This window comes from Schistocerca americana, chromosome 10, assembly GCF_021461395.2.
Source record: "Schistocerca americana isolate TAMUIC-IGC-003095 chromosome 10, iqSchAmer2.1, whole genome shotgun sequence".
Taxonomy (NCBI): Eukaryota; Metazoa; Arthropoda; class Insecta; order Orthoptera; family Acrididae; genus Schistocerca; species Schistocerca americana.
The window spans coordinates 155,038,302-155,099,249 of NC_060128.1; the positions used below are offsets into that span (position 1 = coordinate 155,038,302).

General features: G+C 40.2%; 1 protein-coding gene across 3 annotated transcripts; it reads left to right on the forward strand.

The window, feature by feature from the left end:
- Nucleotides 1-7,183: 7,183 nt before the first annotated feature.
- On the forward strand, nucleotides 7,184-60,694 carry LOC124552633 (protein CREG1). 3 transcript variants are annotated; one of them, XM_047126959.1, is made up of 6 exons: nucleotides 7,184-7,339; nucleotides 21,132-21,357; nucleotides 44,776-44,930; nucleotides 46,079-46,198; nucleotides 56,104-56,182; nucleotides 60,087-60,694. In XM_047126959.1, the coding sequence occupies exons 2-6, from the start codon at nucleotides 21,135-21,137 to the stop codon at nucleotides 60,218-60,220; spliced, it is 711 nt and encodes a 236-aa protein (XP_046982915.1). In that variant the 5' UTR covers nucleotides 7,184-7,339; nucleotides 21,132-21,134; the 3' UTR covers nucleotides 60,221-60,694. The 3 variants fall into 3 exon arrangements, with proteins under 3 accessions (XP_046982915.1, XP_046982914.1, XP_046982916.1); XM_047126958.1 differs by lacking the exon at nucleotides 7,184-7,339 and adding an exon at nucleotides 7,491-7,532; XM_047126960.1 differs by lacking the exon at nucleotides 7,184-7,339 and adding an exon at nucleotides 8,226-8,366.
- The last annotated feature ends 254 nt before the right edge of the window (nucleotides 60,695-60,948 follow it).

Here is a 60,948-nt window from a genome sequence, read left to right on the forward strand (position 1 = left end):
TTGTAACTTTGTTCGTTGCGGAGATATGAACGGCAATAATTTTTTTATTTATCTACTTCCTCTTCACAAGAACTCTTCAATAATGCTCCATGTTGTGATGTTGTTGTGATCTTCAGTCTGAAAACTGGTGTGATGCACCTCTCCACGATGCTCTATTCTGTGCAAGTGTCTCATCTACATACATCTAAATGCTGACAACCAGCGTGAAGTGCATGGCAGAGGGTACGTCTTATTGTACTAATTGTTATGGTTTTTCCCCGTTCCATTCACGTTTCGAACGCTGGAAGAGTGGTTGTTTAAATACCCCCGTGCTTGCTGTAAGGAATCTGATCTTGTCGTCAGAGGGAACGATATGTAGGAGGTTGCAGAATATTCCTAAAATCATCATTTACAGCCGATTTTTGAAATTTTGTAAGTAAGCTTTCTTGGTATAGTTTACATCTATCTTCAAGAACCTGGCAGTTCGTATTCTTCAGCATCTCTGTAACACTGTCGCATGGAGCAAACAAATATGTGTCCATTCGTGTTGCCCTTCTCTGTATACGTTCAATATCTCCTGTCTGGTTCAGGTCCAACACACTTAAGCAATATTCTACAATATGACGCTTGAGTGATTTGTACGCAATCTCCTTTGTAGACTGATAGCACTTCCTCAGTATTCTACCAGTAAACCGAAGCCTACCACGTGCTTTGTCCACGACTGACGCTATGTGATCATTCCATTTCATATCTCTTCAAAAATGGTTCTAATGGCTCTAAGCACTATAGGATTTAACATATGAGGTCGTCAGTCCCCTAGACTTAGAACTGCTTAAACCTAACTATGGACATCACACACATCCATGTCTGAGGCAGGATTCGAACCTGCGACCGTAGCAGCACCGCGGTGCCGAACCGAAGCGTCTAGAACCGCTCGGCCACTGCGGCCGGCTATTTCATATCTCTACAGTGTTACACCCAGATATTTATATGAGTTGGCCGATTCCAACAGTGACACACTGATATTGTAGGCATAGGGTACTACGTTTTTTCTTTTTCAACTGAATGCGGTTTACTCAGTGAAAAGTGTGGCATTTTTCTTGTATGTCCATTTGTTTACTTTCAACTCCAGCAAGTGGGCGATCTACGTTCCCCCGGGTACCTCTACTGTGTGCTGTTACAGGAGAGTCGAAGTCAGTTTTGTGTTTCCTTTTCAGTAGTGTTATATTTACACGAATGGCTCACTGTGATAAACTTCTGAGCAGATCTTGAGAAGAATAAGTGGATTACTGAATTAAAAATGTTGGGTGCTATTTAAAAAATTCGTAGCGCTGTTCGAATGCGTTAGCCGAGCGGTTTAAGGCGCTGCAGTCATGGACTGTGCGGCTGGTCCCGGCGGAGGTTCGAGTCCTCCCTCGGGCAGGGCGTGTGTGTTTGTCCCTAGGATAATTTAGATTAAGTAGTGTGCAAGCTTAGGGACTGATGACCTTAGCAGTTAAGTCCAATAAAATTTCACACACATCTGAACCTTTTTCTTCGAATGCGTTGTTTGGTGGAGACGCCAGGTAGATTATGCTCTCGACGTACGACGATGTCAAACAGAGAAACTGGGATACACTGCCGCTGTACAAGATGCTCCCAAGCCCCATACGCGAGAATTTTTTATTATTTAAATTTTAGAAAGAGACCGCCGTTTTGTTAGTTGCCTTTCAGCTGATATGGCAACAATCGACAGTTTCACGCCAGAATTGTGCGAATCGTGGTCAGCAAAGCCGCCCACCAGTCAAATCACGCCCTGCCATCGCCTGACTTGTGAAACTGCTCACGTCTCTTTTTTTCCGTTCCGAATCGCCGCCTAGAGCTGACGCTAAGGCTTAGTTCAGAGGTAGTCAAAAAACGTTTTTGCTAAAGAGCCAATAAAGTTATTTACAGTTTCCAGTGTCATGTTTGCTGTACGCTGTGTTGTAGTGCAACAGTCTTAATATAATGTCATATTCCTTGCTACAAACAAATGTTACATATGAAAATAGCCGTCTCTGTAATGCGCATTCACGAATCCATGTTACTTCCGTGTCAAAATAAACCATAGCAACTAGAGTTGTAAAACTACTATAGGCTATCGTATACTACCACAAGTAAGACTTGACAGGGGTAGTTTTCCTAGTAGCGTTGGCCAAATATTGTCATACCTACGTTACCTGTACGTTAGGTGTGTTGCATACCGATCGTACAGGTAAAGTACGGAACATGTTTGTTTTATTCCAAAATTGTTAATTTGCGACGTAAAATAGACGGATGTTGCAGTAAAAACAAAGAAAACTAGACATATTTATCATACAGCGCTAGGTAACGCAATTTACAAAAAAAGGTAAAATAAAAAAAACCGAAAACAAAAACTTCGATTCTGTTATTCAAAAACAACGTCGCTGATAACCGCGCAGTTGAGCGCCCCACAAACCAAACATCATCAAAAACAACGTTCGCATTTGTCAGTAACAACGGGAAACTCTTGTCTTTAATCATCACGATGAACGTTCTACTGAATACGAAATAACAACAGTAGTCATATATATTTTTATGTTTGTGCATGAAAACTGTACTTGCACCAAAAGTAATTGCTTTGAACACAGAAATGCGCAGAAATTACGTCATCAACTAATTTTTATTATTTATAAAATGCAGTGTATGTTCTGTAAGGATATAATATACACAATCGATTAACACTGAATGATATGCTGTTCCAATTATGTGCGGAAGAAACAGCCAAAAGAAAGAAAAAAAGGTCGTCGGTCGTCTGCTCATATTTTCTCTCTTACATGATCATTCATGTTTATTTCCCTCTACCGGTAATATTGCCATTTACTAAGCCATTTATGTAGTGTACCAAAACTACCATTCAACTGCGCATTAGCTGCACTACTACCCCTTTGCCCGTGAGGTAATCGGCCAGCTTTACTTAGCTCACGGCCAAGTTCACCAACGTCAGTTAAAATTAAGTACATCTTAAAATATTACTGTCTAAGTATTTTTGTTTCTTACTGAGCAGAAAACTACACTCGTATGAAGTTCTCGCCGTTAACTGTCATTTTTGGATTCGGCTGTTAGTTGCTAAAAGCATACCATTATAAAATGTGACGTAGATTTTCAGAGCACACGATACTTGATTTCGCCCGTATGCGTCGACCACTGGCGTGGTATCTTTCCCTTTGCATTTCTCTTCTCCTTCGTAATGGGTCAGCGGATACTGGAGCTCCACTCTTCTTCCCCCCCCCCCCCCCCCCCCGCCCCTCCCATTTCGATTGGTCGCCTCACCTAAACCAACCAACCAAACCATGAGCAAACAAATCTATGTGCTTCCCCTTTTCTGAATCTGAGTACGGTATTTTAATTACAATCCCAAACCACTTTCCAATCTTGATTACTCCGCCAGGTGAGCGTATACTGCCCACCCAAGTGGCGTTATAGTAAATTCTCCTATAATCCCCCTTTCCTCACAAGTGTAAAAATCCATATCATGTCACGCCATAACAACAATCCAGGACATGCATGTAGATTCCTTAGCCTGTAAGCTGTGTGAAAACGTATTTGCCATAAACTGGATTATCAAAAGAATGCTTATCATTCACTATTCACATCAAATTTGAACTATGTGGTACAAGTACAGAGCGCAACAAAACAGACCAACTAATATAAGCACATTATTAACACCACAGAAAGAAGGTATAAGGACTATTTGTGGTGCTAAACCTAGAGAATCAAGTCAGAACTTGTTCTCAAAATTAGATGTATATGTATTAAAAGCAATGCCATATATATGGTGTCTGTTCTTTTGTACATGTGGGAAAGAACAGGCACCACATATAAAATTAAGACCGGGATAACCTATTGATCAGTTCGAATGCACACCATGGTTGAAGTGTTACAGGAATCTGTGAAATTCCATGAGTAATGAGGATAATGGACACGGGGCACTGCATTAGTAGTGTGTGGATAGGTTGAGAACTTGAGTATGATGGGAGGCATGCTAGGGGAGTCTGTTCAATTGCAATGACCACTATGTCTGGATGGCGCTGATGCAGTGGCCAAAGCAGGAGACATGGGTTCACTAATACTCAACTCCCCCCATTGATTTAAATCAGTGCCCACTGGCAGGTGATGTCATTAATTGGTTGGTGTCTTACAAGTAAAACTGCTTGTGTAAGCAATAAATCCAAACTTAAACTGTGTCCAACAACTGCCTACTACAAGACAAAAATTTAGACATCATGTACATAGACACAGAACAGCTTTACATGAAAAAAAAATGCACTTCATGCTGAGCATTGACCACTTACAGTGGAATAAGTTTGAACATTAAATATACACTTAAGAATAATTTTGACAGTGAAGTTTTTACAATTTATTTCCATATCTTTTAGAAATATCCTTAAGTACTAATGTCAATCATGTTTATTTCAAATATTTTGGCTATCTTGTAAAATGGATGTTTGAGTAACCAATCAAACACCCCAACTTTGAAAATACTGTAGGGCAATGTCTGAGCAGGTATTGGAAGTTTACTAAAAAGATTTAAGCATGTTGTTGTATGTGAGTTTGCAGTCTTTTTGAGTCTGTGTCCTAGTATAACAAGTGTGTGTGTGTGTGTGTGTGTGTGTGTCTGAAGTCTTTTTGAGTCTGTGTCATATATAAAGATTCAGTTTGCCTTTGGTATTGTGAGGGTGTATCATCTCTCTGATGGTGGATTCAAGTTTGTTGCTTTTGACATAGAGCATTGCTGTGTATATACATAGATTAACAATAGTTTATCTGGAGCTTGATAAAGATGGGATGGAAGTGTTCCTTACTTGTAACTTTGCTTATTATTATTCCTAGTACTTTTTTGAATTTTTAGAATTTTACTGACATGGCTGCAATGTACCCATAGCAGTATGCTGTAGGATATGTGCGATTGAAATAGGCCAAAATATGCAAGCTCCAGATACTCACCAATGACTACATCCGTCAATTTCCACATGAGATAGCCTACTCTTGCTATTCTGTTGCAGACATGGCTAATATGTTTCTCCCACTTCAATTTCGAGTCGATGAGAATGCCCAACAGCTTTACTGATTTACTTTCCCCAGCTGTAGCCAGACCCAGAAATAGTTATTGTGTTTTATCAGCATTGCATATGAGTTTACTGGGAAAAAAATTCGTTGCTAGTTCTAATTTTTCCTGTGTTGCCAGATGGAGCTCTTTCATGCCATGACGCACGCAGAGCAGTGTTGCGTCATCTGCGTAACACACCATGGAATTTACTCCTACATGGTTAGGCAAATCGTTAACTGCAGTGATGAACAGAAAGGGACCTAGAACAGAGTGCTGTGGCACTCCTGTCCAAACTTCCTTCAAAGAAGATCACCTGTTCTTCACTGATACGAACTGCTTTCTGTTGCTTAGATATGACTTGATTACATCTAAAGATGGTTGTGTATGCCATAATATGCCAGTTTTGTAATTAGGGTGTTAAACAGTATACAGTTGAAAGCTTTGCTGTGTTCACAAAGTACAACTGATACTAGATCCTTATGTTCAAATACAGTTAACACCTGGCTTACAACTACAGTGATAGCAGTAGTGGTATTTTTGCCTGTTGGAATCCAGATGGTCAGTTCCAAAATAGCTATTTAGCTGGTTGTACATTAGATTCTCAGCAACTTTGGAGAAAATTGAGCCAATAGAAATTAGTGGGTAGTTTTGGTGCAGATGCTTATCTCCGTTTTTTAAAGATTGGTATGGCTTTAGCAATTTTGAGTGCATCACAGACAACTACAGATTCTAAACAGATATTGAAGATGATAGAAAGAGGTGGAAAGATGAGATGTGGTATTTTTGTAATCACATAGTTGGAGACCCAATAACAGTCCATACTTCTGGAGTTTGAGAATCCTGACAAGCTTTTATAATATCTTTGGGTGTGACTGCATTCCAGTGGAAGGCATACCCCTTAGGTGGCTCAGCACCAAAAAGATCTAAAGCATAAGTGCCATTTTGTTTAATTTTGTCTTTCAGCTTGCTCACAGAAGTTATAAAGTACCATAATCATTTACTTCCTCATGGTCCAGTGCTGCATCTTGTGTGTGGTTTTGGGACTTTTCTTCTCTGATTATATCCCAAGCTCCTTTACATTTGTTGGGAGCACATTCATGTAATGTTCACATGCTAGTTTTTTTCCTGGGGTAATTTTGTCTTTGTAGTTCTTTTTACATTGTAAATAAGCTCTATATTAGGTGTCATCCAGGTCAGACTCTTGTTTACAAGAATTTTTATATGTTCTGTACAGTCTGAGCATATCTTTCCTAATATGAGCCAGCTCATCTGTATACTATTGAGCTGCTGCTTTTTCTGTTTATACTTAGGTCTAATTTTAATTAATGGTGAACAAGAGTACCATACTTCAGTGATCGTTCTCAACAAATGATCAAACACTGTATCCCCAGCAACCTTACCAGGTTGTTGTCCTGTACAAAGTCCTAGCTAACATCAGCTTTCTGGCCTCTTATCCATGTAGCATTAGGCTTGATTCTGGCTGATGCATCTGACTGCAGATCACAGCAGAATGTTAAAATTAAGGGTTCGTGGTCTACTAGTGCATCACTAACAAGTCTGACATCACACATATCTCTAGTAAAATTAGCTATGCTACTGTCCAAGCACGCATAAATCCATGTGGGAGGTTTGAAAGGGCTCATTAACCGATCGAGAATTTTGCTGTCTCATACAACCTTGGGATTCAGACTCACGGTTTACATTTGTTTCTGTCGAGTCACTCCGGTGCAGACCATTTGTCTCAAGATAACTCAGCAGTTTCTTAATTGTATGATTCTAAGTAATGTCGGTATATACAATGTGGGAGTGTATATACCAAATCTCGATTGATTCATCCGTCCTATCAAGTTATGAAGCAGCTTCTAAACCTATAGAATGTAAACCTTACACAAATGAATTATGTAGCTTAAGGAACAGAAAAAAAGTCTTTCATCAATGAAGAATAAGACACAAATGTTAAAAGAAAAGGAAACCTGGTGCAGTGGAACTACTTATGACAACCAACAATGGCGTTCTCCAAGTACTCGTGTAGGCTTTACAGCTTCTAATTCAGATCGAGCGCGCAAAAATACAGTAGCAATGGCTGCCAAGGCGAGCCTCCTGAATCAGCTGTTGAGTTTTTTTTATTTGCGCCGAGAATGCTGAGATCCCCCACTACTGACGCACTTGGCTAGTGAGCGTCTTTGTTCGAGCTGTTTACGCAGTGTGATAGCATTCCTAGCGCGAGTTTCGGAGAGGAAAGTTGACCGTACTGGAACAGCTCAGTAGAAAGTGAGTACATTTCCGAGGGTCAACGATTGTTGCATTGTTCAAGCAGTCAAATGAAAGCATGATTTGTTGACAAAACCGCGCAAGTGGACATAGCCGATGTCCAACGAATATGTGACTATACATAAATTACAGATTTTTCGCATTCGTCGTCTTTTAAAAAAATTCCATGTATTTGAGTCGAGTACCGAGAGAAGTAAGAAATCTGTCAGTTCAATATTACCTTTACGCAAAAAGTTAACAGAATGATGATCTTGCTGAAATATTTATATTTACGTTTACTTGTGGATAAGGCTCACATGGCATATCATGACAGGCTTGAGAAAAGATTTAACAGATAGGCTATTGAAAAGTTTTGATTATGATATAATGTTATTGCGCTTCTAAATACAATTTGGCCAATTTTTTCCCCTTTCGTTGTATCGCCACTCCGAAAATCTATTGCATCTCATCACGAATATCGAAAACTACCATTTTTTTGAGTAGCCCACGAACTTAAGAATCATTATAGGTATAACAGTTAAATATTTGGTAAGGGCTACTCTCGGGCTGATCCCATTCACAGAAAGTAGTTTCATCTCACGTCTTTACTTCAAATCTTTAATCGTTCTTTAATACTTTTGAACTGAGGTAAGCCAGTTAGCATGTGTGCAGGCTCCATCTCGCTGCAGTATGTAGCCTCATTAATTTCATCTTCCTATTACACTAAGCTAGTATCCCAAGTTATGTTTTATAGTCCTGTAAATAATCTGTTCTGCATCTTATCCTCAGTTTCTTAGCTTGACATGGGAATTGGGATCCGCTGCTGGATTTACCAGAAATCAAGCTTATACAGCCATATCACCTTGTAACTGTAAATTGGTGCTCTTCCAGATATCTGCAGTAGAATTCCTTCAGCAACTTGCTAATTGCGTCATCCAAGGCCACTGCATTTTTCTGTTCTGTTTGTACTGACATTCAGTTATCTAACAGTGGCATGATTATTGGTGCAGAAGCCTTAAACTAGATGGGAAGTTCTTGCAGCATCTGAGTGAGTAGAATGTTCAGTCAGCACCAGTGACATGCTGAGGTCTGTCTATTTTAAATCCTTAATGTCATATGGGATATCAATTTGGAGAAAACTAATTTAGGGAAAAGGAATATTTAGGGCTGCAAAAGTTGGTTGTCAGGTGATTAAATGGTGCTAATTCAAATGTATTATGGAAATCTGTACTTATCAACAGAAAAATGCAAAAAAAATATTTAAATATGTGTTTTGAAAAAGTAAGTTTAACAGGCTCCACTGGTTCTGTCAGTCCCATCTTCAAATTTCAGTTTCCCTCTTCTTGGTTTCATGCCAGGTATTTGTATTTGTTATTATTGTTATTAATTATTTTACTCTAAATTTACCAGTATTGTATGAGATTAATTCTTGTGTGAGGTATAGGCCTATACTTACCTCTTGAAGAATACCACAGTTGTCTATAAATCAGGTTCCTTGAACAAATTCTACTCCACTTCAGTAGTGAAACTAGCATTCGCATCTTGCCTGCTTATACCTCAGTTTGAACCATCAACTCATTCTCTGTGATTAAAACTTTCATACTGCAGAGCTAGTGAGTGACTGAGACAGTAAAACACTTTAGAACTTTTTTCCAAAGCTTATTCTAGTTTTTCTGTCAAAAAATGTTTCTCCTGTACTGTTACAGAATGTGTCTGTGATACTTGGGTAAACAGTTTTGAAGGTCAAAACTGTTTTATCACGTTGAGCTGTTTAAAATTTTTAGAATGGAGGTTTCATTTTATTTCAGTATTCACTTGCAGACTAATAGCTTATTTAAGCATTTTATCACATTGAGCTGTTTAATATTATTGAAATAAAGTGTCCCTTTTATTTCAACATGCACTTGTGGACTGATAGCTTGTTTCAGGCATGTGGTCATTACCAAATGCTTCAAAGATTAGAGCTCTATCTACACTTCAGTCATGAGACCAATGTAGGTATAAAGTATGCATCACATACACTGCATCACTCAAAATAAGTTAAACCAACAACGTAAAGATTCTAAGTGCATACTGTACTAATGGTGTAGAAAGTAACAAATATATCCCACTTAAAATACAATATTTGGGCAAAGACTCTCCACACTGGAAGCTGTAACGAACATCGAGTAAAGCAGCAAAGTCCTCATTTCATTCCTACGTGACTTATTTATTATCAAGAGGGATATATATTTGTTAATTGCTTCACCATTAACACTATATACTTGTAATAGTTACATAGAGAATGAGGCAGAGCATGTGTTAGTTTGTTTACACAACCGTGCTGTTGCAGTGGCTGTGAAATTAAGAGGAAGCTTTGAGCTTGGTGCACTTGTTAATCGTCACACGCCATAATTAGCTGATAGTACAGTTGAATGAAGAAATAAAGAAACATTGATTTTCAAATACTTTATAGGATCTTAGGTAAAAAATGATTTAAACATAAAGCACTTTGACTTCAAGGAATTAGGATATGGTACTTAAACGTTTTGTTGCTTTCATTTATATATCTTATGGCCTTTGTTTGGTACCAATGTTAGCATTATTCTTTTATGAATTCTCTCTGAATACTGTTTTTGCAAGTCACTCCTAATTTTGTGCTAGTCAAGTTTTAATGTTTGCTGCCTTATGTATTAGCTTTTTGTGGAACATTGCAAAGAAGAATTGGTTTTAAAATATCCAATCTATACAGCATGATATTCACAAGGTATAGTTAGTCCATTTGTGTGAAGTATCAGGGTAGTAATTCAAAAGTTTGATCTCAGATATCTAAGAAAGTGTTTTTTTTACATTCTAGAATTTTGACTCTCCCAACCCCTGAAGCTTATATTTCGCATACAAAAATAATAGCTTCTGAAATAAAACTCGTTTGGGTTTATACCTGTGTCAGTGGCATGCACAAAATGAAGAGCTGAGGTTATTGCCCCATCTCTGCTTTGAGCTAATCTTCATCTCTTTCTGCCTGCCACACCTGACATCATTCTGTTTTGCATATTTCAATCATTTTTTTGCACTACATATTCACTCCTTTTCTGCTGCTCTGTCCAGAGCTAGGTTAGCCATTGGTGGCTAGCAGATGGTCAGTTACCTGGATGCTCCCGTCTTCTGGTATGAGTGTTTTGTAGACTTGTTTCTCTACCCATTCTCTCTATGTCTTCATTTTGATTCTTATCTCTATACACAAGTTTTAACACCAATTATTCGATATTAATTTGACAACACCAGTCAATAGCACTCGTACCTTCATGATAACAGAGAGCTACTTGTGTTTCATAAGAACGGTTTTTCATGAATCTGTGCTATTAGTCAATAAATCGTTTTCTTCGAGATAATTCAGTATGTTTGAATACATAATATGTTTCAAAACCCTATTGCAAATCAGCATCAGTGATATGGGTCTGTAGTTCAGTGAATTACTCCTGTTTCCTTTCTTGGGTATTGGTGTGACTTTTCAACTTTCTAGTCTTTAGGTACAGATCTTTCCATGAGCAAGCAGTTGTATATCGTTACTGGATATGGAGCTATTGTGTTAGTGTATTCTGAAAGGGACCTGACTGGTATGCAATCTGTATCAGAAGTGTTTTAGGCTGCTTCACTGCACTAAGGATATCTATGTCCAAGATATTCATGTTGCCAGTTGTTCTAGATTCGAATTCTGGAATATTTACTTTGTCCTCTTTGGTGAACGAGTTTCGGAAAACCGTGCTTAGTAAATATGCTTTGGTGGCATGTCATAATCAATGTTATCGCACAGCAAAGATATTGGTTGCATCTTGCCACTGGTGTACTTTAAATATGACCAGAATCTCTTTGGGCTTTCTGCCAAATTTTGAGACAGAGATTTTTTCTGGAAACTATTAAAAGCATCTCGCATCAAAGTTTCTGCTCAACTTTGAGTTCCTGTAAAATTTCGCCAATCTTGTGGATTTTGGGTTCCTTTAAATTTGGCATTCTTTTTCGTTTCTTGTGCAAGAGTGTTCTGACCCATTTAGTGTATTCAGTCTTGCTACAACTGCCGTGTGTCACTAATCCCTGAATCTGTCATATTCCCTCTATTTGTTCAGGATTAGTTGTTGCTAATAGGTCAAGTATGTTTTTGAAATCAGTTACACTTTGAGTAGGCTTCGGAACTAATTGTTCGAAATAATTTTCTGTGAAAGCATTCAGTACAATATTGGATGACGTTTTGTACCTACCGCTAGATTTAACTTGGATTTTGAATAAAAATTGTTAGCAATGGTAGCCGAAGACTTCTAGCATACGAAGCCACACCTCATTCAGCCAGCAGCCTTGTCAAAGAGGACGGAGGAATCGGCAGAGGTTAAAGGCACTCTCTTACCCTTGGGGTGGGAAACTGCCCCTAAAGGCAAAAGAATCCGCAATGATCAATGGCATGAGGATGAAGAAAGCAATGAAGACCACTGCATTAAAGGCACATAATGTTCATCCACAGGACATGTGGTTCGTAATTGAAAAAGAGTCATGATGGTCTCTCCATTGCCAAAAGGTTCCAGATCTCCAGGAGGGGACTGACAAGGAAGAGGGGACCATGAGAAAAAGATTGAATAGCCAAAAAAAGGATAACATTCTATGCATTAGGGCTTGGAATGCCAGAAGTTTGAACATGGTATGGAAAAAGGAAATGCAAAGGCTCAATCTAGATTTAGTGGGGGCAGTGAGGTGTGCAAGGTAATATCAACAGTGACAGAAAATGATATGGGAGTAGGATTCATTATGAACAGGAAGATAGGTCAGAAAGTGTGTTACTGTGAACAGTTCAGTGATAGTTGTTCTCATCAGAGTCGATGGCAAACCAGCACCACCTATAGCTCAGGTATACATGCCGACGTCGCAAACTGAAGATGAAGATATAGAAAAGTATATGAGGATATTGAACAGGTAATTCAATATGTAAATGGAGATGAAAATCTAATAGTCATGGGGGATTGAAATGCGCTTGTAGGGGAAGTAGTAGAAGAAAGGTTTACTGGAGGAGATGGGCTTGGTACCAGGAATGAGAGAGGAGAAAGATTGAGTTCTGCAATAAATTTCACGAAGTAATACCAAATACTCTGTTCAAGAATCACAAGAGGAGGAGGTATACGTGGAAAAGACCAGGAGGTAAAGGAGGATTTAAGTTAGATTACATCATGGTGAGGCAGAGATTGCAAAATCAAGTATTGGATTATAAGGCGTACCCAGGAGCAGATATAGACTCGGATCACAATTTAGTCATAACGAAGAGTAGGTTGAAGATTCAGAGATTAGTCAGAACGAATTAGTGTGCAAGGAAGTTGGATATGTAATTACTAAGGAATGAAGAAGTATGCCTGAAGTTCTCTGAGGCTATAGATACTGTGATAAGGAATACATCTGTAGGCAGTTCAGTTAAAGAGGAATGGGCATCTCTAGAAAGGGCAGTCACAGAAGTTGGGAAGAAAACCGTAGGAACAAAGAAGGTAACGGTGAAGAAACCATGGGTAACAAAAGTACTTCAGTTGATCTATGAAGGAAAAGTACAAAAATATTTAGGGATGAAATAAATAAAATGTGCAGGGAAGCTAAGCTGAAACGGCTGCATGAAAAAGTGAAGAAATAGAAAACGAAATGATTGTTGGGAGGATTGACCCAGCATATAGGAAACTCAAAACAACCTTCCCTGAAACTAAAAGCAATGGTAATAACATTAAGAGTGCAATGGGAATACCGCTATTAAGTGCAGAGGAGCAAGCGGATAGGTGGAAAGAATACACTAAAGGCCTCTGTGAGGGGGAGGACTTATCTGAGGACATGAAAGAAGAGGAAACAGGAGTCGATTTAGAAGAGACAGGGGATCCAGAATTAGAATCAGAGTTTAAAAGAACTCTGGGAGACTTGAAATCAAACAAGGCAGAGGGGATAGATAACATTCCATTAGAATTTCTGAAAATATTTGGAGAAGTAGCAACAAAAAGACTGTTCACATTGGTGTGTAGGATGTAAGAGTGTCTGGCAATATACCATCCACACAATTCACAAGATTGCAGGAGCTGACAAATGCAATGAGTATCGCACTATCAGATTAACAGCTCATTCGTCCAAGTTGCTGACAAGACTAATATGCAGAAGAACGGAAAAGAGAGTTGAGGATGTGTTAGACGGTGATCAGTTTGGCTGAAGGAAAGTTAAAGGTACCAGTGAGGCAATTCTGATGTTGTGATTGATGATGGAAGCAAGATCAAAGAAAAATAAAGACATTGACATGGAAAAAATGTTTGAGAATGTCAAATGGAGCAAGATGTTAGAAATTCTGAGGAAAAAAAGAGGTAAACTATAGGGAAAGACGGTTGATATGCAATATGTACCAATAACCAAGGGGGAATAATAAGAGTGAAAGACCAAGTATTAAGTGCTTGGATTAAAAAGAGTGTAAGACAGGGATGTAGTCTTTTGCCCCTACTGTGCAGTCTATACATCAAAGGAGCAATGATGGAAATAAAATGTAGATTCAAGAGTGGAATTAAAATTCAATGTGAAAGGATAGAAATGATAAGGTTAGCTGATGACATTGTTATCCTCAGTGAAAATGAAGAAAAATTACATGATTTGCTGAATGGAATGAACAGTCTAATGAGTACAAAGTATGAATTGAGAGTAAATCTAAGAAAGATGAAAGTAATGAGAAGTAGCAGAAATGAGAACAGTGAGAAATTAAACATCGGGATTGGTGGTCATGAAGTAGACAAGTCAGCAAAATAACCCATGATGGACGGAGCAAGGAGGACATAAAAAAGAGACTAGCACTGGCATTGCTGCCCAAGAGAAGTCTACTAGTATCAAATGTAGGCCTTAATTTGAGCAAGAAATTTCTGAAAATGTACATTAGGAGCACTGTGTTGTGAGGCAGTGAAACATGGACTGTGGGAAAAATGGAACAATAGAGACTCGAAGTATTTGAGATATGGTGCTATAGAAGAATATTGAAGATTAGGTGCATTGATAAGTTAAGAAATGAAGATGTTCTGCACAGAATTGGTGAGGAAAGGAATATATGGAAAACACTGACAAGCAGAAGGGGCAGGATGGTAGAAAGTCTGTTAAGACATCAGAGAATAACTTCCATGGTGCTAGAGCAAGCTGTAGAGGGTAAAAACTGCAGAGGAAAACAGAGATTGGAATGCATCCAGAAAATAATGGAGGACATAGGTTGCAAGTGCTACTCTGAAATGAAGAGACTGGCGTAGGAGAGGTATTTGTGGCAGCCTGCATCAAATCTGTCAGAGGACTGATTACTCAAAATATCCTCTGTTAGTCTTATATGGTACGGGTACGACACACTTGAGCAGTATTCTAGAACTGGTCACACAAATGATTTGTAAGCAAGCTCCTTTGTAGCATGACTGCACTTCCACTGTGTTCTACTAAGAAACTGAAGTCTACCACCTGCTTTACTCACTACTGAGACTATGTGAAGCAGTGAAGCTCACATGGTACTAGGTACAGAACTCTCTCTGAAAGCAGTGAGATTTCTGGGGAAAATTTCTGTGCATATTGAAGGATAGGCAAATGGAAGATGATGGTGGAGTATTTTTTGCAGCAGACAAGAAACTCAAATCTATCGAGATAGAAATTGAAGCTGCATGTGAGATTGTTTCGGCAAGATTCAGTATCAGGGATGGATCCTCCTGTCAACCACCAGACTCATCTCCTAACGTAACCAAAAATTTTAGAGAGAACCTCAGTTTGATTGTACGCAAGTTCCCCAATCATAATGCAATCATCAGTGGAAACTTTAATCATCCAACAAGCAATTGGGAAAATTACAGTTTGTTTACTGGTGGGTGAAGAAGACAGCCTCTGAAACATTACTAAATACCTTCTTTGAAAAACACCTCAGACAGTTTGGAACCCCAATCATGATGGAAATATATTGGATCTAATTGCAACAAATAGACCTGATACCTCTGAAGAAGTCCATATCAAAACTGGTACCAGTGATCATGACACAGTCGTGGCAACAATGATTACCAAAGTATAAAGCACAACTAAAATAAGTAGAAAGCTGTATGAATTCAGTAAGCTAGATAAAAAATCAAAACTTTCAGCACAGTATAGGAGTTTGTAGAGGGGAAAAAAAAAAAAAAAAAAAAAAAGAAACGTGGTTGACCAAGCACTGAATAATGTGTACCCAGTAGAGCAGTTCGTAATGGGAGGGAACCCCCATGGTAAACAGTAACTGTGACGAAACTTCAACAAAAACCAAAACTTTTGCATAATAGGTGTAAAACAAAGTGTTGAGCTATAAATAGAGAGATATTGAATGAAATGCGCTTGGCTGTCAAGAGAGCAATGCATAATGCCTTCAACTACCGTAGCAGAATATTATTAAATGATACTTCACAAAACCCAAAGAAATTCTGGCTTTCTCTATAGTTTACCTCCTTTTTCCTCAGAATTTCTAACATCTTGCACCATTTGACACCGTCAAATGCTTTTTCCAGGTCGGAACATGTCTTGATTTTTCTTTAGTCTTGCTTCAATTATGAACCACAATGTTGCAATTGCCTGTCTGGTGCCTTTATGTTTCCTAAATCCAAACTGATCGTCATCTAACACATCCTCAATTCTGTTTTCCATTCTTCTGCATATTATTTTTGTCAGCAACTTCAATGCATGAGCTGTTAAGCTGGTTGTGCGATAACTCTTGCATTTGCGAGCTCTTCCAATCTTGTGAATTGTGTGGATGATGTTTTTCCGAAAGTCAGGTGGTATACTTCCAGACTCTTTTACATGTTACACACCACAATGAATAGCCTTTTTGTTTCGGCTTCATGGTAGAATGTTATCTATCCCTTCTATCTTATTTGATATTAAGTCTTCCAAAGCTCTTTTAAATTCTGATTCTAATGCTGGATCCCCTCTCTTATAAATTGATTCCTGTTTCTTCTTCTTTCACGTCATCAGACAAGTTCTCCCCCTCACAGAGGCTCTTTTCACTTATCTGCTACCTCCTCTGCATTTCACAGTTGGAATTCCTGTTGCACTTTTAATATTACCATCCTTGATTTTAATGTCACTGAAGATTGTTTTGACTTTCCTGTATGCTGAGTCAGTCCTTCCAACAACAATTTCTTTTTCGATTTCTTCACGTTTTTCATGCAGCTATTTTGCCTTAGCTTACCTGCACTTTCTATTTATTTCATTCCTCAGCGACTTGTGTTTCTGTATTCCTGAATTTCCTTGAACATTTTTGTTCCTCCTCCTTTCATCGATCGACTGAAGTATTTCTTCTGTTACCCGTGGTTCCTTTACAGTTACATTGCTTGTATCCATGTCTTTTGCCAATTTATGTGATTACCCATTTCAGAGATGTCCATTTCTCTTCAACTAAACTGCCCACTGAGATATTCCTTATTACAGTACGTATAGCCATAGAGAACTTAAAGCGTATCTCTTCATTCCTTAGTACTTCTTTGTATAGTGATTCTTCCTGAATAGTTTCTTAAACTTCAGCCTGCTCTTTATCACTATTAAATTGTGATCTGACTCTATATCTGCTCCTGGTATGCCTTACAATTCAATATCTGATTTCGGAATCCTTACCTGACTATGATGTAATCTGAAATCTTCCCGTATCACCCGGCCTTTTCCAATATAACTCCTCCTGTTGTGATTGTTGAACAGGTTTTTCGCTATTAATTGTTGGAACTTACTACAGAACTCAATTAGGCTAGTCTTTCTCCTCTCTCATTTCTAGTATCAAGCTCATATTCTCCTGTAATCCTTTCTTTTATTCCTTCACCTATACCACATTCCAGTCACCATGACTATTAGATTTTCATCTCACATTATGTAATGAGGTACCCGTTCAGTATCTTCACATACTGTCTCTGTCTCTTCATCTTTGGTTTGCAAAGTCAGCATGTATACCTGAACTATCGTTGTCGGTGTTGGTTTGCTGTCAATTCTGATGAGAACAACCATATCACTGAAATTTTCACAGTAACATAATCTCTGTTCTACCTCCCTATTCAGAACAAAGCTTTCTCCTGTTACACCATTTTCTGCTGCTGTTGATATTACCCAGTACCCATCTCTTCTTTCCATTTCACTTCACCGACCCCACTGTATTTAGATTAGCCTTTGCATTTCCCTCTTCAGATTTTTAAGCTTCCCTACCACATTCAAACTCCTGACATTCCCTGCCCCTACGTTCGGTATTCAGTCTTTTTCTCATGGTCACCTCCCCCTTGGCAATCCCCTCTTCGAGATCAGATTTGGGGGCTATTGCGGAATCTTTTGCAATGGAGAGAGCATCATGACACTTTTCCAATTACAGGCCAGATGTCCTGTGGATACACATTGTGTGTCTTTAATGCAGCGGTCTTCATTGCCTTCTGCATGCTCATGCCATTGACAATTGCTGATTCTCTTGTCTTTAGGGTCAGTTTCCCAACCCCAGGGCAAGAGAGTGCTTTGAATTTCTGTCCACTCCTCCACCCTTTTTGACAAGGCTGTTGGCAGAATATGGATGACCTTATGCTGGCAGTCTTTGGCCACCTATGCTGATCATTATCCAAAATTTAAGTGGTGGCAGCTTTGAACCCAGGACTGAAGACGTTTAGATTACTGATCAAAGATGTTACTCCTAGACTACAGGTGCATATAATTAATTGTTAATATTATGAGGATAACAAAAGAAGAAAAAATTGTGGTAGGAGTGGGAATTGACCCAGAGACAGCAAATTGCCAGTCAGTGCACTACATGTGACATACACTTTAAAAGAAAAGTAGTGACTTGGTGGTGCGTGAAACAAAACACTCATAATGCCAGAATGGATGAAGTTGCATCAGAGCATTCACAATAAAAAACAGACAGCTGCATCCCTTGTGTGAGTTGATAGTGGTGCGGCTGACCAGCATTTCAGCTGTCGACACTGGATTTTAGTTACCGCAACGAGAGCTCAACAAAACGTGGTCTTCATCTGTTTTATTTGCATACTAGCAAGCATTCAAAGAGAATGGCATAATATTAGTGTGATTTCTGGCTTGCATCAAAAGAGAAGTGGCACAAGTTTAGTGCAATGTTTACAGTGTGTTGTAGCACTTTATCTCAGGCTGCCATTATGTAAGCTGATGAGAGGTCAATAAATGTCACTCCAGTGATCTTTCTCCTTTCAGACCTTCCCTCTCCATGTTGCTTTAGATGAGTTATTTGTGCTATACAGTTTCTTTATAGCCAAGTAAATAATAAGCTACTAATAGCAGCTAAACAACAGCTGTGTAGTAAAATTGAGGAGCCAGCTCATTTTTGTCCAGAATAGCAGATTCTTACTAATTTATTTGATTAAATTTAGATGGCATTAGTATGAACAGCATTAAGCAGCGTAGTGATAGCTTATTGTTAATACAGTAGACATATTAAGTTTTTATGGTGTCTTTGTGATATTGTAATGTCCACCTTGATTCGTTAGACGCCCCTGAAGGTTTCCATTCTGATGGGATCTGTGAAACAGCAATGAACGAATGAGTGAACAAATGAACAAACAAAAGGGGAGAGGAGGCGGAACCACCTTAAAGTGTGTTGCTGCAGATAGCAATGAAGTGTGCTAACAAAGCTGTCTGCATAGAAAAGCAGTTGTTACTATCCAGCATTGCTCACATATCAAGGAGATTCTGAAGATGAATCAAATATAAATGTAATTTTATTAAAAAAAAATTAGTGAAAAGTAACAGGCAAATATAATTTATTTTTCTGCTACTTTACTCCTTTAGAAATATGTTTTTCATAACAAGAAGGAAGGTTCTTTATCCCAACATCATAGAATGGAGATGGTTGTGTCAGGAGCCAATTGTACATGAATCCCTCCTGCCCTATTCATCTTCAAATTGTTGGCATCCCAGAGCTTCTTTAAGTGGCCAAAAGAGACAAAAATTGCAGGGTGATAGGTCTGGGCTGCAGGAAGGTTGATTGAGTTGAGTCCAGTTAATTTCCTATAGTTTGGAGAGCGTTAGAGCTGCAGTATGGAGCTTGGCATTGTCATGGAGGATTGTGGCCTCTCAATTGGTTAGTTTTGTCTTTTTTGGCGAAATGCAGCCTTAACCAGGTTCAACAGCATTGATTGTGCATGTTGTTGTTGTTGTGGTCTTCAGTCCTGAGACTGGTTTGATACAGCTCTCCATGCTACTCTATCCCGTGCAAGCTTCTTCATCTCCCAGTACCTACCGCAACCTACATCCTTCTGAATCTGCTTAGTGTATTCATCTCTTGGTCTCCCTCTACGATTTTCACCCTCCACGGTGCCCTCCAATGCTAAATTTGTGATCCCTTGATGCCTCAAAACATGTCCTACCAACCGATCCCTTCTTCTAGTCAAGTTGTGCCACAAACTTCTCTTCTCCCCAATCCTATTCAATACCTCCTCATTAGTTACGTGATCTACCCACCGTATCTTCAGCATTCTCCTGTAGCACCACATTTCGAAAGCTTCTATTCTCTTCTTGTCAAAACTAGTTATCATCCATGTTTCACTTCCATACATGGCTACACTCCAAACAAACACTTTCAGAAACGACTTCCTGACACTTAAATCTATACTCGATGTTAACAAATTTCTCTTCTTCAGAAACGCTTTCCTTGCCATTGCCAGTCTACATTTTATATCCTCTCTACTTCGACCATCATCAGTTATTTTACCCCCTAAATAGCAAAACTCCTTTGCTACTTTAAGTGTCTCATTTCCTAATCTAATTCCCTCAGCATCACTCGACTTAATTTGACTACATTCCATTATCCTCGTTTTGCTTTTGTTGATGTTCATCTTATATCTTCCTTTCAAGACACTGTCCATTCCGTCCATAGCACATGCAAAAAATCAATGAGCAAAATACCTCGCCAATTGACAGCCGAGTCTTGGCTTTCACTCCGGCTGTCTGCCCTTTCCTCTTCCACTTCATACTGGCTTGTTTTGATTCAGGAGTGAAGTGGTCAAACAGCATTTATCCCAGATGATGACCCAACTCAAAAATGCATCACCTTCCTTCGCAGACTTGCTGTAAGCCTCTGACAGATCTCCAAATGTCTCAACTTCAGATCTCTGATTATAATGCAAGGGACACATCTGGCACAAACTTTACGGGACTTTGGCGTTTGTGATCATCACTCAATAGCTCCCGTAACTTTTTCGGGCCTGTTCTGCAGTTGCGGACACACTCGCCAATCAACCTTCTTCAAATATGTCTCAAATCGTGTAAACGTTCCGTCCATTATACTGGCCTGAGGATGGTAAAGGTGTTCCTGATTTTCTACTCATTTCATTCTTCATTGAATTCTTTATGCCAGGCAAACACATGAGTCCTTGACAATGTTTTGTCTCTGAACTGTGCAGTCAATCTCTGAAAGATTTCCATCACCTGAACACCTTCACGAGCAAGAAATTTCATAATTATGCATTGTGCAATAAAGGGGTGCATCATGAGCTCTATTGATGAACAGGTTGGAAGTGTGGAGGGGCTAGCTCTCCCCACTTCTAGTGCACCCCTACAAAGCATACCAGAAACATGGGCCCAGTCCTATCAACTTGTAGACAGTGAGAAAGAAAAATCTTGTTTATATTTGAGATACTGTCATACATTTCATTACCTGCAGATGGTTAGTGGAGTGGCATGCACAGAACAGTTCAAAGTTTGTCTGCCTTTTGAGATGATGCACGCTGTACTCTCCATTGTAGTATAGGAATCTAAATTTTTAGCTAAGATATCTGTGCCTCGTTTCATAAGGCGGTTGCTTTTCCAGACAATGGCAGCCCACACGGCATGCTGCCTGCTGATGGCCACCCTGGTGACGGTGGCTTCTGCTGACAAGTACTACGGCTACCCTGGCAAGCCGTGGGACGGGCATGCGTACGCTGCGGAGAAGTACCAGCAGTACGCTACGCTCTACCAGCAGCAGGTGATGGGCACTGGCCCGCCACCTCACACAGAGGTGGTGCGCATGGCGCGCTACATCGTCCACAATGTAGGTATGTCTGATTCTTACTATCTGCTGACTCCAGTCCATTCCCATTTGTACAGGGCACATTGCTATATGAAGATTCAAATTTTAATAGGGGCAATTGTTTACACACATCAAAAAAGTTTTGCATCACCTCAGTTCCCAGGACTGCTGAAGATGTTGGCTGTGGATATTTTATCACAGACACAGTCCCTTTGACTGTTCAGAGATGTCACTAAACTTGCCCAAAGATGTAAACAACCTTCCATGAGCAGTGCCTATTAGACGGAGGGGGTCCGACAGCCGATCAGTTCCAGTCATTCCACCGGGAAGGAGGTACACGGGTCCTGTTGTCTGTAGATCAACCATGCCTAGATGGTTAATACCACGGTTTGATTGTGTCCGCATTGTTACATTGTGCCAGGAAGGGCTCTCAGCAAGAGAAGTATCCAGGCATCTCAGAGTGAACCAAAGAGATGTTGTGCAGACATGGCGGAGAGACAGTGAGACAGGAACTATCGATGACATGCCTCACTCATGACGCCCAAGGGCTACTACTGCAGTGGATGATCGCTACATTTGGATTATTGTATTATGACTCAAACTGTGTGCAATAGGCTGCATGATGCGCAACTTCACTCCCAACGTCCATGGCGAGGTCCATCTTTGCGACCACGACACCATGCAGCGCGGTACAGATGGACCGAACAACATACCGAATGGACTGTTCAGGATTGGCGTCATGTTCTCTTCACGGATGAGTGTTGCATATGCTTTCAACCAGACAATTGTTGGAGATGTGTTTGGAGGCAACCCAGTTGGGCTGAATGCCTTAGACACACTGTCCAGTGAGTGCAGCAAGGTGGAGGTTCCCCGCTGTTTTTGGGTGGCATTATGTGGGGCCGACACGCCGCTGGTGGTCATGGAAGGCACTGTAATGGCTATCCGATACATGAATGCCTTCCTCCGACTGATAGTGCAACCATATCGGCAGCATATTGGTGAGGTATTAGTCTTCATGGACGACAACTCGCCCCCCTATCTTGCACATCTTGTGAATGACTTCCTTCAGGATAACAACATTGCTCGACTAGAGTGGCCAGCATGTTCTCCAGACATGAACCCTATCAAACATGCCTGGGATGGATTTGAAAGGGCTATTTATGGATGATGTGGCCCACGAACCTCTCTGAGGGATCTACCTTGAATCGCCGTTGAGGAGTGGGACAATCTGGACCACAGGCCTTGATGAACTAGTGAATAGTATGCCATGACGAATACAGGCATGCATCAATGCAAGAGGACGTGCTATTGGGTATTAGAGGTACCGTTGTGTACAGCAATCTGGACCACCATCTCTGAAGGTCGCACTGTATGGTAGTACAACATGCAATGTATGGTTTTCATGACCAGTGAAAAGGGCTGAAATGATATTTATGTTGATCTCTATTCCAATTTTCAGTACAGGTTCCGGAACATTTGGAATCAAGGTGATGCAAAACCTTTTTGATGTGTGTATTTTCAAATGATACAGAATAAAAACATGTTTCAATGTTTTACTGTCCTTCAGAGTAGTCACCAGATTTGGGTATAACACATCTGAAGCAATGCATATAACAATCTGAAGCAAATGGTACAAACTGCTTCCTTTCTTAATAGTAGTATCATGTCAGTCAACAAGGGCTTTAGTTTTGGGGGCTTGGTAGATGCAGCACTTCCTAGCCGCATCGACAGAAGAAATTGGTCACAATGTGTGCTGTATGCGCACAAGCATTGTCCTGCAAAATTATGGGTGGGTTCTGCAGAAAATATCACCACTATTTTCTCAAAGCTGGTCAGGGATTGTGTTCCAAAAATAAGCAGTAATACAGTGCATCAGTGACTGCTGATGACACTGTAACGTACAGAAAAGTATCATTGTTGAGTGGGTGTAGAAATATACAGGATGGCTTAGAATTTCTATTTGGTATGATGAGTGGCGGCTTGCTCTAAATGTAGAAAAATGTAAGCTAATACAGATGAGTAGGAAAAGTAATCCTGTAATGTTCTAATACAGTATTAGTGGTGTGCAGCTTGACAAGATCGTGTTGACTAAACGTATAGAGAGAACATTGAAGAGCAGTATGAAATGGAATGGGCACATAAGGATGATGGTAGAGAAGACTAATGTTTGACTTTGGTTTATTGGGAGAATTGTAGGAAGGTGTAGCTCATCTATAAAGGAGATGGCATACAGAACACTTGTGTGGCCCATTCCTGAGTTCTGCTCTAATGGTTTGGGTCCCCACCATGTCAGATTAGAGGATGATATGGATGTGGTTAAGAAGGGTGCTGCTAGAATTACCATATTACCTCTAGATTCGATCAACACATGAGTGGTATGGAGATGCTTCACAAACTCAAATAGGAATCCACAGAGGGAAGATGATGTTTTTGCGAAGCACTGTTGAAGAAATTTGGAGAACATGCATTTGCAGCTGACAGCAGAATGATGCTCCTGCCGCCAATGTACATTTTGCGTAAGGACTATGAAGATAAGGTAAGAGGAACTAGGGCCCCTACGGAGGCATAAAGACAGTTGTTTTGTTCTCGCTCCCTTTGTGAATGTAATAAGAAAGAAAATAACTTTTAGTGATACAGGGGTCCCCCCCCCCCTTCCATTAAACCATATAGTGGCTTGCAGAATATGGATGTAAATGTCGACTGACAGGGAATGGTACGTATTAGGATAACACCATCACAGCCACACATGAGAATCACTGTAACTTTCACATTGCTGCGGTTTTGATGATCTTTTACAAGGTGTACAACTTAGCTTTCGCCATTTTTTTCCCCAATATTTGAGGCTTTAATGAAACAAATTGGTTACACATGTATCATTCAAAGTATTTTCCATCACTGGCCACTACTTTCTCACATATTTTGGGCAGTGTACGAATCCCGCATCGAAAAAGTTGTTCATCTTTTGTAGCGACCCACAAATCGATCCACTTTGTGTCTTCTTCATGAGACCGGAAGTGTTGGTCAGCCAGGCCATGCGCCGTTGATCTAAACAGGTGATAGTCAGAGTGAGCAATGTCTGGAGAATATGGCGTGTGGGGTAGGACTTCCCATTTTAACGTTTCCAAGTACGATTGGACCTCTTTTGCAATGTGGGGTCGAGCATTGTCGTGCTGCAAAATCACTTTATCGTGCCTCTCGCTCTATTGCAGCCATTCGTCTTTTAATGCTCTGCTCAAACGCATTAATTGCGTTCAATAACAAGCACCTGTGATTGTTTCACTTGGTTTTAACATCTCATAGTACACAATGCCGAGCTGGTCTCACCAAATGCACAGCTGGAATATCCCCGTGATTTTTTGCATTTAGGGTTATCATAATGAAGCCATTTTTCATACCCGGTCACAATGCGATGCAGAAATCCCTTCCATTTTTTCTCTGAATCAACTGCTCACAAACACACAAATGCCGTTCAACATTTTCTGATTTCAGCTCACACGGGACCCAAGTTCCTTCTTTCTGAATCATGTTCACAGCCTTGAGACTTTTTGAAATGACTTGCTGTGTCACTCCCACTAATCGTGCCAATTCTTCTTGAGTTTGACATGAGTGTTCACTCAGCTATATTTCCAATTCTGCATCTTCGAAAACATTCTCTCTTCCACCACTATGCTGCTCTACGATATTAAAATCACCGTTCTTGAAGTGTTGAAACCACTCACGACATGTTCTTTCACTAATAATGTCGTTACCATACATACTTGAGAGCATTCGCTGAGACTCAGACACTGTTTTCTTCATATTGAAACAAAACAGTAACACCTCCCACAAATGACGAGAGTTAGGCTCGTAAACTGACATTTATGTTATGTTGACTGAGGTCCAATCTAACTGCCTAACGTCTGTGATCTGTTTCTTTCGACCACTACTGACCGTTGTCGCCACCCATCGGCAAACGGCGGAAGCAAAGTTGTACACTTTGTAGTTGTCATAGTGACCCGTAATGACATCATTCATTTGATTGCCATTTCAGATGTGTCTCACATCATTTGGCTGATGTCTGATTCAGCATAATGATACAGCATAAGAAAGCTTCTCCTTAGCATTCATAGTGTTGCAAATGGGTATGACCATCATCGTGTCATAGCTATTTCTGCATTTCCATCAAACTGAGCAGAACCCACAGTTTTTCTCCTGTCCTGGCATTCCTTCAGTATATGAAGCACAGTCATATCCACTAATCCTGTCACTCGGACCAGCTCACAAAACATTTGGTGTTGATCTCTGTCCAGTAACATGGTGAGAGCAGACACTCCTTTCTCACTGACACAGCGATGACCTGACTGACAAATGTGTCTCATATTTTGTTGTACCTCGTGCATACATACCTTGCCAACATTCTGCAAGGCAATGCAGATTGCATGCAAGCCTCTTCTTGATGTTACTGTTGTGCTACATGTCCTCTGGCAAATTCAACCTTTATCCAACTTCATTGTTCTTTTATTGTGAGAACATTGTGACAGCATTACATTAGATCGTCTGCTACATGAAGCTCAGTTCAACTCAGTTCCGCACTGTCGCTTGCTCCAAAAAGTGAGCACTTACGGTCTATCTGATGACATATGCAGTTGGATAGAAAGTTTTCTAACAGACAGAGAGCAGTATGTCGTCCTGAATAGGGTGACTTCAACAGAAACAAGCGTAACTTCAGATGTGCCCCAGGGCAGCATAATAGGTCCGCTGTTTTTTACATAAACGAACTGGTTGGTGGTATTGACAGTGGCATTAGACTGTTTACTGACGATGCTGTAGTCTACAGGAAAGTAGTATCACACGAAAGTTGTAAACAAATCAATGAGGATTTGCAGAAAATAAATGCATGGTGTAATGATGACTGGCAGTTATCTCTCAATATTAGTAAGTGTAACTTACTGCGTATAAAAAGGCAAAAATCCCCATTAATGTAAGAGTACAAAATAAATGCCCAGTCTTTGGAAGCGGTAACATCCGTCAAGTATCTGCATGTGACTATTGGGAATGATCTCAAATGGAATGATCATATTACGCAAGTAATAGACAAAGTGAAATCTAGATTGTGGTTTATTGGTAGAATCCTGAAGCAATGCAGTCCTTCAACAAAGGAAATTGCTTACATTATTTCGTCCAGTCTTAGAGTATTGCTCGTCTGTGTGGGACCCTTATCACTTGGGTCTCATTCAAGAGATTGAAAAGGTCCAAAGAAGATCGGTAAGATTCGTGACGTACATTTAGCCATCACGAGAGCGTTACAAATCTCTTAGAAAGTTTGAAGGGGGATACACATAGACGATGCGCTAAACGGAAGGGACTATTCACTAAATTCTGAAATCCGATCTTCGCCAAGGATGTAGAGCATATATTATTACCACCAACTTTCAAATCACGCAATGATCACCATTCAAAGATAAGGGAAATTAGAGCCCATACTGAAGCATTCAGACAGTCGTTTTTCCCTCATGCAATCCGCGAGTGGAATGGGGGGGGGGGGGGGGGGGGGAATATGACTTTGGCACGAATTGTGCCCTCTGCCACACACCCCTTGGTGGCTAGCGGAGTATATAAGTAGAGGTAGAAGCTCTGTAGTTCACTACTAAGGCTTCCTTGCACTGTTTTAATTAGTTTTTAAAGTTGTGCAAACACTGCTGTGTTTTATTTATAATATAAATATTTTTTTACCTAACCAGTTACCTCTAGGTAGAATAAGCCACTTAAAAGAAACATTCTTTAATTACAACTTAAGTTTCAAAAAACTTTATGATGTATTTGACAGACACTTGGGTTGCAACATACATCTGGCACTATTTGAAATTTACTTAAAAACAGAGCAAGAAAATGGTTCAAATTGCTCTGAGCACTATGGGACTTAACTTCTGAGGTCATCAGTCCCCTAGAACTTAGAACTACTTAAACCTAACTAACCTAAGGACATCACACACATCCATGCCTGAGGCAGGATTCGAACCTGCGACCTTAGCAGTCGCTCGGTTCCAGACTGTAGCGCCTAGAACCGCACGGCCACTCTGGCCGGCAAACAGAGCAAGAAAGAACACTGTAAGCCACTAACCAGATTTTCTGTAATCTCTGCCGCATCCTCGGTAGCACATCACTCTGTTGTCTTGAAGGTGAAAATCTTATTTCGTATTTGATGATTGCCAAAAAAATGTGCACACATCACAATTTTGGTTTAACTTTTTCAAACATTCCTCAAAGGATCTATTATTTAGACAATGACCAGTTCCTCAACTTCGTGAAATTATTAACACTTACGATCAGGTTGGTGCTGACAAACAACCAAGAGTCTGGTGGCAGAATTTCTCAGATAATTTGTAAAATTACTGAAGCCCAAATTAATGAAAATCAGTAGTACTCCTAACATGTTACTAACAAAATATTTAACTGTGGCACAGAACACAGTTCATTTTTATGCTAAACATCACAATTTACACACTGTCTTGTAGTAATCTACCGGATAAAAGCACACTGCAAGTAGTTCAGTTGTTAATAAAAGTCACAAAATTTAACAATAGCTCATTCAGTTGACAATGGCAGTCGAAGCCTCCTACCTACCACAACACATTTCAGCCAAATATTCCGTAACTTACTTACAGAAATCACTTTTAAGTTTTTAAACATTGACAGTACAAGTTTGGTATTTTTATGAACAACTAGCAAACAAGTATTGTGTGAGCAAATACCGAGAGTGTACTCGACGTAATTGTTAGACTCTTGTTAGCTTGTCCAGGTCTGTGCTCGGGTGATATCTGACTACATAAAGACGGGTGTATGAACAAATTGTTATTTCAGAAATTTCACAATCATTTGAAAAATTGCTAGGTTAAATTTTGCTACTCAGAATGGACTATAAGTATTGATTAAAATTTTGGTTTACAAAATGTGTGGTATTTAGAAAAGTCGTCCAATGACTTTGTGCATCTGCACTGAGAACAGCTTAATTGAGTATACAAGCCCGATATTGAAAATTATTCTAAATTATGCAAAATCTTAATTAATGGCTCAATCAGTTAATGAAGTATGTCATCTAGTGCATAAAAGTTAGGTTAACAGAAGCACGGTGGCAAATATGGGAATCTAACAAGCAAGAAGGTAAAATGTGCAATGTAAAATGTAGCTGCAGGGTGTCTACGACCCGGGACAACCGGGAGATCCGGGAAAAACCCGGGATTTTTTTCATTCGGGAGAAAACCGGGAAAAACCCGGGAATCTTTTTGTGTTACGGTAATTTTTCATTGTTTTAGTTCAAATGGTTCAAATGGCTCTGAGCACTAAGGGACTTAACATCTATGGTCATCAGTCCCCTAGAACTTAGAACTACTTAAACCTAACTAACCTAAGGACAGCACACAACACCCAGTCATCACGAGGCAGAGAAAATCCCTGACCCCGCCGGGAATCGAGCCCGGGAACCCGGGCGTGGGAAGCGAGAACGCTACCGCACGACCACGAGCTGCGGACCATTGTTTTAGTTTTCAGTTAAATTTTTGTGATTTTGACTGGTAAGAACCAATACTCTAACAAAAAAATTTACTGTATCCCGCTTCTGCAGAATAATACTGCAGCAACAAAACATGAACGAGAGAAAAAAACTAAAATAAAACTTAAGTCGCAAAGAAAATGCGACATATACAACAACAAAACACAGTGCTCATACAAGCGTCTGCCAGCAGCAAAGTGTGTCAAAGGCTTTAGGAAGACTGTGCAGTGCTTCTTAACAACAAATTGACTCCAATGAGCGTGACGTGACAGTTTTTTACATTAGATTCGTTTTAATGCAAGATCTTTTAATGTTTCAGATGTACGAACATGCGGGCTTCCTGCGTTATCGTAGCTGCGCAAGTGCAGTGACGCCTGTTATCTGGCGCTCTCTGGCAACTGCTGAAACGTACCTTTCTAATAGGTCACGGAAAAATATTGCAAATATTGCTTTGAAAAGTGTTACTTTCAAAGTAACTTTCCTTTTATGTAAGATAAACTATGTGAGAGAGTGTACGATGAATTTCTTAAATCACAGAGCGTTTGACTCTCATTTAAAAATCAACTCTTTGGGGACGACCATATGAAGAATTTCGAGCCCAGAAGATCAGACATTTACGTCGTTATTAAAAAATTTTACTGGCACGTTTACGTGATGTATGATGCGCAAAAAAGATCAACAATATATGTGGAAGCTTAGCTTCTCTTGCAGCTTATTAATCTTAGAGACCAATATTATATGTGATAGCTTTTCTTTTCTTGTAGCAACATTTGTACATTAATTTAAGCTACTAATTTTTCTTATCTGTGTGTTTGTGCTACTTAAGAGTGATCTTGCTACTGGCTGACTACTTCACGTGTCAAATGCTGTCATCAGCTGGCGAGATCAGGCAACATGAGCTGTGACTGGCTTACAAAGCGCGTCACAATGTCGATTTTAATGCTTCGGAAAGTAACATGCGGTGTTTGGTGGAATTCGAATCTATACCTTCGTAACACGGAAATATGCAGTGTATATGTTGCTGCACATCAAAGATCTTTCCAAAACGTGTTTTTTCCCCTGAGTTTCATCTTCTGAAGTGCCGGGAAATTCTACGCCGGTGTATAAAACCATAAACCATAGAAGGATTGATAAGTGCCGAGAAAAAGTATACTGTCACTTAACACGGAAAAAGTGTATTTTCACCCGGGAGAAAGTGTATTTTCAACCGGGAAATCCGGGAATTATTTTTCCTTGTCCATGTAGACACCCTGAACTACTTCAAAAACTGAATATTGTTATCATGTAAATTAATTAGTTTCACAGAGTTTGGAATATTTTATTTAAATGTTTAATAACCAGTCTTTATAACTAGTGCTGTCGCTATTCGCAGAAATACAAATTAGCTCACAGTGTTTTTCTTAGAATGTCATGTACTAGAACTTGACTTAAGCATAATTTCTAAATAGCTAGTTTCCCAGTTACTAAGTGTACCATTATAATCAGCACATCAGAGACGTTATCTTGCATAATGAATTTAAGTGGGAAACAGTTAGTTGACATTTTGAAATATTCCAGCACATACCACATGTATAATATTTGAGATGTAAAGCAAAGGTGAAAACATTAATTATTAATGGGAGTTGAATTCATAACAAATGGAATAGTTAAAACTTGCTGTGTCACAATACACAGATAAAATTCGTCATAAAAATGGCCTTGCCAGTCCTGCCATATTGTGGTGAAACTAGATTGCAAACTAAAAGAGACATATCTTAATTTTAAAGCAAGTGAAGATGAAGATAGCCCTACTGTTTTCTATTCATCTAGTCACATTATGCTGTGCTGCAATGTGAACATGTACAGGTAGCTATAAATGTGGGTGCCTGACATAAGGATCTCAGTTCCTGTTCAGTCTTGCAGTTCTCATAAAACATTTTAATTTTTTTCATTTTAGCTCATTACTTTAAGAATTGAACAACATGACAGCATCTGTCCCCATATTATTTGTCATAGTCCCAGGCAAAATTTGTAACAATATTAAATAGAAATCCAGAAGAGATTGTTTGCAGTTCGTGGTCTCGTAGTCGCATTCTCACTTCCTGAGCACAGGGTCACGGGTTCGATTCCCTGTGGAGTCAGGGATTTACACCTGCCTCGAGATGACTGGGTGTTTGTGTTGTCCTCCTCATTTCATCCCTGAAAGTGGCGAGATTGGACTGAGTAAAGGTTGGGAATTTGTACGGGCGCTGATATCCATACAGTTGAGCGCCCCACAGTCCAAACATCATCATCATCATCATCTGGAAGAGACTGAACAGAAGACATGTTTGCAGATGGCATGGTGATATGAGATGAGGATGAAACAGAAGTCCAAAGGCAGTAAGATGCATGGAACCAGGAGAGAGAAAATTTAGAATGAGAGTAAGCATAGTGATGACCAGGAAAAGGAAGGGAAAAGAGGAAAGATAAAACTCAATGAAAAAATTTGGAAGTGATCAGAAGTTCCAAGGGCGTAGAAGGTGTCACCATAAATGATGGCAAGATAGCTGAGGAATCTGGTAAAGAAAACAACTTCCACCAGAGTGTAAGGGGTATTCTGTGGAATAGAGACATTACAAAGAAGTATAAAAAATTCTATATTCAACTTATTGTGAAGCCATATATCAACAAAAGAAATCAATTTTTGAGAATATAATGTAACTGGACTGATAAAAAATCTAATCACCAAGTGACAGCAGGAGAAAATACGTATGAAAGTTCTGTAAATGTGCAAGCCTTAGGAGCCAGTGGCTCCTTCTTCTGGTGAAAGAGTCTAAGGGAAAGGAAGAGGGATGAAGGAAAAGATCTGGTGAGGTTTATGAAAGGGAGAGTTATGGAAAAGTCACCCAGAACCCTGGATCAAGAGAGATACACCAGACATGATGAGAAGGAAAGACTGATTGTTGGAGACGGCAGAGAACGAATTTGAAATTTTCAAATCTTGTCCAGTGCAATCTCCAACAATCAGGGCAACAAAGCTGTTTGGGATCCGCATGAAATGTGTGTTAAGAGTCCTTTGGCATGGGGTACATGTGAGCTCAAATCTGGTGTTTTAACTGACTGCCACCGTGGTTACTTAAGAGGCCCAGAGTAATTTTAGATTTAGTACAGTAGAGGAGAGATTGCACACCAGCTTCTGTTTTTAATACTCTTTTTTTCCAATATTTTGAATGAGCACTGTATGTAGCTATTTTCACAGCTGGCTCTAAACTGGGGGACTCTGTTCGTTGTTCTTTTGTTTTCCCGGACCATGTCCTCCAGATTTGGTTTCCTCCGGTGTTCACTATATTCGTTGCTAAACTATCTGCAATCTTGAAGGCACTGGAGCAGATGAGATGTGCCATGCCTGCTAGATTCTCTGCTGTTCTGACTCCCTGAGTGCCCTTCAGCCACTGCAATGCTTCTATCCAGCTGCTAAAGTAGTCCAGGATATTCAGGACACACTCCTCTGACTACAAAGGCTGGGGAAGGAGGTGTTATTTTGCTGGGTGCCAGGGCGTCGTGGGTATTGCAGGCTACAAAAGAGCAGATATGGCAGCAAAGGAAGTGTATTGTGTTCCTCAGTTGCTTCAGTGTGCTGTCCTCCTGCATGCTATCATCTCACTGTTGAGGCGCAGAGTCCTACATCGGTGGGAAGATGACTGGCTGGAAGTGACAGACAACAAACTCCATCCAGTGAAGCCCACGATGCGGGCATGGTGTACCTCCCAACCACGCAGATGGGTCGAGGTGTTCCTTACTCGTCTTCACATAAGCCACAGTCCCACGACCCATGGCTTCTTGCTCCGGTGAGAGGACCCTCCAGTGTTTGGTGCTTATGGTGTACAAATCACTGTGTGCCACATTTACTAGACTGTGTTTTATTTTCTGACCAGCAGGCAGCGACAGATTTGCCGACAGATGTGCCCCCTATTTTTAGTAACATTCAAACGAATATGATGAGAGTTTCAAGGTTTTGTGATCTGTCCAACTTGTTTCCAAAAATTTTGGGGAGGAAGTTTTCAACGTGTTAATAGTGTGACCGGCTAACACATGTTTGTAAGTGATCAGTCAGTCACATTTCTGTGTGCCTTTCTTTTAGCTCCTCTGTCTTTCTATCTTTTTACTTTTGTTTTAAGCCCACGTATAGCACCTTTCACCCTTTCTTCCTTGTCTTAAGGCATGTGTGATAGTGATTGCGCAGGTCAAAGTGAGTGATGTGAGAGTGCTTGAGTGTTATTTTATAGGTTTTTCTCCTCACTATGTGAAACTGTATGGGACTGAACTGCTAAGGTCATCGGTCCCTAAGCTTAACACTACTTAACCTAAATTATCCTAAGGACAAACACACACACACACACACACACACACACACACACACACACGTGCGCACGAGGGAGGATGCGAACCTCCGCCAGGACCAGCCGCACAGTCCATGACTGCAGCGCCTTAGACCGCCCTCGGCTAATCCCGCGCGGCTAACCATTTTTGTACTTTTACCCACAATTGTTTCTTTAATGTGTGTAAGGGTGCTGATAACCTTGCTGTTGAGCGCCTGTAAGCTCAAAAAAATAAAAATAAAAACTCCCATAGTATTAGTAATTTGTTTCCCCAAGAATCATTTTACAATGACACAGGATCTGTCAGCTTAAGAGATGGAAAATGTGAGTCATATATACTGTAGTGGGTTGGCTTTTCTACATATTTGAAGTCTTATCTGCTTGTCAGCTTCGAACGAGTTTTTTACCTATTCCTGACTAATGACAGTTTTGTGTGAAACTGATCTTTCCCTCTTGCTGGAGGGCTGGGAAACCATTGTTCTGTTGTGTTCTCAGTTACTTTTGTTTTACAGACATTAAACTGTGGTCCAAGGCATATTTCAGTGCCTAACATTTAATATCTTAATCTACGTCTACATCTATACTCTGCTTAAGAGTGCATGGCAGAGAGTACATCCCATTGTATCAGTTATTAGCATTTATTTCTGTTCCATTCATGTATGAAGTGTGGGAAGAATGATAGTTTGCCTGCCTCTGTGTATTCAGTAATTTATTCTAATCTTATCCTCAAGGACTCTATGAGAGTGATACATAGGGGTTTGCGGAGTGTCCATAGAGTAATCACTTAAAGCCGGTTTTTGAAACTCTCGTAATAGACTTTCTCAGGATAGTTTACATCTGTCTTCAAGAGTCTGCCAGTTCAGTTTCTTCAGTATCTCTATGACTCTCTCCCATGGATTAAACAAACCTGTGACCATTCATGCTGCCCTTCTTTGTATACATTCTATATTCCCTGTTAGTCCTATATGGTACATGCCCCACACGCTTGAGCAATATTCTAGAACTGGTTGCTTGAGTGATTTGTAAGCAATTGTAGACTGATTGCACTTCTCCATTTTTCTAACAATTAACCGAAGCCTATTACCTGCTTTGCCCATGATTGAACCTATGTGATCATTCCATTTCATATCCCTACAAAATGTTACACCCAGGTATCTGTATGAGTTGTCGATTCCAGCAGTGACTCATTGATATTGTAGTCGTAGGATACAATGTTTTCGTTTTGTGAAGTGCAAAATTTTACATTTCTGAACATTTATAGCAAGTTGCCAATCTCTGCACCATGTTGAAATCTTATCAAGATCTGACAGAATATTTATGCAGCTTCTCTCTGATAATAATTCATTATAGATATCTGCACCATCTGCAAAAAGCCTGATTTTATTATTAACATTGTCTTCAAGGTCATTAATATACAACATGAACAGCAATTGTTCCAACACACTTCCCTGGGCCATACCTGAAGTTACTTCTATCTTATCCTGACTTATGATGACTCTCCATCCAAGATAACGTGCTGTGTCCTCCCTACAAAAAAGTCCTCAATCCAGTCACAGATTTCACTTTTGACAATAAGCATAGGTGCAGTACTGAGTCAAATGCTTTTCAGAAATCAAGAAATGCTGCACCTTCCCAGTTGCCATGATACAAAGCTTTCAGTATGTCTTGTCAGAAAAGTGCAAGTTGGGTTTCACATGATCGATGTTTTCGAAATCCATGGTGGCTGGCACTGAGGAGGTCATTCTGATCAAGAAACATCATTTTGTTTGATCTCAAAATATCTTCTAAGGTTCTACAACAGTTCTATGTCAAGGATATTGGATGGCAGTTTTGTGGATCACTTCTACTACCCTTCTTGTAGATAGGTGTGACCTGTGCCTTTTTCCAAAACTGGGCTCGGCTTTTTGTTTGAGAAATATATGATAGATTATATTTAGAAGAGGGGCTAACTTAGCTCCGAATTCAGTATAGAATCTGACAGGAATTCCATTGGATCCTGAAGCTTTGTTCAGTTGTAACAGTTTCAGCTGTTTCTCAACATCACTGACATTCATACTTATTTCATTCATCTTTTCAGTGGTACGAGGCTTACATTGGGGCAAATTTCCTGTGTTTTCCTTTGCAAAGGAACATTTGAAAATGAAATTAAGCATTTTAGCTTTTGCTTTGGTACTCTCAATTTCAGTTCCTATCTCATTCGGTAGGGGCTGGACATTAGCTTTGGTGCCGCTAACGGGCTTTTCATACGACCAGAATTTCTTTGGGTTCTGCGAAAGATCACTTCACAGTATTCAGCTGCAGCTTTCTGTACCTAGTATTATGTGAGCTTCGCTGCTTTTCGTGAGTGCTTTAAACTCTGGCACTTATTTGTGAATGTTTTGGCAGTTTACCATTTGGATTTTAACACTCTTATCTGTGGGGGTCATTTATTTCGATCTTACACTAATACTTCAATGTTTCCTACAGCTATCATTATCTGGATTGCACAGAGAGTTGCCTAATTTAAATAAATAAATTTAAAAATACCATGTGTTCACTGCACACACCTGAGTAACAGCCTGTGATGTGTAGTCCAGTGGACACATCATCGGAGGCTAAAGGACTAAGATAGCAGTTCTGAATTGAAACAAGTTCAGCACACTGAAATGTTTGTACATATTAGTGCACGGGTTGGGTTCGGCTGGGTCAGCTCAGAATCACGCCAGTGTGTCTTTTAGAGCGTGTAGCGAGGAGGAGTTGATGCTGTTTACTTTATTTAGCATTAAGGCCGACAAATTGCGAGGATATGTGTAAACTGTTTGGCTCACTGAGCTTGTTTAAGTTTTAAATTGCTATCTGAGTCTTCCTAGACCATGATGATGTCTCCAGCATCAGCAGACAAAAAGTTAGGCACAGAAATGAGTTCTGCCACAGACTAATGTTCATAAAGCGAAATCCACCAAGAACGCCAATAGTGGCTGTGAAAGCTTGCATTGTATGATCAAACTTTCTTCATTTGGTTAGGATGGCAAAGCTGCTCTTCACACAGGTGTTTTGTATTTGAACGACTGTCATGGAGGCCAGGAACAAGTCAACAAGATGCTAACTGTGACCTAGAACTCTTTTTATTAACTACAGGTATGCCCGCACGTACTGCAAGCATGACCTAGTGTCCACATCTGGGTCAAGTGGAGTGAAATGGTAGTAGCATGTCAGTCATTGCAAGAAGTCCGAGGCCTTGACATGTGTGACAACAGGACTTGGCTAGTGGAATCTGATACATGATAAAACTCTGTTGGATGCAGCTGACACTGACTCAGCTTCAGAAACTATCACAACTTCACTGCTCGGCTCCTGTAGCGACTTGCAGAGTGTGTACTGGGGCAGCACAAGTGGCTCCGTACTCCAGACGTCAGCATACGAGCAGCAATTGACGAACGAGCAATAGCTGCTAAGCAGATAAATAGGTGGATGTTCCGGTTGCCAAATGGCTCAAGTGAATGATCCCTATGATGGACCCCTGGGCCACACGACTGTCCAGTGCTGGATACCCCCAGTGGTTGGATGAGCTCATATAAATAATGTCTCGTGGCCACTTATTTTGCTGCAGCTGGTGGTGGGATTATGAAGCGAGGTTGATACACTGCTGACTTGGCACCCTGTGTGTTAAAGAGTGCTGCGAGGCTGTTGTATTAGTCGACCACAATATTATTGCTCCTGGACTTAAGGCACTTCAGTCAGCTTGTGTGTTTATCTATGCACTTGAAGCTGATAAGAATGTGCTCTGCTATTTTAACAACCAGACAATTTGCTCATGAAGGTATTAGTAGTTCTATAGGGTATAAGATAGTTGAAAAAGTTGATGGAGTTTTTGTTTACTGTAATGTCATCAGGTGTTTCCTACAATGGCCATGGGAGGCCTAGTGCATATCATCGTAGTTGGGTAATAAAATGGACAACAGTTCATGCTTCAGTGTTGTTGTCATTGGTGAGGAAACTGCAGCAACAGGCACTGAAAGTATGTCATACCTCTCTGCTGCAACAATAAAAGTCGTGAATCTGCATGTGTGTTTAATAAGGAGAGGACAGGGACAGGGACAGGATTAACCAGTATTATTTTGAAGAGGAATGCCCAGTCTCAGCTTGGCAAATCAATCTTCTGTATGCAAGGCTGTGAGTTTGCCATGAAATTTCAAGATAAGCCAATGCCAGTTCTGTTAACTCCTCACAGACTCAAAGATGTCAGAGTCCTCTGGAGGTAAAAAGAAAAAGTACGTGGTCTCGCAAAAAAGCAATGAGTTAGGACTGCTGATTATTTACAGCTACCAGTGGTAATGAGCATTAGAAAGTGATGTAGAGATTGCAGCACATGAAAGTGAGAGATAAGATCTAATATCACATGGTCTCTGCAAAGTACTGGTATGTATCCATCCTTGCTTAGAAAAAATTCCTGGCTCTTATTTTATGAATAATTAAATTTGTTGGTACAGCAGTACTATTTATTTCTCTTTTTGTATAGATCCTATGCCCTTTACTCAAAAAATAGAACTCTGTATCTATTCCACCTCAAATTTAGGGACACACGTCATAACAAACTAAAGGCATTGATTTGTTGCTGTAGCTATGTATCTGTCTCTTGCTGTCCACAGCATTTGGTTGTAATTTTTGCAGTTCATTCAGTTGAATGCATTGAATTATTAGAAATGCAAATCACATGAAATTTCCAATAACTCCCCTACCCCACCCCTCCCCTTTTAAATTTCTTATATTGGCAAGTGCATGTATAGTTCATCTCCCATATTGAGTGATTTATGTTCATGTTTCCTTGGCAGAGCCTTGAGCATTATTATGTGGTGTTAAATGCAGTCGGTTGATGGAACAATGTGAGATAATGCCCTCTATGCCAAGTTAACGTCTTCCAAATGAACAGCTTTGTTTCTGTGCCAAAGCCATAAAATGAAATCTTGCACCTGAAAATAACCTTACATTTTGTTTAGCAGCCAAGTTAATTAAAGCTGTGAGCTTTGTGTGTTTCTAGCACAATGATTCCAAAAATTGCTGCCAACCAGATTCTTGGGCAATTGTATGACAGTATTGGCAAGTGCGCTCTCTCTCTCTCTCTCTCTCTCTCTCTCTCTCTCTCTCTCTCTCTCTCTCTCTCTCTCTTATTTTTCTCCCAAGAGAATTTATTAACAGCTTGTGAAACACTAAAGCAGTGCAGGCTATACATTTTCATTTTGTGTAGAGTATTTCCTCAGCATATAAGTTTTTTAACAGAGCTCTCGTATTTCTGTGGCTATGTATGTTTTCTGTCCCTGGCTTTTCACTTCACTCACAGAATATATTTATATAAAGCGTAAGGTAGGCCAGGCATGGCGAGTGTAATGTAATTTAATGAATTGGCCACTGTCAATAGTGACTATTATCCAGTAGCTGAAAGGTCTTGTGGAAAAGTTTTATTAAGTAGTTTATCTACAGATCTGCCATTTTGACTGAAAAAGGACACAATTAGCATACATTAATATTATCTTATTGAAAGACACACACACACACACACACACACACACACCTTATTTGGTAGCTTCAAGCACCTTGCAAATTTGAAGATACTTCCATCACAATTTGTTGAAATTTAGTGCAAAACTCATTAGGAACTCACTGCTATTATCTCAGTAACCATACACAATTCTTTTTGCATAAAACCAGAATTAATTGTGTAACCTTTGTACACATTATGTTATAGTTATTTAGCTGCCTTAGCCAGATATTTGGCTGTTTTTTCATTGAGTATTGGTTATGTGAAATTATCTTTTGAAAAAGGAAGTCATATAAGTTGCTATTCAAAGTGAAAAATATGAGACTAAAGTATTTATTTCACGAAAGTGAACAGTGAATACAGTATGTGGTGTCCTCCCCATCATTTTGTAGGAAGCTGTTCAGAGGCTCATGCATTTTAACCGTCTCCTCACAATATGTATATTAGTGAATATACGTATTGTGAGGAGAGGGTTCAGAAACTATCCTTCACAATCTTGAGCTACAGCACTATAAAGCAAAAAAAAACCTTTATTACTCATTACCAAATCTAGAGTGGCTCAGAAAGAGGTTCAATATGCAGCGTCAAAACTATTTGATCATTTGCCCACGAATCAAAATGCCTGACAGATACCAGGGCAATTTTTAAATCTGGCCTAAAATCATATCTTCAGGACAACTCCTTCTATTCCATAGATGAATTTTTAGTTAAAAATTGCTAGCATATGTAGTTAAAAAAACTAAATTTATCTCCAGTTACATGGCTAGTGTTATAGAATAATATTTTCATCATCGTTTTTTGTTTCCCTCTTACTCAGCACCAGTCTGGGTTGAGACATTGATGGTACCTCTGCACCATATTTTGTCCATAATTTTTTTGCTACAGCCCAGAATTCTTCTTAAACTGATCTTCATAGAGTCAGTCCATATTGATCTAGGTCTCCCTCTTGTCCTCAGAGTTGGCCTCCATCCTTCACTTTGGTATTCTTCCATTTTCTATTCTCTTCACATGTCCAAACCATTTTAACATTCTTCCCTCAATTCTGTCACTCAACTTTTCAAAGCCAGTTACCTTCCTAATGTTCTCTCTCTCTCTCTCTCTCTCTCTCTCTCTCTCTCTCTCTCTCTCTCTCTCTTTGTTTTCCATGATGTACTACTGAGGAATTTAATTTCACTGGTTTTGATTCTACTCATCTATCTTCTCGTCATTGTTCAGGTCTCTAATGTGTATGCCAACATGGTTGTAAAGTAAACCTTGTACAGGATCTCCCTTCCCTAGACGAAGCCCCTCACACACTAGTAAATTGAATTGCTTTGTTGTAACTTTTTGCTACCTTCTGCTTTCATTTTTACATTCTAATTAAGTTCAGGCCAGTGTACTACTTAGTTAGCTGTGGCATGTAGCTCATAGCCAGACTACAAACACATGTTAAGTGTACGTTCCCTTATATGGGGAGCATTCAATAAGTAAGTTCCCATTATTTTATAATTTAAAAAAATTATGCACAATTTATCATGTTGAAATAATTTTATTGTCATTGTACAATGCTTCTCTTACATTTCTTCATATTCACCATGTTTATCCAAGCATTTTTGATAATGTTGTGAGCATGTGGGTGCTATTCTGTTATTCTGCGCTACGGATTAATCTGAGATGTACCCTTTACCCTGTGGCTCCTGCAAGGTGCAATTTCCACCCCCACACTATTACAGATGTCAGACAGACGCTCCTAACGTTCTAAAGAGAAATATCTGAAAAACTTTCAGCAATAAAGATCTTCTAGAGTCATCCGCTGTAAGGAAATGACACAAAAATTCACAAAATTTCTTACGTAACTAGTGGGATACTTGAGTACTGGAGTAGTGCTAGTTAGTGTAAGAAAATCTGAGAATAGTTATGAACTTAACACGTTATTTCCGGGTTCTTTTCGGAATGTGAAGTTACCTCTTAAGGATAGGATTCGCTAATGAAATTTCTATACAAAGTTTGAGATTGTTATTTGCTGTCTGCGCCGCTCGCTGCTGACAAATAAGATAATTCTCGTTCTATCTGGATTGACCTTCACTAATCAAACTCTCCCTACGCCTTGATGAAGTCAAGGACTCCTATTCCCCCCTAGTCTAACTATTGGCATGGTACACCAGTCAGATAACCAGTCCACCGTGATGCCACTCAAAAATTCGCTCGCAGGCATTTAACTATAACTCTGTCCGTTCACACCGCACAATAAGTGTGGCGGCCAACACAGTGAACAATGCTTAATCGCAAGGACTCAGTATAGAGTCGCACTTTGATTCGCTCTCGACAGAGGTGCTCTCCCAGTGAAGTACTGAGGGGAGACTTGTTCCTCGCTCTTTGAGTACACGTACGAGCGCGCACGCTCTCGTTACGTGTTCTCGCTCCAAGAGCGACAACGGAACGGCCCCTCCCCATGCCAGACATGAAGGGGTATATCTTTCAGTCTCTTCCATTACTCCTTCAGCTCAAGGCGTCAGAAATATTGTCTGCCAAGCAGCATTGCTTTTCTAAAACGGGAGAATGACGTTTCATTTAAGGCGACCAATCCGGAAATCTGTAGTATGGGCGTTTGGCGTTTGCTGTCTCCCTGTGAAAATCTTCGAAACTGCATGCTATGTGTAAAGAATGCGTAGGCTGGCTACTCCCACAAAATGTAGCGGAATTTGCTTTTAAGCCGAACACGGGGTCGTTCCTCCTTTCACTCAGGCAACCGCTGTCTGCTCTACGGGCGGTCACCGGCCGACGTAGATGGGTCGGGACCGGCCTCCTGGCGTGCGGTTGCCTCTCTCGAACTAAAAGCTCCCGTGACTATCGTGTCTGGAATGTATGTGTGTACGCCAGCCTCGAGTATTTCAACCACAGTGCGCACTTGAAATTTATTAGTTATTTGCATATCGTTTACATGAATTCATACAACATTGACTTTATCTTATCGAGTTTGGGTTCGAATGAAGCGTCTTGATGTGCGGAAAATGATTGTGAGGGTGGAATATGTAAGCAATGAAGGTCAGGAGACCACGACGTCTTACAATGTGACACAAGTTTTTTCAGCCTATTGTTGTATCAGGTTGGGTCCTGTGCTCTTAACCAGCTGTTCACTGTTGGTGTGACTTCATCATCAGTGTTGAAGTGCTTACCTTCAAGATGACCTTGGAGTTCGCATCTGACATCTGTGAGTGTTTATTTTACCTTGACTTCACACGTAGGTGGTGGTCACGTTAACGGGACTATACTGTGAATAATAAACGTTACACACCATTTATCCAGTTGAAATAATTGACAATGTGCAGTGCTTCTGTCACTTTTCTATGTAGTCACCTTGTTTTCCCAATATTTTTGGTAATGTGACCAGTTTTTACAAAGCCACGTGGGGCAAGGTCTGGTAAATATGGAGGAGATTGGAAACACTTCCCAGTTGAATCTTGAGAGCTCCACCTGGGTCATTAGAGTTGTATAAGACCAAACATTATCATGAAGGAAGAGAAATTTGTGAAACAAAAGTTCAGGATGTTTTCTTTTGATAGGAGCTAGCAGTTTCCTCAGGATGTTACAGTACTTCTTTGCATTCACTTTGGTGCTGTGAGGCAGGTTGTGGCAGTCCCAAAAGGTGGCTGTCATAACTTTTGCTGTTGAATGAGTGACCTTTGCCTTTATTTGGTCACTTTTACTAGGTTTCTTCAACACAGTGCTCTTGGTGTTTTCTCTCAGGGATTGAATGATTGACCCAGGTTTCATTTCCAGTGACAAGACAGTTGAAGAGCAGATCTCCCTCTGTCTGATGCATTTCCAGAAACGATCTGGCCAAATTCATCCATTGCTGCTTGTGGACATCACTCAGCAAATGTGGCACCCACCTTGTACAAACACTGCAGTAGTGATAGTATTCTGTCAGGGTCTTTGTGATGGGGCTCAATTATGGCTCAAGGAGGTAGCTGCATTGGCTCAAGGAGGTAGCTGCATTAAGATATTGTCAGTCGTAACACTGTGATTGTCTCCAGAACACTGCAAACCACAAAAAGGGCATCACCACATGTCACTATAGTGGTTCCCTAGAGATAAAGGTTGACTCCCAACAGATATTGACAGCAGATAGTTGTTTTACACAAAACACAAATGAGAGTGCAGCTCACAAGCAGACACTGTAGTGGTAACTCCATGATAACTAGCAGAATACTGGCAAAGTACTGTGGAATGCTTTGTAAGACAGCATGAATGTTGTCAGTGCATACCATTCAGACTCCAGCCTTCAGAACATCAGTGTGTACCATCTCCAATAGTTCGTGCCTGGTAAAGCACTGCAGTGTTCAAACCAACCTTGGGAATGCACACACCTTTATTTTTTTTAGTATGTTTAAACAAGTAAATTGTGGAAGTAGTTATTCAAAATGAGAAATGTGAGTGGGATGACTTTGATGCACTGGTGCAGGAAACTGGTAGGCATTAGGCAGGGAGTTGAAAATGCCCAGATGTTAAAAAAAAAGTGAAAAAGTGCCTTATCAATTACTGCTTCTACAATTTATCAGAATATTTGGACTCTGATAAGTAAATTCTGATAGTGATGTCCGTAAAATTACATAAATGCTTAGCTCAAAGCAATAGATAGAAACAGCAGCTGAGTGGTTTAAGAGGGGGAACACTGGCCTTTTTACAAGTAGTTGTTTTTTCATGTAAATAAAAAAAAAAATTCCCTGAGGACAGAATTAAAATTTCTGGAAGCTAGGTTGGTTTTTGTACTTTTCCTGTTATGTGTCTGTTGGCACTGCTAAATATTTTGCCTCCTGAAGTGGTTAGTCCCGGCCAGAGATAGATAAAAGTGTGTAATATAAGTAACAACATCCATTTGATTATGTGAACTGTTCAAGGTATTGAGATGCGATTTTCAGCGAATGATAGCAAGCAGAGGGGTACATAATTTTGTTGAATGTTTAATCTTCCTAACTGCATACAGCTCGTGGTCTAGTAGCTAGTGCTGCTGCCTCTAGACCACAGGGACCAGTGTTTGCTTCCTGACTGGGTTGGGGATTTAATTGGCTTGGGATTGTGTGTGTGTGTGTGTGTGTGTGTGTGTGTGTGTGTGTGTGTGTGTGTGTGTGTGTTCATCACTCGTCTTATCTTCATCACGTGCACATGTCGCCAGAGTTTTGTCTAACAGAAAGACTTGTACCTCTCAGCCAAACCATTCTAGATGGCATCTCCTGGCTAATAAAGCCATACCGTCATGTCATTCTTGCTCTTGACTCTTCAGCTAAAATATTGAAACAAATAAAGTTTTTAAACTAGAACGATATACTTCATGGCATTCAAAAGCTCATGAAGAAAACAGGTATATGATGATTATTGATGTTTCCTAAGCCCCTTCTAATACGCTAGAAATTAATATAAAGGTCAATTTGCAGCAATTGTACCTGGGCCTCTGTCTGTGTCACATAAAGTAGGGCAAGGAAGAAACATGTTTTATTTTAGCAGTGTAACCTATCTTTTTGCTACATATAATACCTTTGCTACATGCAACAACAGCCAATTGTGGCCACCTTTTGGTCTTTCTGTTTTAGCGCATTTCTCAGATACTTTTGCAATAATGTTTCAGTGCCAAATTAACAAGTGTAATGTCGCTGTCCTCACCTTTCCAAGAGCTTTGGAATGAAGTTAACAAAAGTTCGTTGTGTCATCTGAAAAACTGTACTTACTTCAATGTACAGTTGATACAGGAGTTAAGAGAATTAAACATGTAACAGTATCATCTGCTGCTCTGGGTACCATCATTTTACAAAAACCTTATTTTGATACCTCAGACCATTCATGAAATAAAGTGTGTATTACTTCTTCCTTTACTCACCCTGTATACATAAAGTAATTTAGAAGTTGATTCCTGTACTTGTCAGCTTGAGTTGAGCAATACTAACCAGTGCTGTTCCTGGCTATTAACAGCTCTGCACCCATGAAGTCTCTCCTCCGTGATGGAATTTACAGAACATGATGTGCAAGTGACTGAGGGATCAGCTGACCACTAAGACCTTTGTTAACTTTTTTTCCCTTTTCTAGATTGGGCAGCCATGTCAACCATCTCCTCCATGCCCGGTTCGTGGAGCTACCCGTTCAACAACATCGTGTCTGTGAGCGATGGCCCAGTGGACAGCAGTTCGGGGATTCCTTACATGTACCTCACCCCACAGGACATGAGTGTCCAGGACCTGATGGTAAGTACATAGGTTGTCTAATCTCTTGTCCTGAAACAGTTCAGAAGGGAGCTGTTCAATTCATATTTGTGTGCAAGTCTAACACAGTAATTGTAGATGAGGATTTTGGTGAAAACAGTGCAGGTTTAGCATCCTTACTAAAATATTATAGGATTCATGAAGGTAAAAATTGTTAAGAACATACATTTAAAATGTAAAACTCTTATTAAACTCTGATTCACTCCCTCTTAGTCTTCTTCTTCTTCCTCCCCCCCCCCCCCCCCCTCCCGTCCCCTGGGCACACACAACCATAGCAAATGGAAAAACATATTACTAGCCTGGTTATTATTTTGCTAATTTTCTATTAGAATCAAAACCAAACAATGAACTGTGTTTGTAGTGTAATATCCTGGAAAATTTCTGTACACTGGTCACAGCTCGTTCACGAGTCTCTAACGTGATGTTGTAAACGTTTCTCCAATGAAGCATTTCGAGGGCTTACATATTGTTAATAGCTTCATTATTGTTTAAAATTAGCAGTCCTAATACATAATACATTATTAAGTGCTGATTATACCTTTTTGTATATGTAGATTTGTAGCAAATTGAAACTCAAATCTGACAGCTAACTACATCCAGCTAACAAAAAGTGGGGTAATCCTTTGATCCAGTTGAAAATAAGTGTGTAAGCCCTCAAAACGTGTCTTGGGAGAAAATAGAAAGTGCCTGGCACAGACAACTGTTTTAATTTATCTTGCACTTGTATACTCGTGTAACTACTGCAACTGACAGCCACTTGCACCTGATTACTTGTAGTGAAGCCTTAATCTCCCTCTCAACTTCTTACGGCTACACTTCCTTCAACAACCAAATCAACTGTTCCGTGCTGCTTCAGAATGAATAATTGCAACCCATGCCTCTTACTCAAATTGTACCATACATTTTTCTCCCTCATTCCATTTACTACCTTTTCATTTATTATCTGATCCGATAGTGAAGTATCTTTAGTTGATGTAGTATATTCAATGTGAGATGCCAATTTTAATAAATGAAAAATGTGGCTTTCTCAGTTGTTTCTTTCCGCACTTTATCAGTTTTGTACAAATAACATTACAGATTTTTCCAAATGCGTAGCACTTGTAAGTAACTTTCTGTTGTGTGTTATTTAGAGAGACTACCGAAGCAGTTTGGTGATGAGCTTGGCTCAGTCTGACTACTGCAAGAAGCAAAAGTATGATGCTGAGGATCCCAGATGTGCTAAAGTCATTCTCACTGGCAAGATTAAGAGGGTAAGTACGTATGGTTTTGAGCATAAACATGACGAAAGTAAGGCACAAGAAATAACAAGATACCAGGCAGAAACAGATGAATTTGCACATAGATAAGTTATTAAACACTGTACTGTAATACCCCTGGATGTACACGACAGGTGGGACCGAGTGATAGCTATGCAAGCCAAATTCGCAAAACTCAGGGTTAATTTTTCAAATAAACAAACAAATTACACTGAAGTGCCAAATAAACTGTTATAGGTATACATATTCAAATACAGAGATTTGTAAACAGGCAGAATACAGTGCAATGCCAATACAAGACAGCAAGCATCTGGAGCAGTTGTTGGATTGTTTACTGCTGCTACAATGGCAGGTCATCAAGATTTAAGTGAGTTTGAATGTTGTGTTATAGTCGGCTCATGAGTGATGTGACACAGCGTCTCCGAGGCAGTGATGAAGGGGGGATTTTCCCTTATGACCATTTTATGAGTGTACTGTGAATATCAGAAATCCGGTAAAACAACAAATCTCCAACATCACTGCGGCTGGAAAAAGATCCTGCAAGAACAGGACCAATGATGACTGAAGAGAATTGTTCAACGTGACAGAGAACCCTTCTGCAAATTGCTGCAGATTTCGGTACTGGGCTATCAACAAGCGGCAACATGTGAATCATTCAACAAAACATCATTAATATGGGCTCACAGAGCCGAAGGCCTACTCATGTACCCTTGATCATTGCACAACACTAAGCTTTACACTTTGCCTGGGCCCATCAACACCGACATTGGACTGTTGATGACTGGAAAATTGTTTCGTTTCAAATTGTATCAAGTGGATGAACATGTACAGTTACAGAGACAAGCTCATGAATCCATGGACGTTTCATGTCAGCAGTGGACTGTGTGGAGCGTGTGCAGTTGGAGTGATATGGGATCCCTGATATGTCTAGATACGACTTTGACAGGTGACACATATGTAAGCATCCTGTCTGGTCACCTGTATCCATTCATGTCCATTGTGCATTCTGACAGACTTGGGCAATTCCAGCAGGACAATGGGACATCCCACACGTCCAGAATTGCTACAAAGTGGCTCCAGGAACACTCTTCTTAGTTTAAACACTTCTGCTGGCCACCAAACTCTCCAGAAATGAACAATATATCTGGGATGCATTGTAATGTGCTGTTCAGAAGACATTTCCATCCTCTCATGCTATTATGGATTTATGGGCAGCCCTGCAGGATTCAAGGTGTCAGTTCCCTCCAGCACTGCTTCAGACATTAGTCAAGTCCATGCCACGTTGTGTTGCAGCACTTCTGCGTGCTGGCGGGGGCCCTACATGATATTAGGCAGGTGTACCAGTTTCTTTGGCACTTCAGTGTACGTTCAGTTAGGACCAGAGACTATAGAAAACAAAGTAATTTTGAATGAAAATGTTCAATAAAATGCCCAACAATACAACAAATTACACTATATGATCAAAAGTATCTGAGCACCTGCAAAAAACATACATTTTTCATATTAGGTGCATTGTGCAGCTACCTACCGTCAGGTACTCCATATCAGCGACCTCAGTAGTCATTAGAAATCGTTAGAGAGCAGAATGGGGCACTCCACGGATCTCACGGACTTCGAATGTGGTCACATGATTGGGTGTCACTTGTGTCATACTACGTCTGTATGCGAGATTTCCACACTCCTAAACATCCCTAGGTCCACTGTTTCCAATGTGATAGTGAAGTGGAAAACCTTTACGGCTGACCTTGTCTGTCGACTGACAGACTGTCAACAGTTGAAGAGGGTCGTAATGTGTAATAGGCAGACATCTATCCAGACCATCACACAGGAATTACAAACTGCGTCAGGATCCACTGCAAGTACTGTGACAGTTAAACGGGAGATGAGAAAACTTTGATTTCATGGTTGAGTGGCTGCTCATAAACCACACATCACACTGGTAAATGCCAAACGGTGGCTCACTCGGTGTAAGGAGCATAAACATTGGACGATTGAACAGTGGAAAAATGTTGTATGGAGTACCGAATCACAGTACACAATGTAGTGGTCTGTTGGCAGGGTGTGGGTATGGCAAATGCCTGGTGTACATCATCTGCCAGCATGTGTAGTGCCAACAGTAAAATTTGGAGGTGGTGGTGTTATGGTGTGGTCATGTTTTTCATGGAGAGGGCTTGTGCCGCTTGTTGTTTTGCATGGCATTATCACAGCACAGGCCGACTCTGATGTTTTAAGCACCTTCTTGCTTCCCACTGTTGAAGAGCAATTCTGGGATGGCTATTGCATCTTTCAACATGATGGAGCACCTGTTCATAATGCACGGCCTGTGGCGGGGTGGTTACATGACAATAACATCACTGTAATGGACTGGCCTGCACAGAGTCCTGACCTGAATCCTATAGAAAACCTTTGGGATGTTTTGGAACGCCGACTTCGTGCCAGGTCTCACCGACCAACATTGATACCTCTCCTCAGTGCAGCACTCAGTGATGTATAGGCTGCCATTCCCCAAGAAACCTTGCAGCACCTGATTGAACATATGCCTGCGAGAGTGGAAGCTGTCATAGAGGCTAAGGGTTGGCGAACACCATATTAAATTCCAGCATTACCGATGGAGGGCACCACGAACTTGTAAGTCATTTTCAGCCAGGTGTCCAGATACATTTGATCACACAGTGTACCTTTACAATACACTATTACACATTGCAACAATGTAAAGTGTAGTTATTGTGATGCAGAAGGCTTCAGAAAATGTTATAATGTCATCTGAAGAGTCAATTTCATTTCTTATAATGCAGAATCTCCTTGTAGCATGTTAATAAATTTTTTGTTCCCTGTTTTGTAGCAGAAATAAACATTTAGTTGGTGTTTGTTTTTCTCTAAAATTTATAACTCTCCTTAAATTGAACTGAGGCCTTATATCAAGTTTCCAACTGTCATTTGATCTCATTGAAGTGGGTATAAAGAATCAGGTTATTCAGTGTTTTGCTGGTGTCCATGCATTTGTGTAAGGTCATAAATTGTCAGCTTCTTATTGTGTCAACCCAGCAGTTCTTGAACATGATCAGAAACCACCTCAAAATCGACCAGTTATTCAGTTGCTTTATCAGTTTTATTGGGATCTGGGTGCTGATTCGTCTGGGTTTCAGTGGTGGGGAAGTGGGGGGGGGGGGGGGGGGGGGGGGGGTGGAGGGAATGGACATAGTTTTTTCTGGTGCTATTTAAAGCTTTTTGTGAAAGTTCATTCCAAGACTGTCCAATAATTCTCACAGCACATAAAACATTGAATTGCTTCAAAAAGCCTTTAACAAAGGGCTTATTGTTGCAGGAGGATGATGTGGTCCATTGTTGATTAATAGCATCACAGATTTTTAGTAAAGGGCAGTAACCTTCAACTTCATGTTCGAGGTGACGACTAAACCAATCCTCAAGAAGGGAAGCTGTCACCCAAGCTTTAGCATTTGACTTTCAAATCACAGACAACCCAGATTTAGATGTATTTTTTTGAAACTCGTGTATTTTCTGAGCCATAAACTTAGAAAGATTTTAATTTACAATCACCAGCTGTATTCCTGCCATCGCCACTGTTCTGCATTTGTGCCAGCCATCACTGTCAATCGATCTTCAGCAGCTTTGAAGTCTGAAAAGTTGTTCGCCTCATGCATGATAAAAATTCTTTTAGGAATCTTATTCCAGAACAGACCAGTTTCATCCACGTTGAATGTGGTTTGGCTGGGACAGTCATCGCCTATCATTCCCTCAAGTTTCTACGGATAGAGCAACACAGTCTTTATCATCGCTTGCCACCTTTCCACTTTGTGCGATGGCGTGTGCTAATTATAATGACTTTTGAATTGGTTAAACCAACTGTCACTAGCTTTAAACATTATGTCTTTGGCATCTCCTCAGGTTGTTCTTTCAATCTCTCAAATATCAGTTTAACTTGAGAGCACAATGAGCTCTGATCAACAGGACAATTTTTCACTCTTACTTGATTATCACACCATAATTTTAACATTGTTTCCATTTGTGTGGTAATATCATTATGTTTATGAATGATAATTGAATTCAAAGAATGAGCATTTTCACAGCTTTGAGGTTTTTTCTTTATCTTTTATAACTGTACTAATTTCTGATTCCAGTGGATCAAACTTCTTTGCCAATAAACACATTTTAATTTTTGCATTTAAAACTTTAAAATATCAAGTTTACATTCCAAAGATAATAATTTTCTTTTCTTGTTTGATGCAGATGAATCGGTTCTTCTTCTTCTGGGTGACATTGTTAGAAAGTATCAGTCTGGCCAGCAGTTTTTGTCAATTAAGCCAGCTCGTGGATAAATCGAGTCTGCACAAAGCACGTCCGAACCTGTCATGAGCCGAGCACAATGTGGACAGTGTGTGGGGAATAGAGTTGCACAGTGCTCAGACAGACAAATTGTGTAACCTTGGGTTTGCATAAAAGTAGCATACTCTAGTTGTTGTCATCATTTGCTAAAAAGAGAGCAGGCGGTCACATAAAACAGATTTTGGTTACATGGAGAAATCGTCCGGGACACATTCAGCAGGATATGACGTGTAGAAGTTAACAATGTGAAGCCAACAATGGACAATATTTGTAAACTGACAAATTAGCAATGGCACTGATTACAATCTACAAATCATAAATAAAGAAGGTAGTCTCCAAATTTCAATACAGTTGGCATAGATAGGCAGTAAAGAGAAGAATAAATAAATGAGTGGAATGGCAAGAAGAAGATAAACTAATGGATAGGGAAAGATGGTGGGGTAGATAAAGTATATCAACAGTGGAGCACAAGACAAAAACAAGAAGTTGAAGGGGGAAGGTGGTGGTGGGGGGGGGGGGGGGGGGGGCAGGAGTGGGGTGGAAGAGGGGGGGTGGGGGGATTGCAGAAGATAAGAAAGAGTGATGAGGGTGCATTAAACAGAAATGCTCACTGCTTTTAGGCCGCAATCACATTAGCACTGACATTAGTGGATTCCACTGATGAACAACATTGGCTGATCATTTCAGATCAGTAGGCCAGTATGTGAGCAGTCTTAGTGCAACCAACCTCTTTACCTGAACATATAACTTTGGTCAACAACAGGTGAAATTAAAATCAGTTTGTTTTCCTTGGTCGTATCATACAATGCTCCCACACACAAAACATGAATTGGGAGAAATTTTTTAGTTTAGTACAAGAAAGACCCAAATTTGTGGCATCCTGGGGATGATAAAAGTAATAACAGGGATATGGCTTGAATTCTATGGTGTGAAATTGTTACTTTATTGGAAATGACACATTTTGAACTACTTAAAAATTTAATATTAATTAACGGAACATTTGAAACTTCCTGGCAGATTAAAACTGTGTGCCCGACCGAGACTCGAACTCGGGACCTTTGCCTTTTGCAGGCAAGTGCTCTACCATCTGAGCTACCAAAGCACGACTCACGCCCGGTACTCACAGCTTTACTTCTGCCAGTATCTCGTCTCCTACCTTCCAAACTTTACAGAAGCTCTCCTGCAAACCTTGCAGAACTAGCACTCCTGAAAGAAAGGATATTGCGGAGACATGGCTTAGCCACAGCCTGGGGGATGTTTCCAGAATGAGATTTTCACTCTGCAGCAGAGTGTGCGCTGATATGAAACTTCCTGGCAGATTACAACTGTGTGCCCGACCGAGACTCGAACTCGGGACCTTTGCCTTTCGCGGGCAAGTGCTCTACCATGTGAGCTACCGAAGCATGACTCACGCCTGGTACTCACAGCTTTACTTCTGCCAGTATCTCGTCTCCTACCTTCCAAACTTTACAGAAGCTCTCCTGCGAACCATGCAGAACTAGCACTCCTGAAAGAAAAGATATTGCGGAGACGTGGCTTAGCCACAGCCTGGGGGATGTTTCCAGAATGAGATTTTCACTCTGCTCAGATGGTAGAGCACTTGCCCGTGAAAGGCAAAGGTCCCGAGTTCGAGTCTCGGTCGGGCACACAGTTTTAATCTGCCAGGAAGTTTCATATCAGCGCACACTCCGCTGCAGAGTGAAAATCTCATTCTGGGAACTGAACATTTCCTTACAGTACATCTTCTATGGCATTTCATTTCCATGTCTATTTTTAAAATGTAGCATGTCATGGAGAAAAAGTTTCTGTTGGAAAAATTAGCCCTAGATTATGACATCAAAATATCATATGTCAAACTGACAAAAGCTATGTATGTAAATTTTGAAGAATCATGTGACTGTGGTGGATCTTTTTTAGCTGTGGTAGGTTGATGTTAACTGTCTGAGAATTACCATTACTACTTACTGTTGTTTGTGTGCTAGTAGGATGGTGATTCTGTTGTATGCGGTTGTTTGTAAATGGGGTATATGTGTTTCCACTTTTCAGTGTGTTAGGTGTTTGGAATATCTTATTCTGAATTTGTGTTTGTCTTTCATACATGTGCTGTATGATGATAATTGAAGGTTAGTCAACATGTCTGTTTTGCTGAAGTTGTGCAGAGTGTTTGTAATCTTGCTTTTAAAGGCCACAACAAATCATCTTAAATATGTAATAGAAAATTTTGTCTTCATTTCATTTATTCTTAAAAATTGTCTTATTATTCCAGTAGCTAAGGAGAGAGTGTTCAGCACTCGCCACATTCTTTTTGAGATGGATTTGGATTAGAATAGATTCCTAACTGGTTCTGACCAGTACTAACAGAGGAGAGAGTAAACACTGTGACAGACCTGTCAGCCGATATTACCGGGCGACCTCTGGTGGCAGCATCTGACATCATACTTATTCTGTAGGGCCTAGCGGAAATAGTTTACCTATTCCTAGCACTGACCTGTTATTTGTCAGGTGCGCATCCAAGATGTAATCAAAAAGTATGGGGAATTTTTGTTTCTCTTAAAGAATCGTTATTTATTTGTCGACTTAACTTTGTGTCCTCAAACATTAATACACTTGTACCAGTGCTGTTTCCAATCTGGGGAGCACTTCTGGAGCACACTTCTCATTATGGTGTTCAGCTCCTTGAGCAGTTCTGTTCTTATATCATCAGTGGCAGCAAAGCAATGTCCTTTCATGGTTCTTTTCACCCTGGGGAGTGGAGAGAGGTGTCAAGAAGCTGTGTCCGGCAGATACTGTGTCTGAGGCAACTTAATGGTTTTGGTGGCTCCATAATGGTGTGGCATGTGTTTACATGAATGAGCACTGATGCACGAGCGGAAGCATTATTGTGATGCAATTTCCGTGAGTGGTTTTGCCACAATTCTGGTTGTTTCCTTCGGATTTCTTCATGCAAATGGCGCATAGCTTCCGAGTAGTACTTCTTATTGACTGTACAACCATAAGGCAGGAACTCATGATGCACTATCCCACTGTAATTGAAGAATACAGTGAGAAGAACCTTCCCATATGATTGATCTTGTTGAATTTTTTTCGGTCTTGGCTCTTCATGAAGTTTCCACTGCAAAGAGTGGGTGTCGGTTTTGATGTCATACACATACACTGATGTTTTGCCACCTGTTATAACCTTCTTCAGAAGTTCTGGATTGTTGTTGACTTATTGATTTAGCAACTTCAGAGCAATGTCTGCATTGCTACTTTGGAACAAATGATAATTAATTGAAACCCTCAGCTGCCGACAGGTGTTGTTGACATACCTCGATGGGGACAGCTGAAAATGTGTGCCCTGACCGGGACTCGAACCAGGGATCTCCTACTTACAAGGCAGACGCTCTATCCATCTGAGCCACCGAGGACACAGATGAATAGCATGACTGCAGGGACTTATCCCTTGCACGCCTCCCGTGAGACCCACATTCCCAACTGTTCACAATCTGCATATGTAATGTACCTAATAGATACTTGCCCATCTACTCATTACTCGCGCACACTAAGGTGACGATTTCCGTAAGAGTTCGGGCAACCTGTGCGCATTCGCACAGACGAAGGTCAATGGCTAGGTAGCCTTTAACTATATATGAAGATAGTAACTGTTCTTGAATGAGAATGGTATATGTTCTTTTGAGAACAGTTACTATCTTTATATATCGTTAAAGGCTACCTAGCCACTGACCTTCATCTGAGTGAATGTGCACAGGTTGCCCCAACTCTTATGGGAATCGTTACCTTAGTGTGCGCGAGTAATGAGTAGATGGGCAAATATCTATTAGGTACATTACATATGTAAATTGTGGACAGTTGGGAATATGGGTCTCATGGAAAGCGTGTAGGGGATAAGTTCCTGCAGTCACGCTATTCATCTGTGTCGTCGGTGGCTCAGATGGATAGAGCGTCTGCCGTGTAAGCAGGAGATCCCGGGTTCGAGTCCGTCTGGGCACACATTTTCAGCTGTCCCCATCGAGGTATATCAACAACACCTGTCGGCAGCTGAGGATTTCAATTAATTATCATTTATTCTAGATAAGCTGCAAGGTCATCAATGGTATCTGTTCTTTCGAGAACAGTTACTATCTTCATATATATTTTGGAACAAACTTTCCTGCTACACATTTCATGCGCAAAACATCTGAAAAAATGCTTGGCATGAGCCGAAGAATATGCCAACGCCATCAGCAACCCCTCTTAAGGTGATTTGGTGATCTTACAGAACTGTTTTCTTTATTTCCTCCACATTGTCGTGGATAATTTATATGCTAGGGCCTCAGGCGTGGTTATAATGTTCAGTGTCTTCTTGACCCTCTTTGAAACGTTTGTACCATTTGTAAACTCATGTCTTGGTCATAGTAGATTTACCAAAAGCAACAGTCAATATTTTGATTGGGGTGTTGCACTTAATTCCATTTTCAAGCAAAATTTAATGCAAATTCTTTGCTCCATCTTTTTTGAAAGTAAAATTTTGCCAAGCGCTTGAAGACACCTATAACCTTTTCACTTGTCAACAATAAAGTAAATATTTAAAACAGCAGAAAATGCCAACATACCTTAGAAACATGTGTACCAACAAGGTAAAGGAAATTTGAAAATCAGGTGTGTAAAGCATGTGAAATTAAAAATTCTCATTACTTTTTTATCACACCTTGTATCTGTGTAGTGTGGATGACTGAATTCTCTCTTCCTTTGGGAAGAGAAAAGTATAGATTGGACAAGGTTAAAAACAACGGGCAAGGTACTTGGATAAGAGTGTTCGTTGTCCTTCCAACATATAGCTTCCTCTAAGCCTGGGGTTTGAATGCCATGCTCTCCAATTTTAACCTCTCTCTCTCTCTCTCTCTCTCTCTCTCTCTCCCTCCCCCCCTCTCCCCCCCCCCCCCAAATCCCACCCCCTCTGCCCCTCCCTAACCCTCTCCTCAAGGAAAGAACTATCAGTTCGGAAAGTCAGTCAGTATAGGTTATTTGCTTTTATTTGTGTCTATCAGCAGTACCGTCATTCCTTTTCAAGTATTGGCCTGCAATTCTGTCTCACAATTTCATAGTTTTCTCAGGAGAATTTTCATTTTTCGATTCAACTGGCTGTTGTTCCTGGTGTGTTATGGGATGAAAGGAAGGGACAAGGTGAAACTCAGTTCTGACACTTGGCCTTATTAAAGAAAGAACCTAAATGTTCTGCCTTCTCAAAGGACTTCTGTAGATTTCAGAACGAATCTGTCACTGTACAGTGAAGTGTTTGAAACCTCTCAGCAGATTAAAACTATGTAATGTACTGGAGCCTTGCCTTCCACACGCAATAACTTTTGAATGCAAGATTGGGATTTGAGCTCCAGTCTGGCACACAATTTTAATCTGTGTGCTGTAGATTTACTTATAGCCATTTAATCGGTAGATTAGTTTGTCTTCATCTTATTTTAGTGTTGTTTGTCTTCATTTGATTTTAGTGTCATCCCTAACCTATCTTTATACATGTTGACATACAAAGCAGCTTATTAAAAAATATGCTTCTTCCACAGGTGAAGGACCCAGTTGAGTTGGCCTTTGCTCAGAATGCTCTTTTCAGCAGACACCCTGTAATGAAGACTTGGCCTCCAGGTAACACTCAAACTGATATCTATGTAAATAAAAATATAAATCTATATTTGTTCAAAACCGGTATCACCAAAAGTTCTTGACCAATTGCTGTGATATTTGACAGAATGTTGCATTCAAATACAGGCGTGTTTTTCCATTTTTTACATGTTAACATGTTACAGTAATAAACATTTAGACACATATAGACTATATACACTGAGCAGCCAGAACATTATGACCACCGACCTACTGTCGATATAAACCTGTCTGGGCAGTAGCAGTGTCACATGGCGTGGAATGACTGCTAGTCAGACACATGCATAGTGTATGTAGTACCTGTGAGTGTGTTGTTTGTGTGTAGAGGGCAGATTGTGATGGCCCAGAGGCTCGGCATGAGCATTTCAGAAACTGTATGACTTGTCGAGTATTTGAGAAGTCCTGTGGGTAAGTGTCTTCAACACATGGTTAAACCACATCCAGACGTCATGGGGCTGGGCAGACTCGCCTTCATTACAGGTGTTGACTGCCGTAGGGTGGGCAGACTGGTAAAAAAGGACCTGTGGTGAACTTCGGCAGAACTAATATCAGGCTTTAATGCTGGGCAGAGTACAAGTGTGTCTGAACACCCAGTTTGCCGAACACTCCTACCAGTGGGCCTCCACAGCGGATGATACATGCGCGTTCCAATGTTAAGACTACGACATTGTTAACCACAACTGAAATGGGCAAGTGACCATCAGCACAGGACGTAGGCACGGTGGCAGAGTGTTGGATGGTCTGATGAATCCTGATACCTTCACCATCATCCTGATGGGAGGGCGCGAATCTGTCATCTTCCAGGGGAACAGCTCCTCGACACTTCTACTGCAGGGCAGAGACAAGTTGGCAGTGCTCCAACTATGCTCTGGGTAACATTCTCACGGGCATCTGTGGGTCCAGTGGATCTGGTGCAAGGCACCATGACGGCCAAGGAGTATCGTGCACTGGTTGCACACCCCTTCATGACGATGATGTTTCCTGATGGCAGAGGGATTTTTCAACAGGATAATGCACCTTATCACAAGATCAGGAGTGTGATAGAGTGGTTTGAGGAACACAGTGGCGAGTTCCAGTAGATGTGTTGGCCCCCCAGGTCGCCTGATCTGAACCCCGTTCAAACACATCTGGGACATTACTGAACATGGCATCAGCACTCATCAACCAAACAGGAATGTTGGATTTATGCCTTACTGGTTTATGATTAGAATACTACTATGGAATCTGTATTGGCAATAGTGGTAAACAAGGCTCAAGGCCGGAGAGAGGGGGAAGAAGAGATGGAGAGAAGGGTAGGAAGAAATGGACATAGAAAATGAAGGAGGAGATGGACAGAGGGGGGAGGCATCAGAAGGAGATGGAGAGAGAGAGAGTGAGGGAGGAAGGAGGAGATGGACAGAGGAGGAACAAGGAGTAGATGGACAGAAAGATGGGAGAGAAGTAGATTAGGACATATATCCAGTTCCCATACATCTTAGAAACATGTGCTTTGTCTTTCTTTCTTTTCCATTTTAGCAGACTGAGCCACAGTCATGCATGGCTGGATGCATTAATAACCTTGCCTATTCAAAGTTCAGTACAGTTACTCTAAATAATGTGAAAATATAACACGATTACATTAGTCGGTACTTCGCAAGTTCCTTTCTGCCGCACTGAGATTTGGAAAAATAGATGTTGCGCGGATAGGAAATACTGTAACATGTTGATATGAGCTTTAATGATTGCAATAACATTGGGACACAACATAGGATGAATTTGGCTCACCTCAACTTTATTTGCTCTCCAAGAATACTGTTAACAATACGGTATCTTAGCACTTAATCAGAACAGTTCGTTATTGTTTTTTCTTGAGGAGTGTGCAACATCCGGTAAAGTTACTTTTAGGTTTTCATGCTTTGTCTCGAAGGCAGCAAACAAAGAAAACCTGGGCGGCAGTGATTTGCTTGCTCAGTGAGAGCACCCTTAACTGGAAAAAGATTGCAACATGGCAGTGTAATTATTTGCGAGTTTAAAGAGAAAGATGACTGTCCCAGTCAGCAACAGTGCACGTTACAGACAAGGAATATTGTCTGGGACCAAAGTTAATTTTTTTGCTATAAGGTTACCATCCTTGAACTAATCAGTGTTCAGACTCACTGCAACTCTATCCATCATGTGTTCTTCAGTTCTGAGAATATAGTTAATGTCCACTGTTTTGACTATTGCTTTTATCCTGGAGGTTAACAGTAACTACAGCTCATCATAACAACAAAGTAGCGTGCACAACTCATTTTTATGATGTGAAGGAGATCAACACATTTTGAAAAGAAAAAACTTCTATCAGAAAGTGTAATAATAGTAGGAAAACTATGGTAGAATGTAAATACAGGGTGTATCAAAAAGAATCATCCAATTTAAAACTCATAATTATTATTTTATTTGAGGCATGTGTGTGGACAATGTACTTTTAGAAAGAGCAAACTCTCGAGTTTTACATGAATCCCGCTAGGTAGCAGCAGTGTGTGCCCACTTCTGTTCTAGTAAAAATGGTCTCGCGACAACAGAAAGCATTTTGTGTTCCATGTTTTGTGCAGTGCAGTGCAGGTCCATAATAACTGTTCAGCATGACTTTCATACTAAGTATGGTGTGGATCCTCCTACAGCACACAGCGTTAGACGGTGGCATGAACAATTCCGAGAAACAGGTTGTTTGTGTAAAGGCAAATCACTGGGCCGTTCCTGAGAGTCTGATACAAACAGAACGCTGTTGGAGGAAGCACATATCTCAATATGCATGAGAACTTTACTTTCCCACAGTTGGAGACTGATTTGAACGACTTTATTTACCAACACGATGGGGCACTGTCCCACTGGCATCTGCAAGTGTGGGCATTTTTAAATCAAAAGATTACTGAACGACCATATGATTCAGCCTTACATTACTGGCCTCCAATGTTATCGGACCTGACTCTATGTGATTTTTTTTCTTGTGGGGGTTTATAAAGACTCTGTTTATGTGCCTCCGTTACTGACAAAAATGAATGAACTCAGACATTGCATAACAGCAGCTGTAACTCAAGACATGCTCACTGCAGCGTGGGGACAATTTGAATACCGCATTGACATATGCCATGCATCTAAAGGGGGGTGTATTGAACACCTATGATAAGGCATTAAAAAAACTTTTGATTTCCCATTCATCAAAAAACAAAATTTAATGTATATCTTTATTAGTTTCAGAAATATAGATGTTCAAAATTAGATGATTCTTTTTGACCCCCCCCCCCCCCAATACTTTTGGAGTAAAGGAGACCACTCACCAAAAAGCAGATGTATTCCAAAAGCTGAAAAGTTTTTTTTCTTTTTTTTTTTTTGTGTGTACCTGTTGTGTCAGTATTTGTGATTCAGTGTAGCATCGGATCTGCTGGGCTTCTGATGCCATGTGAATCACCATTGAGGCTACAGCCACCTTAAACCCCAGTATCCGATTTAATGTGGAAAATGAATATGAAGAGCCCTCATACAATTTCCTGAACCTCTCTTTTGCTGTGAAACCCTCTTCAAAAAGGAATTTGATAGCTACAGAATCTGTTCTGGTTTTTAACAGTTGTGTAAACAAACTTCTGGGTAAAAATCCTGGCAATTTTTATACTCTTCTTTATCAAAGGTGTACCAACTTAAGGGAGGAAAGAAAAACACAGTTTCATAACAAAGCAGCCGTCTGAGTTAACAGGGTGTAGATGCACTGGGAAGAACCTTTCTGTTAAATATTTGTACTTTTGGTGGGTAAGAACTGATATTCTAACAAATAATTTTACTTTAGCCCACTGCTGCAGCAATAAAACATAAATGAGAGAATAAAACCAAAATAAAACTTTAGTTGAAAAGAAAGTGCACTGTTTTGTTGCAGATCATCACTTCTACGTTGCAAAGATGAAGATTGAGCAAATTGTGGTTCTCGATTACTTTGGTGGACCAAAATTTGTTGATGTGAAGACATACCTGCATACTCCTCCAGCAGCTGGACCCCTGCCTGGAATGTAGAATAGTATCCTCCCTAGGACAAAATGAATCTCGTGCAGATTTATATGTGCTATACCATAACTGTTAGTCCTGTGAGGAACTGATCATTGAAATCAAGTGCCATACAATTTTTGCAGTTCTTTAACACACACAAACTGGATTTAAGTGTTAAAAATTATGATAAATGTACGCTATTTTGAGTATGAGCTGATTCTGTTGAACTTCCTGCAGTTTTATTACAGTTTTCGGGAAAATGTTATATTTTACTGTGGAAGAGTGTAAATGCTTTTGTTTTGATAGTGAATGATTGGAGGCAACAGTAAATATGTGATTTTACTATAAACAATGTGTTCTCCAAACATATTGTGCTGGGCTGTGCAAATACTATGTTGTAATTATTGTGTTTTGATAAACATTACCATATAAATTACAAATGTAATGTTGGAATTGTAATTAAGTATATATTTTGTGATTAAAGTCTATTCTTGTTACCAAGTTGTTTTGTTGATTTCAATCAGTCTTGTGCTAAACAAATTGAAATAACAGGAATGAGATCTGCTGATGTATCAGTCTTAACAGAATTTTAACATACCTTCCAACACACTACACATACTATCTTCAGAAGAAATCTTTTTCTTTGAAAAGTAGTTATCGGTACATGTGATTTGGAATTAAATGTATTTTTATAAATCGTTCCATCAGATAGTAAGAGCTCTGCTTGTGAAAGGTAAAGATCTGTCATGCGCTTT

Bases quoted from the DNA above. Each gene is read 5' to 3' on its own strand.
- LOC124552633 (XM_047126958.1), top strand. From the start codon at position 7,506: ATGTATTTGAGTCGAGTACCGAGAGAA. The intron at 7,533-21,131 runs GTAAGAAATCTG...TTGCTTTTCCAG, and splicing joins TGAGTCGAGTACCGAGAGAA to ACAATGGCAGCCCACACGGC. The intron at 44,931-46,078 runs GTAAGTACATAG...TGTGTTATTTAG, and splicing joins TGAGTGTCCAGGACCTGATG to AGAGACTACCGAAGCAGTTT.